This window comes from Dasypus novemcinctus, chromosome 17, assembly GCF_030445035.2.
Source record: "Dasypus novemcinctus isolate mDasNov1 chromosome 17, mDasNov1.1.hap2, whole genome shotgun sequence".
Lineage (NCBI taxonomy): Eukaryota > Metazoa > Chordata > Mammalia > Cingulata > Dasypodidae > Dasypus > Dasypus novemcinctus.
Window position 1 is genome coordinate 26,088,629 of NC_080689.1, and position 57,687 is coordinate 26,146,315.

The window sequence follows — 57,687 nt, forward strand, 5'->3', positions numbered from 1 at the left end:
CCCAGGGTCATACATTTAGAGTTCACAAACAAGTTATCCTTGGCAATAACTGAGACCCATGATAAAAGTCTACAGTAAGATGCCTCTAGGCTGAATTAAAATGTTTCTAGATCTTTACAGAGCTTAAGGGACAACTGCTGTCAAAATTCAAGGGGAAATGAATGTTAATATATATTTGGTTTCGATCTAACCTTTCTGTTCAACAGTTCTTTAATTTTTTAATCCCTGACTCATCTTGGTCAAGGCAAACTGTCTTTTTTGCATTAAATCCAAAATAAAGTCTTTATAAAAGATTTAAGGGGAACTTCTATTTGCACATTTAAGTTTCAAGATCACAAAATTGCATATGGATTTCATAGTTATTCTAGAGAGATGACACATATTCTCTCCTTTTAGGAAAATAAAATGGTTACATCAGCTTTCTATGTTTAAAAAAAAATAGCTGTAAACTTGTGATAAGTGTGCTATAGAATATTTAAACCTTAATTCATATTTGTCTAGGTATGAGATACATTTTCAAAAGAAAAAGAAAAACAGATCCAGTGGGAGAAAGAATGTTTAATAAGTGGTATTGAGACAAATAGCGATCTGTTTGGAATAAAAATAAAATTAGATCCTTACACCTTGCACCATATAGAAAAATACATATATTACCGATGGATCCAAGAGTAAAAAATAAAAATGCAAATACCCAAAATTCTACATACAATTGTAGGGGGTTTACAGACTCCCTAAAACCCATCCATGGATCCCAGATTATCATCTAAAAGAGGAAGTGATAATCATAACTTCTATTAAAATCTCAGTGACAAATACTAGATGTATTTTCAGGATTAAATCACGTGCAACAAATGAAGATAAACACATTAACTCATTGTTGTAACTTTATAAAATCTCCAAACTGGAACTAGAAACAGATAGAGGCATGTCAATACAAATGGACAAAGACTAAAAAAAAAAAAAAAAAAAAAAAAGACACCAATTTAAATAAGTTTGAGTGCATCCTGTACAAGTGTATCCATATGTCTGTTAGCCTTTCAGAAATATAAAATCAGCTAAATCTGTAGTACTTAAAATTCAATATGTGCAATGTTATTCTCAAACTTGATTAAAATAATTAATAAATACAAGTTAGGTTTAATATGAATAACTGCAACATACTTAAACATCTAAACATAAATAGGAATTCTATAATATTAAAATGCAATACTTTCACCTGCATTAGTTTCATACATAATGGAAAAATACTTGCAGATAATTTGATTAAGAATGCAAATATATTTTCACTGTGGAAAAAATTATAAAGTGGGAAATCATATTTGCATAATCCACAAGGAAGCTATAAGATAGTCTACATTATGATACTCTATTTTTAAATGAAAACAATTCAATATTTGAAAGTTTACAACAAATTTACTTGAGGCAAATATATGTTTATTACAGAACAGGATAAATCAAATAAGCAAGGCAACATTAGATCAACCACTTTAGATTTTTTAAATGAAGTATAGCTTTAAAATTGTAATAAAGGTGAACATAAATTTTAACATGCTCTTCTCTTCTTATAAATGGGATGATGTAGAAAAGCAAAGCTTCAATGTGTAGGGATTAGAACCATCTGTAAAAGTTAAAAAACAAAGTTATCATTAGTTCACTTTAAACTTTCAGGACTACCTTGAATTATTTCACCTTTTTATTACTATTAGAAGCAGGAATATACAGAAGAAAAATTTCTATGTAAGGTACAGGGAAGATTGCTTTTGTTCATAGCTACTACAAGATAAGTTCCATTCCAAGTAAGGATCTTGTTCACTGCCACATCCTACCCTTCTAAAACATTTTCTGGACACAGAGAAAGCACTCATCACTTTTTAATGAATTAATCATTAAGATAACTAGTATCAGAATCAGGACTACAACCATCAATCAGCAAAGATCACTTTGCAGAAAATATTGCCAATGGTAACTCCTTTATAAATGCCAATTCAAATGCAACTTGGGATGCAAGACAAGAATGGACTATACATAAAGATATATCAATGAGCTAAGAGGTTCCAGGAGGTCTAGTAATCTCAGATCATCAACAGGGCATGTAGATTCTGAAATTACCAAAAAAAAATTGGTATTATTTACAAACCTACTTCTGTTGTATAAATTTTCCTTCTCTTTAACTTTTCAGAGCCTGCAGAGAAAACTTCTTATCAATTTATTTTATGAGAAATCAAAGCAAGGAAATAATTGTGGTATCTTAATGTACCAGAATTTTAGTATAAAAGGCTATAGTTCTTTGGGGGAAAAAAAATTACCGTAAGGGAAAAAGCATATTCATCAACAAGTATTTGCAAGATAACACAGAGGATAAAAAGATAAATAATTGTTCCCATTTCTAAAGAGTATACAATCCATACACTATCTTAGAATATATTTGTCAAATATGCATACAATTTTAAAGCTTTTAGAAAACACTTCATCAAAAATTAAGCTTATATCACTACTCAAATTTAATTTAAAATGAGGAGGCACTAATTATTTATAGCCTTTTACTAAGGAAATTTTCTAACATGCATGAAAATATTTATTAGTATAATGGACCCCCCCACATTCAATAATTATCAACATGTGGAGCCACACATTTTGGGGGCTAGAATATTTAAAATCCACAAGTTATGCCACTCATAAATTCTTTTTCTCCTTTTCCCTTAACTGCCATCACAAACAATGAAATTAATGATTTTTCCCTATTATTCTTTAAAATGTAGTTTTAATATCCTTTAAATATAGGATCAAAGTAAATTACACAGCACAAAGTTTACAAAATGAGATACTTGAGTATTCTTTGCCTGGTAACTAAGAGGTCATTTACTAATCAAATTTAGGAGAGCAGGGGGTAGAGTAAACAGAGTAACAACTACATTTCATACAAAACAAATTAACAGGATACTATTTTCCATCTTTACAAGTGGTAAAAATTGAAGGTCTAGCAACACTCAGTGTTGGTAAGTGTTGGGCAAGAGGCATTCTCAAATACACCAGAAAGGAATGTAAACTGGTGTGACCTTTCCAAGAATAATCTAGCAAAAGCTACTAGAATACATACCTTTGTGCTCTGCACTACAAGGAAATTGCCCTACAAATACTTTTTGTTGTTTTTTGTTTTTAATCTTTTTTACAAATAGCCTTTTAAAAGTGCAACTATAAGGATATTTATTGCCATAGCAGAAAAAAACAAAAAAACAGAAAAAAACTGGAAACAACCAGTGTTGATCAATGGGAAAATGGGCTAACAAACTGTGGTTTATCTCTACTATGAATAAATACCTTGTAAATGCTTTAAAAGGAAAAAAAAGGAACTTTGGATGTGTTGATATAGAAATGGTTCCAAGATATGTTAAGTGATAACAGCAAGGCACAGAACTGCATCTATAGAAGATGTACTTTGTGTAAAAAAATGAAGAGATATATACTGAGAAGGAGAAAAAGTTGGCAGGTATGGAAAGTTTTAACTTTTCATTTTGTACTTTTATGTACTTTTTGAGTTTTCTAACCATATACATGCATTGCTTCCTTCTAAAATGGTCAGAAGGGACCATGGAAGCCAGACTCCAAGACAACCCCAATGATTCCCCCAACTTATATTCATATACTTGTGTAATCCACACAGCATAAGTGATAAGTCACTTTCAATGTTAGCTTCCCTTTTGGTCTCTTGCTCTCAATTCTCTTAGCACATTCACTCTGTGGGAAGCCAGATACCATGAAAAGGCCCATCTGGCAAGGAACTGAGGCCTGCCAACAACCAGAAGAGTAAGCACAGAAATGGGTTTTCCACCCCCTGTCAAGCCCTGAGGTGACTGCAGACCCAGCCAACCGCTTGACTGGTGGTAAACTGAATTATGTGCCCCAATTAGGCATGTTCTTAATCTTAATCTACATTCTTGCAGGTGTGGACCCCATTTAAGCAGGATCTCTTAAAAGAAGTTATTCAAATTAAGGTGTGGCCCAAATGAATAAAGTTGGGTCTTAATCCAGATTACTGGGAGCTTTATGACGAGAAAGAAAGTAAAGCCAGAGTTAGAGAATGCCACATGGAGAAGCCAAAAGGCAACAGAACCTGGAAGAGAAAGGAGACGACAATGCCATGTAAGGGGAAAGACCAAAACTGTGAGACAATAAATTCCCACTGTTTGTCATAGCAGCCTGACAAACTAAGACAACTGAAACTTCCATGAGAGACCCTGAGTCACAACCACCCAGCTAAACTGCACCCAGATTACAGACCCTCAGAAACAATAGATAATAAATGTTTGCTGTTTTAACCTGCTAAATTGTGTGGTAATTTGTTACACAGCAATAGATTATTAGTACAGGAATTAATTGGGTGGTGGGAATTATATGACTTTTTTTTCCTTTGTACTTTTCCGCACTGAAAGAAAAACAAATATTTTCTATTTTTAATACAATATTTTAAATTAATTTATGATTTATATAATTTATAAATATTAAAAATTGTGTTCAATGCTTCTGAAGATAATTCCCATAGAATAATTATGACACAAAGAAATCATTTTACTTACTTGGAACTCTTATCTGGTAGTGATTAAGTGCTGTAAGGGCTTCTACTGCATCAGTTTTGCATTCCCATTCTAACAGTCCAGAAAGTGTTTTGGCAGAAGCTACAAGAAAACAAAACAAAACACATTCCAGTTGTTTGCTTGTCATCTTTTAATAAAAAAACTTAAAAAGAGAGAATGTTCACTTACGTTTTGCATCAAACACTTTATATTTGATGAAAGTAAGAACTTCATGGTCATTACACAACTGCCAAAGAGAAATAAAAATTCATTAAAGATATGGCCAAAATAAAACTCTCACTCATTTTAAAAGCGAATTTTATCACAGGATTTAAGTGTCGAGTCTGGCATGAACGAATTAACTCAAATATGTCTTAAGATTAATGTAAAGCTGTATGAGAAAATGAATTTTAAAATAGTGAAATGCTATAACTATGTAAATAATTTAGTGCCAAGCAATAAAACCACCCATCTGTAGGAGCAGGTGTAGCTCAGTGAGCTTCTCCTTCCCATGTACAAGGTCCTGGGTTCAATCCCTAGTACCTCCTAAAAAACAAACAAGCAAACAAAAAAGCCACTACAATCACAGATCTATAACTGAAATATATATTCTCAGAGTTTATCAGGATTTAGCTAGTATCTAAGGTAGGGAATAGAGTTCCAGAAAATTAGTTCATTCCTGAAGCATTTCTAATAGTCAGGGATACATAAAATTTTGTTATGGGTGAGATTTAAGGACATGGTAAAAGAACTTTCTGAACACAGGAGTAAGAGTATCTCATTCTAATGCCAACTCTCAAAAAGACTGAGCCAGAAAGCAACAAAAAACAAATAAGAATGGATGCCAGAGAAGTACAGTGGCGAATGCACTACGAAGTGCCAAATAAATAACACAATACTAATAATATAAGAAGAAAAGAGAGCAAAACATTAAAATGAGACTAAAATAGGATATATTTTAAAATAGGAACCAACAACATTTACACACATTTGTATTTTAGTATTCAGTGCCTACCTTTGTAAAGGTCTCTTCTGTCACACACAATGGGACGTTATAATAATGCAGCACACAAGAGGGTGGCTGGATTATATTCTTAGATGCTTGGCCAGCACTTGTAAAGCGATTATTCTTGCTCATTGCAAAATCCTTGTAACTACTTGTACCATCCTCCAGCTCAAATATTTGACTTGGAACAACTGAATGTTGTTTAGACACACTAAAGAATGGGAAGAAAAAACATAGAGAACATATCTTGTTATATAAACGGCAACAAGTAGTCAGTCTTAAAATGCTAACCTATTTTGCCTGGATCAATCTTAACCAAAAAGGGCATATGTAGTTATCAAAACATAGTATTTAGTTTGAGTTGTAACCAATCACTCCTATAGTTTAAACATTAGAAAGAAAATCTACTGAATACATGCTGATATTATAAAACTCTACTATAAAAACTGGTCCACTTTAACATGCTGTTTTATGATCATAAAACTAAAAATAGGGTATAGGTAAGCAAAATCTGCATTATTTGACCGTAATATTTTGTCTAACATGGCGGTATTAGAGCTGCTAGTTTCAGATGTCTTCTCAGCTACATTAAAATATTATGAAGTCAAATTAATGCCAAAAGGATAAAGATTAGAAAGTATAAGATATATTTTTTAATTTATCACTTAAGATAATTACCAAACATTAAGTCTTTTCCCAAATAACTTGACATTATTAAGGTGTGTGACAGCTCTTTCTACAGCATACTCATCACCCATTTCTACCAGTGCTGTACCTGGGATGGTCTTCATAAATTTTACCTGTGAAGACAAAATTCAAAAAAAGTGATCATTTAAATCCCTTGTTACTGTAATGGAAATTTTTTTGAAGATAGCATGATTTAAACAAAGTCAAATACAGAAGATCACCTAGAATCTTAACTTTTTTCTTCTATATTATCAGACATCCTTAACATTTAACAATAGGGGGTAGTGGATATAGCTCAGGTGGCTGGGCTCCTGCCTACCACACGGAAGGTCACTGGTTCAGATCCCAGTGCCTCCTAAAGAAGACAGTGAGCTGGCACGGCAGGCAGGCATGGCAAGCTGACATAGCAAGAGACACAAGAAGAAAAGAACGTAATGGGAGACACACAAAAGCAGGGAACAGAGGCTCCTGGTGCCTCCTAAAGAAGACAGCAAGCTGACATGACAGGCAGGTGTGGCAAGCTGATGCAACAAGATGACACAACAAGAGATGTGGGGAGGAAAAATAGAATGAGAGACACAACAAAGCAGGGAGCAGAAGTGGCTCAAGCAATCAAACACCTCCCTCCAACACTGGAGGTCCAGGTTTGGCTCCCAGTGCCTCCTAAAAAAACAAGGAAGACAAACAGACTCAGCAAGTGAAAAACAACAAGGAGGTGGGGAGAAATTGATAAATTAAAAATTAAAAATCTTAAAAAAAAAATTCAATAGGGAGAGGATGTGACTCAAGCAGTTGAGCACCCATCTACTACAAGGGAGATCCTATTTTGATTCCTGGTGCCTCCTGGGGAAAAAAACAAACACACACAAAACCCAGCATCAACAAGCAAAATAAATGAAAAAACCAACTCAGGGAAGCTGATGTGGCTCAGTGGTTGAGTGCCAGCTTCCTACATGTAAGGTTTCAGGTTCAATCCCTGGCTCTGGGTACCTCAAAAAAAAAAATCAATAAAGTAAAATGGAAGAATCTAATTCTAACTATAGTATAACACATTGAAGAAGAGCATAGGCTTATTCTTGCTGTGTTTCTTAATAATTCTGTCATTTAGGGCAATTTACTTAACTTCACTGAGCCACAGACCCCAAGTAAAAGGGAGATAATGACAACTATCTGGCAGGACTCATCGGTGTTTATTCATTTGACAACTCTTTAAGAGCTTAATACGTTTTCATAAGCATTTGTGCTAGGTAATGGGGATGTAATGGCGAACATCCACAGACAAGGTCCTCTTGAAGCTTATATTCTAAGTTAACAGGTAAACATGTTATAGTTTATAATGTAAAAATAAGCAATAATTACAGACTATGCAGAGTACTGTTAATAATGGCAATAAACAAAATGCTATATAAGAAATAATTTATTCCCTAGAGATAATATGGTCGGGGAAGGCCTAGTGCGAGGGAGGGGCCATTTGAAAAACAAGCAATACTTCACAAGTTTTCATGACATCTTGGACAAAGGCCATACTCATCCTCTTGCTTGTATTATTCAAATTTTAGCATACAATTCTGTAAAGGTTAGATGAGATAAAATATGATAATCATATGGGCATAGTGCCTAGCCCTTGGAAAATCCCTATCAAGAATAACTACTAAATACTACTAATATACATGACTCCTTGAATATATTTCCCTCTTATCTGTCAATCTCAAAGAAACACTAGGAATGTATTTACACAGCAAATGCAATACGGCATTTATTTCCATCACTGAAGCTATCAATTTTAATGGGTTATCTTAGCATTTTTATATCACTCCTCTACTTGAACCAAACTCAGTCATAGCAAGATTTTTCAGCTTTATTTGAAATCACCTGTCTTAAGGGCAAACTTCCTTTCCTTTGATTTAATCCAGTAACAATTTACAAATCTAATAGTGATTAAATTTGTTAAATATGTAGTTTCTGTGGTTAAATCTTAAAAGAAAAAAGTTATGAAAAAATTGACAATACAGATCTTAGAGGATTGTGACATCCTGAGTTTAGTATATCATTGTCACTTTAAAATGTTTAAAAATAACTTTGGAGGAAATGTGGAATGAAAGAGTAGAGGTGGTCAAATAATATACAGAAAACTTTACTAGAAAAAGTGATTTGGGTTTCTAAACCATATGGGACAATTAGTAGATCTTTGGCTTTTGTATTATTAACTAACAATGTTGGCTAAACTGCCTAACTGTGACTGCCTACAAATGTGAAAAGCATAAACAGAAAAGTAACACTAGATGAAGAAAATTAAAATACATATCAAAAGACCATTTAGGGAAATGGATGTGGGTCAACCAATTGGGCTCCCATCTACCATACAGGGTGTCCAGGGTTCGATGCCCAGAGCCTCCTGGTGAGAGCAAGCTGGCCCATGCGTATGCCACACTGTGCAGGAGTGCCGCCCTGCGTGGAAATGCCGCCTGGGGCAGGAAAGCCGCCCCGCACAGGAGTGCCAACGCAGAGAGCTGGCGCAGCAAGATGATGCAACAAGAGATACAGAGGAGAGAAAATAACAAGACATAGTAGAACAGGGAGATGAGGTGGTGCAAGAAAGTAATTGCCTCTCTCCCACTCTGGAAGGTCCCAGGATTGGTTCCCGGACCTGCCTAATGAGAATACAAACAGACACAGAAGAAGACACAGCAAATGGACACAGAGAACAGACAACAGGGGGAGTAGGGGGAGAAATAAATTTTAAAAAAGAGAAAACATTTATTTATCAATCTGTGCAGTTACTAGACCTTAACTAAACGTCTAGTCTAAGACAAATGTCTAAAGGGAGAAAATCTAAACCATTTTTCCCATTGTTGCTGAGTCTTTCTCATATATTCTCAACCAGTTATAAAACCAGAAATATCCCTTATGCTACCCCTAGACCAAAGGTAGAGGGTTTTTTGGGTTTATTTATTTTTTATGTGATAAAATAGTTATGCTGAAGAAATTTTTCAGAGATTTTCCTGAAAAAGTTGCTTCCTCAGATCAAGAAGCCTTTATAATTAAGGAACTAAAAGTACCAAATTTTCAAGCCATGTTCACACACACACACACACACACACGTAACTCACACATACTTTTTTACTGTTGTAAAAAGAACACTTAAACCACTTAAAACAACAGGGAAAAATAACATCACTACAGCATTCCAACTCAAATTAGCACATATATAAAACAATTGGCAACTTAGGACTAACACATTTCCCTGGTAAAATTTTTCATGATGCTTTTGAAATATTTTGCCATCTTCAATGCACTGTTCTAAGTATTTGTGAGCTATCAATGAACAAAACATCACAGACAAAGGGTAACTAAAGCATTATCTGGTGGAAATAAAGTTACAATTTTAAAGAGCTACAAAATATGTAAATTTTAAATGTTTTGTCACTTTTTGAGTGCAAACCTCCAGTCAGAAAGTTTCAACACATTATCAAAGTAGATCAGTTTCAAATACTGATTGAGTCAAAAGCACATTGTTCCTCAGAAGATACCAGAACTTAGTATTTAGGATCCAAGTGTATAAATCCTAAAACTCTCCTAAAATTCAAGAGTTGTGGCTAAGTTCTAAACCATGTTTCTGTTTACCTAGTTCCATGCAAGTAACTGTTCTTTCCATTAGTATAGTTCAACATGTTAAATGCTAGTCTCACTAAAATGATCACAAATAGGTTCTATGTCTGTAATAGTAAAGTTGATTAAACTACTATTTTGGACTTCTCTTTATATTGTTTTTTAAAATATCTTTAGCAGCAACAATCTATACTTAATCACTTACCAATGAAAAACAATTTCTGGAGTCCCCATATAATAGATTGTTAGCTCATACAGGTCACTACTGAAACGACCTGGATGTTCCTGACACAGGGAGAAGGAGAAGAAACTTTCATTATTTGCAGCCTTCCCAGAAATTTTTTTTAGGAGGTACCGGGGATTTGAACCAGGACCTTGTACATGTGAAGCAGGTGCTCAACTACTGAACTACATCCATTCTCCAATGAGAGCTGGTTTTTCCATTTGTTCTGTTTTTAGGAGGTACTGGGATCAAACCCTAGACCTCAAACATGAGACGCAGGAGCTCAACCACTTGTGCTATATCCACTCCCCCATAATTTTTTATTAGCTTTATTAGCAAAATAAATTAATGTAACATATTAATTAAAGTGAGACTTACCTTTTCAATATTTCCATATAAGCAAAATAGGTTGAAGACTCTTGAACAATTCATTTTTAGTTGATGTAATCCACTAACCATTACAACGGAACCAGAGGGATTTCCTCCATGCATGTAAGAGGAAGAAGCCTGTGGTAATGGATATGCGACAAGCTCAGGTGTGTCTCGAGAGCCCATTCTGTACCGACTTGGTAAAGGCAATAATGGGCCATGTGATCCTATAAAAATGATAAAACAAAACATCTATGTATAGATCCATTTTTAAATACTCTAGTAGATATACTTCACCAAACAAAATCTTAGTATTAACTAGTTTGATGTAAGTTCAAGGAAAACTCAAACATATGACTATTTAAATGTAACATGTGGGAAACAAATAAAATCTATACTTATTTTTTCACCAGGTCCAATATACACTGACCTGTATATATCAAGCTATACATAATGTTTACCTAACAAAAGGCATGAGATGAGATTAGCCTATTGCAAGAGGGGAGCATCAGTGTAAAACTCACTACCATTGTATATAAATTATAGCTCATATTTTTTTAAAAAGTAAAAATACCTTCTGCCAACATATTAATCTTTTGGAGAATAATATACAATGAAACCTAGGAAATTATTTCTATGTCTCTATAGACATACAACAAAATTTAATTCCATTATAAAGTTGTCTCCTTGAAAATATTTTACTATAATGAACTTTCGGGTTAGTATTTTATTCCCCTAACTCTAATTCAGGAAACTAAAACCCAAGGCTTACTTAATAAAATACCTCACCTACCCATAGCTGTCTTATTACGTAGCAATCTCTAATTTTTGAAACATCAAGAACTAAGAAGAAAGTAATGCTTGAGTATCTGAAAATGTCACAGAAACACATACACCCAAACACAAATTTATGTTCCCTTACATGAGAACCCCCATTAAGCACCAATTTTACTAACTTTAGAGTAGTTCCAAACGACTTTATCTGGATTCCCATCAACAAGAGATTTGAAATAACAACAAGAAAAATAAAGCTAGGGTGTATGTAATGGAAAGGATGGTGAGAGTCTGGGGAAACTGTGGTACTGAAAGCAGGCACAGGGCACATGTAGAGCAACAAGAAGAGAGACAGAAGAATGAAGAAGCAGCAACTGAGCTAGAGACACAAACACTACACATTTTAGGAGCTCCTGAAACTCCTAAAAGATTGCCGAAGCAAAGGTCCCCCTAAAGTGCAAGAAACAATCCAAAAGCCCAAATCCTTTAATTTCTCAAAAAGTAAATAATAGGCAATGCCAGTGATTTGTCATTTTTATGTAAATCTAAGGGACATCTGTTATCTAAGTGAGTTACTAAGGACTACTAAATTTTGGTGTTCAGCAACTAAAATTAGTATTCTAAATACAGCAGCCATTAATAACAATACAGCAACACTACCACTGCACACAGGTAAACAGTTTTAATTTCTACAATTTTAGGGAGGAATACTTTTTATCAATGCACCATCATCTGTGCTGCCGTAAATTGGTCATGGTTTCCAACTGCTCTTCTTGCTGAAAATTGGTAGTTTATCAATTAATATAGCTCATGATGGTGAGTTATTCATTAATACCCATATATATTCTGGCCTCAAATTTAGATTGTTAAACATGTACTGATCAATCATTCTTCTCCTTGCCACAGAAATATGTATATATATTACACTGCTCCCTTCCCAACACGATTTGCTTATACTACCATTTGCTTCTTTGGTAATGATACTTCATCTGTTATCACATAGAGTGGAAAGATGTACAGCAGACAGGCAATGGAAACTTCCACTTGGCTCAAATTAGCCAAGGTCCAAAATCTTTGCAATCCACTGCCCTAGATAACAACTAAACTCAGTGCAAGAGAAGAGCTGATGTTTATAGTTATGGCCTTGAGCCATCAGGATTAAATATTTGAATTACTAACTATATTATTTAAGAAGATATGAAAGAATGTCTTTTAAAAGGTTTCTATACTGAATGGTTAATGCAGAAAGTTTGGTTCATTAAAAAAAGTAATTCTTCAGGTATTTAAAAAATTCACTTATGTGGGAAAATGCTATTTAAATAAGACAGCATTATTAACATTCAAAGGCATCTCCCATCTTTGAACTTTAAAAAAAATATTTGGTTCAGTAACCATATCCAAAGATATCAGAAAATAATATATAAATTTTTCTTGGACTCACAGCAAATATATTTGTATATTCTTTTTTGCCATTGTTCAAGTATGAGAGCCTCTACTGCATTCATTTCATCGGGCTGGGCTCCCCAAACTAAAAGACAAATAACCCTAATGATAATTACAGATTTATACTACTATAATAAATCAATGAATAAATTTAATCTAATGAAATCTATGGGTCCTGAACCATAATTAGATTTTCTATTCCTTCTTTCTCATATACCACCACACAGGAAAAACTACCCATGATTGGACTTCAAAATGCAAAAGAACCTGTTTTGCTAAACTGATGATATAAAACAGCTGTGATTGGCAAAAGTTGTTTAAAAAGGCTTAATATCCATAGCAACGCCCTCCTATCTTTTTTTTTTTTTCCTCCCATTTCCTCATCTTACTTCCACCATCCCTTTTTTTTTTTTTAGGTACTGGGGCCCAGGATTGAACCCAGGACCTCTCACGTGGGACACCAGTGCTCAACCACTGAGCCACATCAGCTCCCTAAGTCGGTTTTTTCGTTTGTTTGCTTGTTGTTGTTTTTTTATTTTGTTTTTTGGAGGCACAGGAACCAAATCCAGGACCTCCCATGTGGGAAGCAGAGGCTCAACTGCTTGAGCCACATCCGCTCCGCGTTCTACCATCTCTTTTTATTCTTCTCTCTCTCTTCCTATATACCATTCTGCTTAGTTCCCTAGGCAAGTAGAACAAATTATCCTTAGAGTTAAGTGTTTTAATGGACAAGACCAGAACAGATGTCCCTACATAAACCCACCACGATCATTCCTTCTCAGCAGGACTCCTCTGAGCATGAACGATCCCTATTAACAACAGTTGCTCCAAAGAATTTTGCACCTCTTTGCAAGTAATCTTACTTTTTAAAATTTATACATACATGCACACTAAATAAATTAGGGCATGAAACTTCCAAAGAATTTCACAATAGGCTTTTTTTTAAATTAAATATATTCTCCTAGGGCATTTAATGTATTTTTGTTTGTACAATTTTTCAGTAAGACATACCTTCTAAAGGAAAGCAAATCTGAAAACCTATACTGAGAAAATAATCTGTCTCAACACTATCACAGAGTTCTTTGTCCTTTATTTAGTCTTTCATGGATTTTTCTAGCTCCCTTGGCAAAACATTTCATCAGTTTTTAGCCTTAAGCTGACAGCATGACTGACATATTTTACTCCAAATTAGTACACTTGGATTAGTAATTCTTTTGTCACCCTCCATTGACAAAGCATAGTGAACTCCCAAAAAGTGGTCCTTCCCTGCAGGATCAGGAGACCTACCTATGCAACCATAGTTAATATATACTCTGTTACAGTAAAGAACTAAGAAAATTGACCAAGAAACATACTCACTTAATGACTGTAATAACATTTTCAATCTATACCACAGATTGTTTTGACATAACATAGGGATTGTTTCAGTCTCTTCTGCATTGAGACTACTATGGAACATTGACCAAATATACAAGCATATGTACATGTATGTATTATGTGTGTGTGCGCATATTAAGGTATTAAGTGCCAGGAGTTAAAAAAATAAAAAGACATTAGGGTCAAGCTAAAACTCACAGCTTAAGAATGGTCAGTAAAATCATGTATGTAAGCAATTTTTGAAACATTTCAGACAAAAGGCAACACTGGGGGCTTTTCAAAAATAAATCCTAGGAATATGAATTGCCAATTTATATTCCTATCACTTCTAATAGTACTATATATGTCCTTCCAACTTTAAACCACAGAGTAAGCGGGGTCAATAACTACCACTAAAAACTAAAAACAAACACTTAAAAACACAATTTATAGCTAGCTAAAAATCTTAAAAGCAATTCTCAACATCCACCTACAAGGACAATATTCTGATCTCTAACTTCTCCCTGGGGAGGATTAATATTCTAGGTTTCATAATCTCAATTTATCAACACAATTTAATAGCAAAAAGTAAAAGCTGAGAAATTACAAAAGGGGAATTAAATGCAAGCAAATTTAACCAAAGTCAAAATACCAACTCTCAAACTAAAAGAAATAACCATCATCCAGAAATATGTTTTCTTTTTGACAAATACCCCATTCTTTCTTCTTTTATTACTCAAAATTCCTCTTTGCTCATAATTTCTAGAATGGAAGGAAACACACTTACTGAGCAATACTTCTTTTTGGTCCTCTAACAGGCCAGAGCCCATTACAAATCAAAACCAAAACAAAACAAAATATAAAGGCAAAAATTTTCAATCCCCAACCAATCACTCATTTATCTCAAGGATTATATAATGTATCAAATCCTAAGAAAACAAAAGGTTCTGGACAACTCCTTAGGGGTACATAAGAAGAAGACTGACCCCATATAAACCAAGTCAGGTAGGCAGGAAAAATACAGACAAGAAATGTGCCATTCTTCATCAGAAATGCAAACTAATAGTTCATCTATACTACCTTCCTTCTGCCTTGGCAAACTTACCATAGCCATCATGTCTAAACGAAGAAGGGTGTTCTCCCAAAATGGCTTGTCTCTGGCGACCCTTTCCTCTATCTGACACAAAAGTAGAAACATGGTTTTAACAATTTTGACCGAAGTACTTAACAGTGTTCTCACATGGGAAACACCCATTCAAAACATCTATTACAATTCATAAAAGAAATATGACTCCTGGTTAACTTTAAACATCCATTCATATCCAATTTAAATACAAACACCAAAAGTTTAGGAAAATAACTATCTAACAAATTCCACTTAGCTTGAAAATATCTTTTTGGCAAATGCCAAATACAAACACGCTTTCAAATTTAAGGGAAGAATGGATCCTTTTCAGGAAGTGAATGTACACAATGCTAGAGTTTGACACTGTACAGAAGTTTTTACCAATACATGTCTTTAAAACGAGCTTTAAGTGCAGTACTTTTGAAAGACAGTACCTGAATCATACTATTAGCTTCAACAGCAACACATTTTCAAAGTGGGCTTCTTTCAAGAAGTTTCAGCATAAGCCAACAACAACCTGTATTACATGGTTTCACAATCAGTAAACACAGAGTATTTTATATGTATATACACATATTTACAAACACCTACTGACTTGAGAGCTGGAAATTTGCACATCACTGGCCCATTTTATATCATGGATTAGTCATTATCTGTAGACCTTAACACGAGGCAGGACTGTGAATACCCTCCAAAGCTTAAATATGCCAAGATAAAACTAACCAAGGGGGCTACATTATTGGAGAGTACTACAATACTACTAAAGTATAATTTTTATTCTAGCTACATTTTCAGGGAAGGCATGTTAATTTCCCCAAACCTGAGACATCAATTAAAAAAAAAAAATTACTCATAGGCTTCTAAAATGGTACTTCCCACATTGGTTAGTAAATTTTAAAAATCATTGTACAATACTTTTAGAAAGTTTGATGATCAAATTAGAATGCCCACTAAAGGTTTTACTTGTTTGTTTTATGTATCTGAAGGCTCTGGACATTCTAATCTTTAAAAATTCAGAGAGGCTTTCCATATACCCTTAGTCACCTAAACAAGGTTAATGGGAGATGAGAAATACTTTAATTTTCACTTCAGTCTAGAGCATTATCATTTTAATTAACTATTCCAAGTTGCCAGTGCATTAAAAGCAACCTCAGAGGTCATCTGGTTCAACTTTCATTCGGTGAGTAAGTTCTCTTTACATCAACCAGTACCATCTAGCTGTTGCTAAACTATTGTCATTGACAAGTAACTCACTACCTTCCCTTGCATTTGCATTTTCAGATAGTTCTAAATCATGAGGAATTTAATTTTTATATTGTATAGAAACTGATCATCTGTCCATATTCTACCTCCTGTGGGGCGTCACAGAAAGACTTTCTTACAAAACCCTTTCGAATGTCTAAAAAGGTATAATGTCCCCTTCCCCGCCAAAGTCATTTCTAGATTAGTCACAGTTTCTTCTTTCCATTACATGGCTTCTAGCACATCTCACCATTTAAGTCTTACTCTTGAATCAATCCAGTTTGTCAAAGTTCCTCTAATTAAGCATGCCACCAAACACTAAATAAAATTCCTTATCTGATCTAGAACTCTTAAACCAAAGCCACTATAGCTTCTTCATGGCCCAGTTTTAGTTACAATTAACTGTGTGCTAAAAGGAAAGAGAACTTGATTGGAAATCAGAAGATTCCAAGTTAACCACTAATTTGCTATATAGTCCCAGAAAGTAAAAATCTTCATTCATAAAATGAAGGGGTCAGAGCAGATGATCCCTAAGGTCTTTTTCAGCCAAACGTTCTCATTATTAATAGTTCTCTTTATCTGAGGTATTTGCTACCCAATATAAGGTCACATAAAAACAAAAGAAGTGAGCACAGGAGTCCAACACTGAATATATCAGTCTCTAAATAGTCTGTAACCTTTTATGGATTCATCTGAAATGTGACAGAAGCTTTAGAAAAATACACTTATATATAAGTCCTGTTTAACAGTTCTAAAGGAGGTCCATGGAGTCTAAGGTTAAGGATTCTACGCAGTAAAATGTAATTAGAGCTGAAAAGGATTTTCTTAAATGAGTAAGAAAGGGTTATGTGAGGGCTTTATTTTGGGGTAGCACCTAAACAGTCTCAATATCTTCCTATCAACTTGAGTGCAAGCTGAGATCAGTACAGAAACAAAAACTACTTACGGTCTTAGACACAAATATCTATCTATAAAAAACAAGACAAAAAGAATTTCCCCCTTAAAATCATGAACAACTAAAATTCTGTTTTACTTCAATTGTATTTCATTATTTAAATATCTACCTTACACATTTCTAAACTTATCTAACTATAATTCCTTGTATGAAAAACTAATCTAAGCTGTGTAAACTTCAGATCTTTTTTAAAAATAGATTTACTTAACACTTAAAGTAAATGTATATCTATAAATGTTTTTAAAAACAGTAAGAAAAATATAACCAACTCACTATTTCAAATAAGTTTTAAAAACAACAAAAAAAACACTGAGTGTTAGAAAACTATTGTAAATTGACAGAAGTGAGAGGTTTCTCATCAACCACTTGACCTGTTTGAGTACTAAGGTTTTATTTTCCAGTAAAGTATTTAAATGCACCAAGTCTACAACAAAGCAGATTTCTGTGAGTAGTGAAAGCAAGGGGTCTAGTCAAAACTGTATTACAAAACAAATACATTTGCAATACCATGAATAAGGCAAGATTACTGGGAATTGAGAGTTATAAGGCCCAATCATTCAAATGTCCTGAATATTTTGAACATACACATAAAGGACCATCACACTATCTTTCTTTTTTCCTTCTGATAGAGTACATGCACTACAGAGGTCTGCTTACTATCCAAAATATTTTAGATGCCATAAATTTTTTTTCTAGTTTCTTGAGTTTTACAGACATATCTTGGTGAGTTTTCCCCACATGTGGTTTAAATAATGATATTGTAGTTGAGATGTAGCCAATACTGCAGCCCCCTTGTTTTTACAAGATCCACATTTTAAGTTGTAAATTCCAGAAGTGCCACACAGTTAGTTGAACAATTTTATCAGTCAAATCTAGGCTCATGAAATCTAGCATTTATAGGTTATAGATGAAAATGCATCTCAAGTGAAATGCTTTTATTTTCAGATACTAAGTTTAAAAATATTCTACCTTGAACAGACATGTTACTTTCACCTACATTTGAAATGCCAAAATTTCTAGTTATACAAATTAACATAAGTGATAACCTTAAATTGTTACAAAAGTGACAATTATAAACAGCCACTTTACAAAAATCAAACCACACAGAAAAATGTCTATTACATATAATGTACCTTTTAATTATTATTTTAGAATTTTTGTTCAATATTCACAATTGAGAAAAAACCAAAAAGAGTAAACGTAAGTGCGCAAACGTGCACCTTTCTAATCCTTTTATCTTTAATATACCTGTGTGGATTGGTTGACCATTATCAATTCCCATTGCCTATAAATAACTGGTCCTGGTTATTTGCCAATTAACAATTTGAATCTGTGCTGCAAACAATTACAGTAATGGGCATTAAGATTTACAACATTGTAGAGAAAGTCTAGTTTTTCGTTAGTGAAAAGTCTTAAATTCTACAACTGAAACTTTAAGGGAAATCAGACCAGTATATACATACAAATTGAATTAATGGGCACAGTCTATCATGGTGTTCATCCCATGCAAGTCTGAAGTACTGTTAAGTGTCCTCCTTTAAAAACTTGGGGTGGTGGTGCATGCAGTATGCAGTCAAGGTGAATTGCAAGTCTGAGTTTTTCAGAGGGCTTTTTGCTGATGCCGATGTTGTGCATGATGAAGTGTAGAGTCAGCCTGCTGGAGTCCTCTATCCTTCTTAATGCCTTGTCCAGCTTGGGGGAAAAGTCCTTTCCATAGAGAAGCAGTGTGCAAGTTTGCAGTTTGTAAGGAATATTCTGAATCAGTTTCCTCTCCTCCAAAGAGAGAGAGCTGCTTGGAGAAATGCAAGTCCTTGAACTGCGGGCGTGCCTGTATGTGTGGGCTCCTTGTTGAACTAAATATAAATAGCTCAATACATACCAGTAGGGGGCACTAATGTTCAAGGTTATTTTTCAGCATTACATGGCCTTTTGCAACAAAAGCATTCATCAACAAGTTTTCATTTGAATTATTACTAGTTCATTTCAGGAAAGAGGAATCTAACTACATGTAAAAATTTGTCAGCAGATGTAAGTACATTCTAAAATGCATAGAATACCTACCTCGTCTTCCCAAATATGGTTTAGTGTAGTCCCAACTGTCATTGTCATTCCTAATAACATTTAGACGAGTTGGCTGTTAAGATTAAAAAGAAAGTAAGTTCAAATTATATGTCCAAAGCATAAATATTTCTTTGGTGAAATGCTGAGAAAAATATTTACCCTTGCATATTCAATTTTTAGTGTGCAACATCCAGCATATATATCTGCTCCATTGAGTGCTGCTTTAGCTTTCTGGGCACAAAGGACTGATTCAAACATAAAGTCTATTAAGGAAATTTGGTTTAAGGTATCCAATATTTAATCACTATCCACTTCCTAAGAAAAGGACTGAAAATCAGAAATAACACTTTCACTTCTAGAATGTTTTACTAATAAAATTTCTAGAGGAATTTTAGGAGAATTTATTTTGAAGATCAAAGGTTCCAAATAAAACATACAACCAAACAATCTAAATCAATTCTTTCAGGTCATCAGAAATATCTTTTAAGTTGTAAAGAAGAGAAAAATAATGGCGTGTAGTCCCATTCCCTAACAAAAGGTAACTTGTTATCTTGAAACAGAAAATACTTCATAGAAGTAGGAAAAAGATTAGGAAGAATAAAAATAATATAAAACAAGTATCTGACTTTTATTTTTTTTAGGAGGTACCAGGGATTGAACTCAGGACCTGGTACGTGTGAAGCAGGTGCTCAACCACTGGGCTGCACCCACTCCCAATATCTGACTTTTATATATTTCTGAGAAGGCAGATTTTATGTTCATTTAGCTATATCCACTTTATTGGTTTTTTATAAAATTACTTAAGCCTGTAATTGTAAAAAAGAAAAATAAAAAACATAATTGTCAAAGAAAAGACAAGATAAGACCAAAGCACTGAAATACGCAAAGTAAAAAAACAAAAAACAAAACTGAAAATTTGCTGCAGGGAAGTGGACGCAGCTCAAACGAATGGCTTCCACCTACCACATGGGAAGCCCCGGGTTCGCTTCCCGGTGCCTCCTAGAGAAGACAAACAAGACAGTGAGCTGGCATAACGGGCTGGCATGGCAAGCTGACGCAACAAAGAGACACACAGGAAACACAATGAGAAACACTACAAAGCAGGGAGCCAAGGTGGCTCTGGCGACGGGGCACCTCTCTCCCACTTCAGAGGTCCCAGGTTTGGTTCCCATTGCCTCCTAAAGATATGAGCAGACAGAGAGCGCATAATGAATGGACACAGAGAGCAGAGAGCAGAGAGCGAGCACAATGAGGGGGGAATAAATAAAATAAATAAAATCTTTGCATGCACATGCACACGAAAGTTTTTAAAAATAATGGAATTGTACTATACATACTATTCTACAACTTGCTCTTTTTACTCAAGGTATAATTAGTTTAACAAAGTGGTGCTTACATAACCACGACCATTTTAGAAGGTTCCATTAAGAAAGGTCCTTGGACCTTAAAAGTTTTGGTACTTCCAAACTACCTATTTTAACCAGAGATTCAGGAAAGTTTATTTATGGTAAATTTCAAAAACGTACAAGTATACATATTATCAAGTAGTTATTTTTCCCCATTAAAAAGGCAAGCATACTGTAAAACAAAGCCCTAGACTATTTCATGGTAACAAGTTTTCCCTATCATAAATAGTAACATTCTCTATGGGTAGTGCAGTTTCATTTTTTAAATCTAAACCAAGTATATTTTTGTGTAGAGATAAAAAGTAAATATCACTTATCTAGAAATACTTAAATAAAAATAAGATTCATATGAATTAAACAGAATTAATGTCAATAGAAAATTTACAAAGGATATTCAACCATTGCCTGTATTCCATTTCTCTTGAATATAACAATACGTTGCACTTTTCCAACAGGGTTGCATACAGTATATAAAACATCCTGTGAAGAAAAAAGATTTCACCACATTTTATATTTAGAAAAACATTTTTTACCTAAAGAAACAATTGTTTAGATGTCATTTCTATCAATTACTAAACTTTTAAAAATTGCTACACTTCAATAAATCTAAAGTTATTTCCTCCCCTACATAATATACCCACTTTAGAGAAGTTCCAATGAAACATATGAAAAGCACTGTTAGCTATTTTATCTCCTAAATGAATCCTCGATCTTTATTTTCTTAAGAGATGCCTAAAATAATCTAACAACATATAATAAACCAGAACTGCAATCAATTTATTTTTCCAAATGTGACTCTGAAATGTCTATCATTGTAATTACTTGAATTACAGTAATAATTATTTATTAAGGAGTAGTAGTACAACAACTCCTGTATTCATTTCTCAAGGGACAATGGCTATAACTACAAGTCAGTAACATACTTACTGTAAAGAAAAGACCCAAGGTAGATCAAACAGTCAATGTTAAATATCACCAAACCTCAGTCATCTAAGATAGAATCTAAATATGCTTTTAGGGATAATTATTCAACTTTCAAGAAATTTCTTGAGCACCTACAATTACACAGCCTAGGTACTAGGGATATAGCAATGAACAGAGTATCTGTACTAGAATATATTCTTTTTCACAGAACAAATATCATAAATATATTAAAAGTATAATTATACAAATATTACAAAAAAGTGAATAGATGCATAAGGTACAATTAAATCTACTTTGCTTTTAGCTTATGCTCTAATATCATATACCCATACTAGAAATATACTCATTTAAAATTATCTTATTGTGATATTCTATAACTTATTATGAAACAGCATGTGATTATGAAGTAGAAAACTTTCAGGACACAAATCCTTTTTAAAAACTCTACTAATATTACTTTCTTAAAAGGATAAAAGCAGGGAAGTTTAAATAAATCAAAGACAGTTTTTTAACAAGCTATCTCAAACAGCTTGAAGACATGGCTCTTTCTGTACTTGGAAAGTCTGTAATTATCTAGTAGATGCTCTTAACTACAGCGCTGGCATAAAAAGGAAAAAAGATTTCCTGGACCAGTCCCAACAAGTCTGTCTAGTCCCTTATTATTAGGAACAGAATTGACACAGATACAAAATAATTTAAAAATTAATAAATGTGCTTATTGAGGAGGAGGAGGAGTACACGGGCGTGTGTGGCTGGGGGAAGCCGCTGCCTGCTTAATAGGGGCTGTTGCTGCACTTCCTCTTCTCTCCCAGCAAGGAAAAGACACCAGTGGCCAGGCCCAGCCACAGCTACAGCAGCAACCACTGCAGCAGCAGAGGAGCCAGACACCAAGACAGGGGCTGCTTACTGAGTGGGGAGGGGGTTCACTATGTCAGATGACATTTGAGGGCCAGCTCCTCCTCAAATTCGTCCTCCAACCAGCAAATCACTAAAGAAAGAAAGGCCTCCAAGAGGAAGGAGGGTAAAGTCAGCATGAACAGAAACTCCAAAACTCTTCTCCACCAGCAGCAAGAGAATTCAGAAGGAACTGATGGACATCACTAGACCGTCCACCTAACAGCCGTGCTGGTGCCAAAGGCAAGAACATCTGTGAATGGTTATCTACCATTCTGGGCTTCCAGGATCCGTTATGAAGGTGGTGTTTTATTCTTTGATATCACTTTTATACCAGAATATCCCTTTAAGCCGCCAAAGTTACATTTCAGACAAGAATCTATCACTTAATACTAGTAGGCAAGGAGTTATGTGCTTGGACATATTGAAGAACAACTGGAGTCTAGCACTAACCATTTCTAAAGTCCTCCTTTCTATCTATTCACTTCTTACAGACCGCAATCCTGCGTATTGCCACTCGGTATGTGACCAAGAGAACAGAACATGACAGAATGCCCAGACAGTGGACCAAGAGATACGCTATGTAAATTGGGTTTTCACAGTTCTTACATTATCTATTACAGAAGAGAGTTGCTTATGATCATGAACCGGTGGGGGAGGGTAGGAGTTGGTAAAGAGTATAGTATTTCTATAACATATTATTCAGTCTTATTTTCTAAGATTTTCTTGTACCTTAAGGTGTCTTGTTACAGTATACAGAATCTTTAATCATTAAAAAAAAAAAAAAAGAATCAGTAATAGCCTCTTTTAAAACTGTCTTGGGGAGCAGATGTAGCTCAAGTGGCTGAGCACCTGCTTCCCATGTACAAGGTCCTGGGTTCAATCCTTAGACCTCCTTTAAAAAAAAAACTGTCTTTAATTTTCCAACATTAGCAGAAATGTAGTACAGTAAAGAATATACATTTGGGTTCAGTTCTCTATAGTAAGTAAATTTGAAACAGTTTAATTTTGTACAGATTACACATATGGCCATTTTTGTAAAGTTCTTCTAAGACTACACACTTTTTTGTTAAAAAATTTGGAATCTCTTTTCCCTTCTTGGGAGGGAACATTGGTATTTAACAGAGTTTTCAGAGACTGTCTTCTCATACATGTAAAATGGACATGCAACTATAAGATACCATATAGGAAATGGGTAGTTGTGTATTTTATATGCCAATTTACTTTATTGTAAAAAGATTAAAGGTTTGAATCAGGACTTGTGAAAACTTGTAGTGAAATACCTTAACTGTAACTGTGGGATTGGAGTAACACAGTAGACTGGTTATGTTATAGATTACTTAAGTCTGCATTTGTTACTGTGCTAATGAACAATATTAAAAATAACCATCCCTGGACTGGGGAAGAGTGTGAACTACAATGTTAACTATGGTCCATGCAGTGGGGCAGTGCTCCAGGGTGTATTCACCAAATGCAACGAATGTGCTGTACTGATGAAAGGGAATGTTGTTGTGGGAGAAGGGGGTGGGTGGGTGGGAAGTGGGGTATACAGGAACTTCTTACATTTTTTAATGTAATATTTTGTGTGGTCTATTTATCTTTAAAAAAAAAAAACAATAAAAGAAAAAAAAATAACTCCCCCCACAAAAATAAGTAATGTTATTTAATAATGACAACTGTGTTTCTGACCTTTTAGATTCACTGATCACTACCTTTTTCATTGTTCATTAAATCTGACAGTCAAAAACTAAGATTAATTTTAATAATTCTGAAAATAAACTATTCTCAAATATCTAGATGGCAATGAAAAAAACTACAGGCTTATCTCTTTAGAGGCAAATTCAAAATCATTTTCTAATTTAGTCCTACTAAAATACATACCACAGTAATTGGGTAAAGAGGATTCTGAATTGATAGCAGAAGAACTTTGTTGCCTCCTGATGGATCATCAGTATTTCCTGGGCGAGTGATCCTTTTGCTTGTAGAATAGTTGAAAAACGCCTGTTGACCAGCAATGTACACGGGTTCATCTGCAGCAAACGTCACACATTCTTTGGCACTATCTATGTTTTCAAATTCCACTAGAGCCTGCCGTTTAAACGGCATCATCATCACATAGCTGGAAAGGGGAATGGGGGGGGAATATCCAAATACAGTAAGTTCAATTAACATTATTTGATCTTAATCAAATAAATATGAGCTTCAATTAAAAAATGTGTCAAATCACACAGATTAGTATTCTTTACTACTTGTAACCAATATAAGCCAACTCTTAAATGACCCAAAGAACTATGGTTGACCATGTATGTGGTACACATTTGAAAGCTTATCCTCCGGATGGAAAGCTTATCCACCTCATCCCCTACTGCACAATGTGCTACTGCTAATGGGATCACCCACTGTATTCTTCAGGCTGCCACTCCAAAGCAATTAGAAAATATCAAGATGTAGAAACCAACAGAGATAACTCTCAACAGAGTAACTGAGGTTAGAAGATAGAACCCCTACTTAAACAGCAGAAACCACTACTTCTCTTGAATTTTCAAATTAATTAATGCTCACAGAAATAAATAAGAAAGGATATTTTCATTTATCTTATTAAAAACAAAGAATCAAAGATATATAGAAATAACTGCAGACTGACCAAGGTTCATACAAATAAAACTCCAAAATATTTTTAAATATTAAAGAATTCATGAAAAAACAGTCATTAGAATAAGGTAAATACTGGTAATCATGATGGCCCAAGGAAGGATGATGGGATTTTTACTGTTCATTGTATAACCTACCCTTCTTTCTGTGGAATTTATTTTACAACACAAAATAATGAATAAAGAAATGATGGGAGATGGGGGAAGCGGACTTGGCCCAATGGCTAGGGCACCTGCCTACCACATGGGAGGGCCATGGTTCAAACCCCGGGCCTCCTTGACCGGTGTGGAGCTGGCCCATGTGCAGTGCTGATGCATGCAAGGAGTGCCCTGCCATGCAGGGGTGTCCCCCACATAGGACCCATGTGCAAGGAGTGTGTCCCAGGAGAGCTGCCCAGTGCGAAAGAAAGTGCAGCCTGCCCAGGAATGGCGCCGCACACACGGAGAGCTAACACAAGATGATGCAACAAAAAGAAACACAGATTCCCGGTGCCGCTGATAAGGATAGAAGCGGTCACAGAAGAACACACAGCAAATGGACACAGAGAGCAGACAACTGGGGGGAGGAGGGGAAGGGGAAAGAAATAAATTAAAAAAAAAAAAAAAGAAATGATGGGAAGGAAGAGAGAAATTGTAGCATATGGATCATAAAGAGGGAAACATGTCTTCTATTAAATGGAAGAAGTTTGAAAATGTTTATTAACATTGTTTTTACAATAACAAGGCTAGAGATATCACATTGGGTCACGTACTCATGCTTCTCGATCAGGCATCCAGCTAAACTTTAGAAAAAGCATTAGGAAGAAAGAGGCCACCTTGGAACATGGCAAATTATGTAATTTCTTATTAATCTAACCTTTTTCATTTACAGTATTGTCAAGACTTGAGCTACTGCATGCAAATAGCTTTGCAGAGTGTATGACACGTTACAGGTGCTCAATAAAAGATAACTATAGAGTGATATCATCAATATGGTGACAGAAGAAGACATGCCCTGGAAAAATCTCATCAAGTAATAAAAGGACAAATCCCACTTGCTTAGACCTCTGGAGACAATGAAGATTGGAGGACTCAAGAAATGCTGAACTGAAGAAGGGAAAAATAATCAGGTAGGAGATTTTCTTCCCAGAGCTGCCATTCCAAACCTCACCCCTCCTTCAATCCTGCATGGCTTGGGAGTCACGCAGAGGCAGCCAAGTCCAGGTCCCTCCTGCCACAGATGCAACTACAGAGCCACACACAGCAGCAAGTTAGAAACCTATCATATGAAGCACACACAGATGAACCCATGTACATTCATTATTTCATGTAGTAAAATAAATCCCACAAAAATTTGAAGTATAGGGTATAAAATGAAAAGTAAATTATCCCATCATCCTGCCTCTGGGCAAGCAAAGCATGATTATCAGTATTTACCATATTCTAATGACTATCTTTTCATGAATTCTTTAATATTTTAAAATATATTGGAGATTTATTTGTATGAACCTTGGTCAGTCAGGGCGAAACACAAGTCACTGAGGAGTGCCACATACAAAAGGAGCCCAAGGTGGGAAATAAATAAAAGAGAACATGACAGAACTGTTTGTAAGAGGTGTTTTTACTTAATCTAGTCTTTGTTTGCTGGGCCTCTTAAATGCCCAACGGATTTTCCTGGACTGATCCATCTAGATCCTTGGGGCAAAACACCCTAACAGGGAAGAAACTAGGGGCAGAAAAGCCTGACAGGAAAAAAAAAGGGAGGAGGGGAGAGACTAAGCTGCTTTAAGACAGGACTGGTCCCAAAATAGTATAAGTAAGGAGGACACTGAGTAAGAGAGAGAATTTAAACAAATCATAGGAGCCAAGGAGAAAATCCTGCACAAAAGCAAACAGAACAGATCAAGACTCCTAGAGAAGGAACAGAGGAAAGGAAGCTTTCTCTTATAGATGAAACAACTGCACAAAAAGTATAATCCTAAAAATTATATTACAGATCCAGGGCAAGAAGCAGATGGAGAGCTAAGAAAATCTGAACAGTTGAACAAAAGCTACTCTAAGGTTCACAGTAAGTTGGATCAAGCTTCAAAGAAGAGCCTTAACACAAAGTCAATCAACGATAAAACCCTAGACAAGAGGGACAAACTAACCTTCACAGTTAAGACATCAAAATATTCAGATACCCGTACATGAGTAAAAAATGACAAGCCATACTAACAAAAAGATTTGGCTAGTCAAGAGAAGAAATTAAAACTTCAAGGAATTTGGAACTAATCAAAGAAATTCAAACAAATCTACTAAATCAATTCAAGGAGATGAAGGAAAATATGGATTTATAGCTAAAGGATATTAAGACGACAATGTGTGAGCATAAAGAAGAAAATAAAAGTTTAAAAAGAAAAATTATGGGGATGAAAGGCACAATAATGGAGATTAAAAATATACTAGAGGCATACAATAGCAGATTGGAACAGGCAGAAGAAAGAATCAGTGAAAAAACAAGATAGCCAATCAAAATCATAGAAGACCAGAGAAAAGAAGAGAAAATATCTAACAGTGTCTCAGGGATCTGAGTGACAGCACAAAGCATATATACACATCATGGGTGGCCCAGAAGGAGAAGATAAAGGAAAAGGGGCAGAACAAATATTTGAGGAAATAAGGGCCAAAAATTTCCCAACTCTTATGAAAGGTATAGATACACATGTCCAAAAGGTACAACAGAATAAACTCTTAATAGTTATATTCTGAGACACATACTAATGAGAATAACGTCAAATGACAAAGATAGAGAGAGAATTCTGGAAACAGCAAGAAAAAGCAACCCAGCAGATAGAAGGGATCCTTAATAGGACAAAGTGCTGATTTCTCACCAGAAACCATGGAGGCAAGAAGGCAGTGGTATGATATATATAAAATATTGAAAGAGAAAAACTGCCAGGCAAAAATTCTTTATCCAGCAAAATGGTCCTTCAAAAATGAGGGAGAGTTTAAAATATTCACAGATAAACAGAAACTGAAAGAATTAGTTAACAAGAGACCTGATGACAAGAATCACTAAAAGGAGTTCTGCAGGTTGAAGGAAGAGAGAGGGTAGCTTGGAGTAGTGTGAAGAAATGAAGATCTTCAGTAAAGGTAACTAAAAGGGTAAACACAAAACCCAATAGTACTGTATTCTCAACATACAACTCTACTCTCTAATTCCCCTAAGAGGCAGAATACAATTTAACAAGGAAAAGGCATATTTCCTGATAATGGGTGCACAATATATAAAAAGGTAATGTGGAACTAAAACAATGTAAGGGGTTTTCCAGTGGTGACGACCTCATCATGAGAACATGTCTCTCGCAAAGGACCTCCTTGGTCCCCCTCCAGAAGAGGAAAAGAGGTAACACAAGAAGAAGCTCCTGGTGCAGAGCCCCAATTCCTACATCATGGATGTAAAATACCCAGGATGCTATAAAATCACCATGGTCTTTAGCCATGCACAAACTAGTTTTGTGTGCTGATTGCTCCACTGTCCTCTGCCAACCTACTGGAGGAAAAGCAAGGCTTACAGAGGATGCTCTTTCAGACAGAAGCAGCACCAAAAGCACCCTGAAAGAAGATGAGTGGGATACCATTCCAATAAACATTTTGGATACCAAAAAAAAAAGGGAAATGGATGGTTATGGGAACAGAGAATGTGTATGTCATTGACACTAAGTTGGTATCTTTTCAGATTAGTAGCTTATAGATGTAGGTTGTTTAATCCAAACCCCAAGATAATCACAAATAAATTATTTTTAAAATATACAGAAATACAAATGAGAAAGGGATCAGTCAGTTCACAAAAAAGCAACTAAACATTAGTACAAGAGGAGGCTGCAACAAGTAAAAGAGAGACAAAAAAAGATATGACATATAAAAACCAAAGGACCAAATTGGTGAAATCGAGTTAAGTACTGTCTTTACAGTTAATAACACTGAATGTTAATGGATTAAATTTCTCAATCAAAAGACAGCCTCAGAATGAATAAAAAAGCATGATCCAACCACAAGCTGTTTACAAAGAGACTCACCCTAGACCCAAAGACACAAATACTTTGAAAATGAAAGGATGGCAAAATATATTTCATGCAAACAGTAACCAAAAGAGAGCTGGGGTAGATATAGTAATATTGGACAAAACAGACTTTAAATAAAAGGCTGTTACAAGGGTCAAAAAGGACACTATATATTCATAAAAGGGTTAATCCACCAAGAAGAAATAACAATCATAAATATTTATGCACCTAACCATGCTCCAAAATACATGAAGAAAACACTGGCAAAACTGAAGGGAAACATAGACACCTCTAAAATTATAGTTGAAGACTTCAATACATCTAAATAGAAGATCAATAAGGAAACAGAGAGCTTGAATAATATGATAAATGAACTATACCTAACAAATATAGAACACTGTACTCTAAAAGAGCAGGATACATATTATTCAAGTGGACATGAATCATTCTCCAAGAGAGAGGGTCACAAAACAAGATTTAATAAATTTTAAAAGATTGGTATTATACAAAGCATCTTCTCTGACCACAAATGACTGAAGCTGGAAAACAGTAACAGAGAACTGGAAAATCCACAAATATATGGGAGCTAAATAACACACTCTTAATCTGTGGGTCAAAGAAGAAATTCCAAGGGAAATCATTAAATATCTTTTTTTTTAATTTTCCTCATTAATTTCTCAGATCTATTCTCTCCTTTCTGTCTTTTTTTTTTTTAAAGATTTACTTTTTATTTATTTCTCTTCCCTCCCCCCCGCAAGTTGTCTGCTTTCTGTGTCCATTCGTTGAGTGATCTTCTGTGTCTCCTTGTATTCTTGTCAGCGGCACCCAGAATCTGTGTATCATTTTGTTGCGTCATCTTGCTGCATCAGCTCTCCATGTGTGCGGCACCATTCCTGGGCAGGATGCACTTTTTTCGTGTTAGGCAGCTCTCCCTGCAGGGCGCACTCCTTGCGCATGAGGCTCCCCTATGTGGGGGACACCCCTGCATGGCACGGCACTCCTTGCACGCATCAGCACTGTGCGTGGGCCAGCTCACCACATGGGTCAGGAGGCCCTGGGTTTGAACCTTGGACCTCCCATGTGATAGGCGGACACCCTATCCATTGGGCCAAATCTGCTTCCCCAGTAAATATCTTGAGACAAATAAAAAAGAACACAACAAATCAGGACTTATGGGATGCAGCAAAGGTAGTGCCAAATAGGAATTTATGGCCCTAAATTCTTACATTAAAAAAGAAGAGATAAAATCAAAGGCCTAACTGCACCCTGCAGGAACTTGAAAAAGAACAGCAAACTAAACCCAAAGAAAGAATTAATAACACCAAAACTTGGTTCTTTGAAAAGATCAATAAAACTGACAAACCCTTAGCTAGACTACAAAGAAAAAAAGAGACACAAATAAATAAAATCAGAAATGGGAGTGGGGCAATTACTACTGCCCCACAGAAATAAAAAGGATCCTAAGAGGATACTATGACAACTTTATGCCAACAAATTAGACAACCTATTAATAGATTAAATGAAGAAATTCCTAGAAACACATTGTGATGGTTAAGGCTAATGTGTCAACTCAGCCAGGTAATGGTATCCAATTGTTTGATCAAGCAAGCCTGGGGTAAGTGCAATACAAGGGCATTTCAGGCACTTTACTCATCAATGCGTTGATTGCACAGATAGCTGGTTACATGTACAATCAACTGAGGAGACTGCTGCCAGCAATGAGTGATGTCTCAGCCAGTCAGAAGGCCTTAAAAGAGGAAGTGATTTCAGCATTGAGAGAGAGAATTCCCATCTCTACTTCAGACAGCCAGCATCTCCTGGGGAACTCATCAAGGACCTTCACTAAAGCCCTGTTTTGCAGTCTGCCCTGTGGAATTTGGACTTGTGCATCCTCATGATCAAGTGAGACAATTTTATAAAATCTCATGCTATTTACAGATACCACCTGTCAATTCTGTTTCCCTGGAGAACCCTGAATAAAACCCATATGAACACCCTACACTGACTCTAGAGGAAACAGAAGATCTCAAAAGACCAATTTACAATTAAAGAGACTGAATTAGTCATCAAAAATCTCCCAACGTGAGGTCCGCGGTTCAAACCCCAGGCCTCCTTGACCTGTGTGGAGCTGGCCCACGTGCAGTGCTGATGCACACAAGGAGTGCCATGCCATGCAGGGGCGTCCCCCATGTAGGGGAGCCCCACGCGCAAGGAGTGTGCTCCACAAGGAGAGCCGCCCAGTGCGAAAGAAAGTGCAGCCTGCCCAGGAATGGTGCCACACACACGGAGAGCTGACACAGCAAGATGACGCAACAAAAAGAAACATAGATTCTCGTGCCGCTTACAACAACAGAAGCAGACAAAGAAGACGCAGCAAATAGACACAGAGAACAGACAACCAGGGTGGGGTAGAAGGGGAGAGAAATAAATAAATAAAATAAATCTTAAAAAAAAAAAAAAATCTCCCAACGAAGAAAAGCCACAGACCAAATGGCTCCACAGGTGATTTCTACCAAAATTTCCAAGAAGAATTAACACCAATCCTGCTCAAACTCTTCCAAAAAACTAACAGGAAGGACCACTACCTAACTCTTTCTATGAGGCCAACACCACCCTAATATCAAAGCAGATAAAAATATCACAAAGAAAATTACAGACCAGCAACATCCCTTAGATGCAAAAATCCTGAACAAAATAATAGCAAACTGAGTACAATAACACATTACAAGAATTATACACCATGATCAGGTGGGACTTATCCTGGTATGGAAGGCTGGTTCAACACAAGAAAATCAATAACTGTTATATACCACATTAATATAACTAAGGGGAAAAAATATGCAATCATCTCAAATGACAAAATCCAACAACTTTCCAGATAAAAACACTCAGAAAATTAGATACAGAAGGAAACTTCCTCAGCACAATAAAGGGGATATATGAAAAATCCACATCTAAAATCATACTCAATGGTAAAGACTGAAAGCCTTCCCTCTAAGATCAGAAACAAGACAAGCATGCCCACTGCCATCACTAATACTCAATATTGTACTGCAAATTCTAGCCAGAGCAATCATCAAGAAAAAGAAAAAAAAAATTAGAAGTGAAACTTTCCCTATTTGCAAAGAAAATGATTCTCTATACAGAAAATCCTGAAATATACACATAAAGCTACTCTTAAGAGTTAATAAACAAATTCAGTAAAGTAGTGGCATACAAGATCACACAATAATCAGTAGTGTCTACTGTTTACCAGTTAATGAAAATCTGAAGAAGAAATAAGAAAAAAAATCCCATGTAAAATAACAACGAAAAGAATAAAATATTTCAGAATAAATTTAACCAAGGAGGTAAAGGCCTTATACAGGGAAATTTACAAAACATTGCTGAAAGAAGTCAAAGATGTAAATAAAAGACACTCTGTGTTCAAGGTTTGGAAGACAAAACATTGTTAAGATGTCATTTCCAGCCAAGGCAATTTAGAGAATTCAACACAATCACAAAATTCCAAAATTCTTTGCACAATTGGAAAAGCCAGTCAAAGTTATATGGACGGGAAGCAGATGTGGCTCAACAGATAGAGCATCTGCCTATCATCTAGGAGGTCCAAGGGTTCGATACCCAGGGCCTCCTGGCTCATGTGGTAAGCTGGCCCATGCACAGTGCCACTGTGCACAAGGAGCGCCAGCCCATGCAGGGATGTCCCTGTGTAAGGGTGCCCCCACTCAAGGAGTGGTCCCTGCACAAGGAGAGCCACCCCATGCAAAACCGCAGCCCACCCAGGAGTGGTGCCACATACACGGAGAGCTGATGCAACAAAAAGAGACACAGATCCCCAGTGCCACCTGATGAGAATACAAGCGGACACAGAAGAACACACAGTGAATGGACACAGAGAGGAGACAATGTGGAGCTGGGTGGGTGGGGATAAATAAATAAATATTTAAGAAAAAAAAAAAGTTATATGGAAGAGTAAAGAGATCCCAACTAGCCAGAGACATCTTGAAAAAGAAGAATGAAGTTGGGAGATTCATGCTTCCTGATTTTAAAATGTATTACAGGGAAGCAGATGTGGCTCAACCAGTTGGGTGCCTGCCTACCACATGGGAGGTCCTGGTTCAGGTCCTGGTACCTCCTAAAGGACTATGAGCAGATGCCATCCCTGCCACAAAAGAGCAGATGTCACAAGCCAGCAGACACTGCAGCCCTCAGGGAGTGGATGTGGCTCAGGCCACTGGGCACTTGCCTCGCATGTGGGAGGTCCCAGGTATCTCCTGGAGAAGGCGAGCAAACAACCAGAGCAGACAGATGAGAGAACCATTTGGGGGAGGAAAGGATAAAGAAAAAATAAATAAATCTAAAAAAAATTAAAAAGATGTATTACAAAAGCCACAGTAATAAAAATAGCAAGGCCCTGGCACAAGAAAGACATATAGACCAATGGAATTGAACTGAGAATTCAGAAATAAAACCTCACATAGAGCTAAGTGATTTTTTACAAAACTCAATCAGGAAAGGGCAGTCTCATCAAAAAATGGTGCTAGGAAAACTGGATTTCCCATATGCAAAAAAGAATGAAAGTGGACTTCTACCTCACATCATATACAAAAACCAACCCAAACTGTATCAAACACCTAAATATTAAGAACCAAAACTATAAAACTCATAGAATAAAACATAGGGCATTACCTTCAGGATCTTGTGTTATACAATAGTTTCTTAGACTTTACACCAAAAGTATGAACAATAAAAAACAAATAAATGCACTTCATCAAAATTAAAATCTTTTGTTCATCCAAGATCTTCATCAGGAGAGTGAATACAATCTACAGAATGGGAGAAAATATTTGGAAACCACCTAGCTGATATAGGTTTAATATCCAGAATATATAAAGAAATCCCCTAACTCAACAAATAAGACAAAAAAATCCAACGTAAAAATGGGCAAAGGACCTGAACACACATTTTTCCAAAGACAACAGCGAAAAAACACTTGAAAAGAGGCTCAAAAACATTAGCCATTAGGGAAATGCAAATCAAAACCATGAGATACCATTTCACACCCACCAAATGGCTACTATCAAAAAAGGGAAATAAGGAGAGCAAATGTAGTTCAGTGGTTAAAATGCCTGCTTCCCACATACAAGGTCCAGGGTTTAATCATTCCTGGCACCTTCTTAAAAAAAAAGGGGGGGGGGGGGGTGGAAATAAGTGTTTTGGAGAGAATGCAGAGAAATAGGAACACTCATTCACTGTTGGTAGTGGTGCAGCAGCTACTGAAACTAGTTTGGCAGTTCCTCACAGAGTTAAGTGTAAAATTCCATGACTTGGCAATACCACTCCCAGGTATATACCCAAAAGAATTGAAAGCAGGGGGACTCAAATGTGTTCATAGTGGCATTATTCACAATTGCCAAAAGGGATGGAAACAACCCAAGTGCCCACCAAAGATGAATGGATAAACCACAAATAGTATGTACATAAAATGGAAATTATTCGACTGTAAAAAGGAATGAAGTTCTGATACATGTAGCAATATGGATGAACCTTGAAGACATTTACATCGAGTAAAACAAGTCAGACACAAAAGGACAAATGTATGATCTCACTAATATGAAATAATTAGTTAGAATAAGCAAATTCACAGTGTCAGAAACTAGAATACAGGTTACCAACAGCTGGGGGGTAGGAAACAGGGAGTTAATTCTTAGTACAGAATTTTTGTATTTCTGTATGAAGTGATGGGAAAGTTTTGGAAATAGTCGATAGGAGATGATGGTAGCACAATATTAGGACTGTGATTGACACCACTGAATTGTATATTTGAATGTGGTTAAAAGGAAAAATTTTAGGTTTTACATGTTATATGTTACTAGAATAAAAATTAACAACAAAAAAACAGAACTACAAACAGGGAACCCTAATCTAAACTATGGATTACAGTTAATACTACAATTATAATAAGATTCTTTCTTCAACTGTAGCAAAGGTACAGTAATGCAAAGAATAACAGGGGAGGTATATAGGACCTTGATATTTTCTGCAAACCTACAACTTCTCTAAATATACTCAAAAACATATTTCACATAACATTTTTATTAAACTGAAGCAATCAAGCTAACTCAGCAAATAAATTGAAATTGTTCTCCAGTTTATACATTTTGACTTGGTCCATCTCAGGTGGCTATAGCAAAAACCACTAACATTCATCAAGGAAGAAAATAAAATAATAAAATCAACTCTAGATTATCCAAACTAAGAAGAAAACAGCAGGGCATACTCCAAAAATAATTTTCAAAGAATTTTTAAGTGGCTATTGTTGGCAGCAGATTCACTTTTCTAATTATATCTTTCCAAGTCAATATTCTTAATTCTTAAGCATACACCAGCTGTGGAAAGAGGAAGTAGGAACAAAAGGAAGACAAATTAGGATGAAACAATAGCTCATGATCTGAATAAGCACTCACAGCAATACCCCACTAAGCGAACAATGCCTACGCTTAATCATCCATTTTCAGTTGCCAATATTCCAAATATTTCAAAATAAACAAAAAGCAAAAACAAAAAAAGGTATTAAATACTACATCTTGAAACTCTGAAGATGAAGGGCATAATCAACAATGCTTTAAAGCAGAGTTTGAGAAGGAAGCATGGATCCATTTGAACATCAGATGAAAAATACAGATAATCAATTTTACATATTTTGGCTGGTGAGTGAGAGGTAATCATGCAACCACAAAAGTACTTTCATGCATCAGTCCAGGAAGGTTAAAAATAACAGGTTTAGGGGAGCGGATGTGGCTCAAGTAGCTGAGTGCCTGCTTCCTACATGGGAGGTCCCGGATTCGGTTTCCGGTGCCTCCTAAAAAACACACACACAAAAAAAAACCCCAACAACAAGGAAAACAAACAGGGGAAAAAACCCAACTCGGGGGAGCCAATGTGGCTCAGTGGTTGAGTGCCAGCTTCCTACACACAAGTTCTCAGGCTCATTCCCTAGCTCCCAGTACTTCAAAAGAAAGAAAGGAAAAAAAAACACGTTTTAAAGGTTCCAAAGAGGCATGTCACCTCAGATCTGAAAGGGATGGGCTTGAGAGGATCAACATGCCTTTGGCTAGAGATTTACTACATCCATCCTTAGAAAAGAAAAAACCAAACAAACAAAAAAATGGCTAGTTCAAAGCCCAAATTCTTATTTTACGGATGTAAAATGTTCAGGTTACTGCAAGATTAGTATGGTGTTCAGCCATGCTCAGACAGTGGTTCTTTTTTATAGGTCGTTCAACAGTGTTGTTCCAGCCTACCAGAGGATGTTCATTTAAAAGAAAACAATATTCCTAGCAATGGAACTGTATCACTCATGTGGAGACAGAGGCCACGGGAGTTGCTCAAGGCAGGGAGAGGAAAGAAGAGGTGTGATGTGGGGGCATTTTCAGGACTTGGAGTTGTCCTGAATGATATCGCAGGGACAGATGCAGGACATTATACATCCTGCCATAACCCACTGAATGGACTGAGGGAGAGTATAAACTACAATGTAAACTATAATCCATGCAGTGTAGCACTGCTCCAAAATGTATTCACCAAATGCAATGAATGTGCCACAATGATGAATGAGGTTGTTGATGAGGGGGGGGTGGGGTACATGTGAACCTCTTACATTTTTTAATGTAACATTTTTTGTGATCTATGTATCTTTTTTTAAAAAAAGACAAATAAAAATTAAAAAAAAAAAAAATACTAATGAATGATGCACCCAACTTCCTGAATTTGTTTTACATTGCAGAATGCCTTAACAATTCAGTAACTCTAGTTATCTTACTAAGATAATGGAATTAGGTTTGATTTTATAAGATAAACAGCAGTGATCTCCTATTTTGGAGTCAGTTTTTCAATAAAGTTTTGATTATGGGAAAAAAAAAAATCCAAAGAAATAATCATAGGCAAACTTATGTGAAAACATCAAGCTTAAAGCAAAATGTTCTACCATACTGTTTTCAATCTGCATGATGTCCCTACTGTCCTTACCATATTGTCCCAAATTTTTCAAGTGCCTCCACAAGGTCTGCTTCCACCACAGATTCACAGAGTCCTCGAACATGAACAACAGGCGAAACAGAAACTTTATGATGACTTCCACCTGCCTCCTAGCAAAAGAAAATCATTTCTAGTTAAAACCGTTATTTAAAAGCTTAAATTGCATCTTTTAGTAAATTCAACACTACACTAAAAAGCAGACAATGAAAAACAAAATCCCACCCAAATTGCTAATTCATAAATTAGCAAGACTTGAAAGTAAAATCAATTATATGTTTGATTTGGAAGTTTTAATTTCTAAAAAGGCAGCATTCTATCTCAATAAGAGTACAAATAAGTCATTTAACAACATTTCTATTTCCAAGAAAATCTCAGACTAAGTAGATACAAAGAACATGCTAGGACTGGAAATTTTTCTTAGTTTCATAATTTCAGTTTTTCTTGCATAAAATCAAAATCAAGTGGTTCAAATGAACAAGAAATTCCAATTAAATCTTTTTAAATTTAATATAAAATGTATATTGGGAAGCAGATGTGGCTCAAGTTCCTGGTGAAGGCGAGCTGGCCCAAGCGGAGTGCTGGCCTGCATGATGAGCTGGCCTGCGCAGAGTGCTGGCCCACAAAGGAGAACCGGACCACACAGGAATGCTGGTCCACACAGCAAGCCAGCCTGAGCTGAGAGCTAGTGCAGCAACATGACACAACAAAAAGAGACACAGAGGAGGGACAATAAAAGATGTAGCAGACCAGGGAGCTGAGGTGGCACAAGAGACTGAGTATCTCTCTCCCACTCTGGAAGGTCCGAGGATTGGCTCCTGGTGCTGGCTAAAGAGAAGGCAAGCAGATACAGAAAATCACGCAGCAAATGGACACAGAGCAGATAGTGGGGGGAGGGGGAGGAATAAATAAAATTTTTTTTTAAAGTATATATTTTTCCAGCAGTGTAATAGGTTTTTTTTTAAGGCGGTACCAGGGCTTGAACCCAGACCTTGTACATGGGAAGCAGGCACTCAACCACTCCCCATGTAATAGATTTATATCATCTTTCATCCTTGTTTGACTGGTTATCTAGTCCCACTATAACTTAAGTTTATTCACTTAGGAAAAGAACAAGGAGTACTCAAAAATGCAAACTCTCCTAGCATGATGTTTTTAAATTTAAGTATGTGGTCTTAAAGTTTCTTTTAAAAGGGAATATAGGGGAGCAGATATAGCTCAAGTGGTTGAGCACCTGCTTCCCATGTACGAGGTCATGGGTTCAATCCCCAGTACCTCCTAAAAACAAACAAACAAGAAACAAAAAAGCCAACTCGTGGTAGTAAGTATAGCTCAGTAGTTGAACGCCAGCTTCCCACATATGAGGGGTCTTGGGTTCAATCACCCACCCGGGTACCTAAAACAACTCTATTGGCCTGGACCCTTCAAAGTTATATCACAAAAACTAGTGGAAGGCAGGTTCCAGATTGAGACTTAAGAGATGGAACCACCAAATGCAATGTGTGAATATTTTATAATAGATAAAAACTGCTGTAAAAGACAACTGGAGAAATCTGAATACAAACAAGATATGAGAATACAATGGAATTGTCTTAGGTATGGTAATGGTATGGTATTGTGAGAGAATATCCTTATTCATAGGAATGCTGGGATATTTAGGGATGAAGTTTCACGATGTCTGCAACTTATTTTCAAATAGTTTAGGGGGAAAGTATGTACATAAATATAAATATATAGATACAAAGATAAAAAGCTCAAATGACAAAACTGCTGAATCTAGTGAAAAAATAAGTTCTAACTGGACGTTTTATATAATAAAAAGTTGTGACATTATTTTATTATGTAATATTAAGGACCTAGAAAAAGGCATGAAGAGCAATATAAAAACTACTGATCAAGTAGTTTAATAAATAAGCACTACCAATCAATTGATCACTTCTCTTCTTCCTCCCTAACCCAAAACTGTAACCACTTACAGTGCTAAGAAATAAGACTATTTTTCCAATTTGTCTTTTTTTAAAAGACATATTTTTTTCCCCCTTCCCCTCCTCCCATTCTGCTGTTTTTGCTGCTGTGTTGCCTTTTCTTCTCATTTTCTCTCCTCTAGGATTCACCAGGATTCAATCCTGGAGACCTCTGATGGGAAAGAGGTTTCCTGTCAATTGCGCCACCTCAGTTCCTGGATTCTGCAGTGCTTCACCTTCACACTCTTTGGATGCATCATCACCTTGCTGCATGACTCACTTCCGTGGGCACTGGCTCACCATGTGGGCATGTTTTATCTTCTTTTTCACCAGGAGGTCCCAGGGATCGAACCCGGGGCCTCCCATATGGTAGGCAGAAGCTCTATCACTTGAGCCACATCTGCTTCCCTCCAATTCGTCTTCACATAAAGAAGAGGATTATAGGACCAGACGAAAAATACCTCAAGACCTCATTTTAGTATATTATTATTTAATTATATTTTCTAAATGGAATCAATTGATACTTAGTGACTCCCTAACAGTGGGAAGATGCTAAATACAATCAATATAGTACAGGGGAAGATATGGCTACCTCAATCTCAAAAACTGAAAACTTCCCAAACTCTTGTATTTCCCTTAATAACCCACTATTAACATGCCATTCATGAGTTTATCTACCTATGTCCTCATCTTTAGCAAAAAAATTTCTCGGGAGGCAGACTTGGCCCAGTGGTTAGGGCATCCGCCTACCACATGGGAGGTCCGCGGTTCAAAGCCCGGGCCTCCTTGACCCGTGTGGAGCTGGCCCATGCGCAGTGCTGATGTGCACAGGGAGTGCCCTGCCACGCAGGGATGTCCCCTGCGTAGGGGAGCCCCACGCGCAAGGAGTGTGCCCCGTAAGGAGAGCCGCTCAGCGCGAAAGAAGTGCAGTCTGCCCAGGAATGGCGCCGCACACACGGAGAGCTAACACAGCAAGATGACGCCACAAAAAAAAAAAAAGAGAGACACAGATTCCAGGTGCCACTGACACAAGCGGACACAAAAGAACGCACAGCAAATGGACACAGAGAGCAGACAACTGGAGGGGGGGGAGGGGGGGAGGGGGGGAGGGGGGGGAGGGGGGGAGGGGGGGAGGGGGGGGAGGGGGGAGGGGGAGGGGGGTGGCGGGGGATGGGGAGAGAAATAAAAAATAAATCTTTAAAAATAAATAAATCTTTAAAAAAAAAAAAGAAAAATTTCTCATCCTTTCTATAGCTTGTTTTATTTAAAAAAAGAAAAAAAAATTCTAGGGTTATTTCCAAATATCAAACTGATTACTATTGAAGTTTTTTTTTCAAACTATAGTCCCACCAGCCCCCTCCAAGGCTTAGATAGTATTTTGGATGTAAGAGGGAAGATAGAGAACTAACACTTTTTATATTATTTTATTATCTCTATCTATACTACATAAGAAATTTGGTGGTAAGAAATTTGGAATTATCTGTAGAGCTTCTTTCACCTACCCTTAAAATTACCTCTTTTAAGTATCATACTTCATATCTAGTTCCTAAATTAGTGGACAAGTTAGAACTGTTTATTTCATCCACATATTATTAATATTTTGATCATGCCATGTCTTCTCCAGATTAAGGTGTCTTTTTAAATTTTTCTCCTATAGAAGACCTAATGTTCTTTCCATTTCTAATGTTTAGGTAACTAGGCTTTCTCTTGATCCATTATAGCTACTAATTATCAGCCTGGAAACAATATACCAGATGAGTACCCTGTAAATGAAAGCATGCTTACAATGTACATGTAAAATTTTAAAAATTATTCAATCCCTTCTTAGGTGTATTAGATCAACTATAATGGATATATTATCCAGTACCCACTGCAGGCTCCAGAACAAATCTAATCATAATAACCATTCCAAATCCCAGTCCCTCAAAGGCTATTTCAGAACAAACTTATATGCTAACTCTGCCTACTGCAGTTGAAGACTAGAATCCACTGAAAGGAAGGGAAGATCAGTGAAGTATAAATGAAACTCCTATCCACTGAAGGGGCCATTAATACCTCTTCATATAATAAAGCAATTAAACTGTAAACCCATAAAAGTCAGGCACAATGACCCTAAGTATTTTTTGTTTTCTAACATCTCCACATAAACCACATGCACAACAGCTACTGAATGACTTTTCCTGCTCTCCTACAATTCCAGGATTGAGAAAGACCAACTTCAGATTCAATACTTCACTCTCCACCCCCAAACACATACAGATCCACTGCCAATTATAAATCCAGTATCTTCTTAAACATCTACAATGAGAGGAAACACAAGTGAGACAATCCATTATATTTGTGGAAAGTTCTTTTTAATATGCATCTAAACCTGCCTTCCTGTAGTTTCCAAAACGGCCTTTGGAGTCGGACAAGCATTTGAATCCTTGTTTGGATACTTACTTGCTCAATGATCATAGGCTAATACTTAACCTTTCTGAGCCTCAGTATCTCTGTTTAAAAAAAACAAATCCTTATACTCCAAGACTACAATAAACAGAACAATATATATAAAATGTCAAGCACAGTGGTAGTTATTGAACAAAAGTTCAATAAATGTTAACTGGTACTCCCTACCCCATCTAGATTTCCCCCTTGCTCATAATACTCTTCTAATTATTTGTAATGATTTCTTCTATCATACCTAAGTTTACCCTTAAGGCTAAATATCTCCAAGATTCTTCCACTACTCCTTGTATGATTTGATTTCAAGTGCCTTCTTCTCCATCATGTAATACTTCCCTGGATACATTAGAATTTATCAAAGTATGAGTATACCAAGAAATGAGTGTAGTATTTCCAGATACAAAATTATCTTCTCCCTTACTTTAGACATTTCATGTAGACCAAGGACGAATTAGTTTTAAGGGACAGCTGCAAATATTATTTTAACTCATACTATGCTTAGAACTAACCTACATAATTCTTTCTTGCTAAATTAAACTAAACAACTATATGGCTTTATTTGGCCTTTTTTTCTTTTTTTAAAGAAACAATATGGCAGACCCAAAATATGAGAAACTCTCTAATTTTCCCATCCAAAGTTTTTAGGTATATTTGATCACATAACAAAGACTAAAAAGAACAGCCAAATGACTCAAATAACTTTTTAAAAAGTAATTTTTTTTGCTCAAGTAGTAAAAGTTATTTAGTTTTGCCTACCAAAATCCCTTCCTCTTTCTTCTGGTAAAAACAAATTTAAAAAGCCTTCTCAAATCCATTATTACTTCAATAATGCTCTCAATCAGAAAATCATGCCGTACCAACTACAGAGACGGCCCAGTGATTAGCTGAGGAGAGAAAGGGAAATCATGACCTAAAAATCATTGTTTCCCCCAAAAAAAGTTGATTCCAGGGATAAATATGGGCACTGGGAGAGGGAAGATGTTCTCTTGTTTTAATAACTATAAGAACATAAGCCTAGCTTATCACTACATAAAGAATGGAACCAATATGGAGGAAAGCAGAGCTCAAACACAGAGTCATGCACACGTCTCTATGAAATCATCAAAATCCTTGGATCCAGCCATGCCGGAAACTAGTACCACAATGTGTTTTCCCAGTTACACTGGCCAATAAATTATCTCTACCTGCTTTTTGTTTTGCTTAAGCTCATCTGAGTTGTTTCTGTGGCTGCAACTGCAAGCCCTGAAAGTTGTATTCAATTTCATGGACAGGAAGAAAAAAGCACTAAGTGATGCAGAATTTTAGATATGGAGTGTTTTTTCACAATTATATCTCGATTATTTAAAACAGAACCAAGCATATGGTAAGAGTTCAGATAATATTTTTAATGAGTTAAAAGATCTTAGAAATCATCCTTTTCAACCATCTCATTTAGTAAGTCGAAGCCCCTGAGTCTGACAGTAGCAGAGCCAAGACAGTTGTCTTGCTTGTGCTTCTTCCAGCCCTATTAACAGCTCTTTTCACTATATGTAATAACACCAAGAAAAATAAGTGTTATTTTGTTCATTAAAACCAGAAGATAATAAAATCTACCACTTTTCACTTCCTTTCCAAAACTAGTCCAAAAATAATCCTCACTCTACCACAGCAGGTTAGCCAGAGGAGACAAAGGGCCACTATTGCTAAAAAAGCCTCAAACTCAGGAAGCGGATGTGGATCAAGCAACCAGGCTCCTGTCTACAATATAGGAGGTCCAGGGTTCGATACCCAGGGCCTTCTGGTGAAGGCAAGCTGGCCTGTGTGGCAAGCTGGCCCACGCAGAGTGCTGTCCCGTGCAGGTGTGCTGCCCCACACAGGAGTGCTGGCCCACACAGGAGTGCTGGCCCACGCAGAGAGCTGATGCAGCAAGATGACACAACAAAAAGAGACACAGAGGAGAGACGATGAGAGATGCAGCAGGCCAGGAAGCTGAGTTGACACAAGAGAATAATCACCTCTCTCCCATTCCGGAAGGTCCCAGGATCCACAGAAGCAGACACAGAAGCAGACACAGGATCCACAGAAGCAGACACAGAAGATCACACAGCGAATGGACACAGAGAACAGGAGGAAGGAGGGGGGAGAAATAAATAAATCTTAAAAAAAAAAAAAAAAAGCATCAACCTCTAGCACTTACTTACCTGCAAGGCATACATTCTTGAATTCTTTCATTCCCAGGAGGATTGTTACTATGCTGTCTCAACTCTTCCTGTGAGAACTGAGCTAACAAAGTAATCTCATCCATCTCCCATGCCAAATTCATTCACTATACTATCATAATGTTCATATAATTTCTGTAATTTAGATCATTCAAATGTAATAGTATGTCTTGGATTTAAACTGGATCCACCTACTATATATTACTTTGTTTGGAATTTCTAACATTGCATTTTTTATCCTGGCATTTTGCCATCTTGTAAGTCTATTTACTAAAAGTTCAGAAACAAAATTTTATCTCACAGGCAAACAAAACACTATAACATTCTTTGGCTTGCCTGTTTACCTACCAGCAGAATAAAATAAAATAAAAACTTGATAATCTCCAAATTGAATTAACACATCATAAACGTTTAGTATCAGCCTTCATAAAAGCTCATCTATTCTATATAATCTCCCAATCCAATTCCTCAACTGGTTTTGTAAAGTGAAGCCCTAATATTTGGAAGTCAACTTGCTTTCTAAAAGCAGATACAATTTTTTTTTAAATTTTAATAACATAAAAGGCAGATATAGAAATTTACTATAAATGTGATCTCAAAAATCATGCCTACTAAATTTAAGAATACCATTTGCTCCACAAGAATAAAGTAACTACATAAGTAAGCCACAAACCTCCATAATCAAGCTTTTTTCCACAATGCTGCCAAGAGAATTTGAAGAACCCTGGAAGTTTTTGCTCTTCAAAGCAATGCCAGAAGATACCTATTTAAGGATGTCTCTGGAAATGGATGTGGCTCGACCAACTGGGCTCCCATCTACCATACAGAAGTCCCAGGTTCGATGCCCAGGGCCTCCTGGTGAGCGCAAGCTGGCCCACGCAGAGTGCTGGCCCACGTGGGAGTACCACCCCGCGCGGGAGTGCCATCTGGCAAAGGAAAGCTGCCCCACACAGGAGTGCTGGCAGACACAGAGAGCTGGCGCAGCAAGATGATGCAATAAGACAAAGGAAGAGAAAACATGAAGACATAGCAGAACAGGGAGCTGAGGTGGAACAAGAGAGTAATCGCCTCTCTCCCACTCCGGACAGTCCCAGGAACGGTTCCGGGAGCCGCCTAATGAGAATACAAGCAGACACAGAACACACAGTGAATAGACAGAGAGAGCAGACAACGGGGGGAAAGGGGGAGGGGGGAGAAATTTTTTTTTTTAATCTTTAAAAAAAAAAAAAGGATGGTTCATTTCTCATATCTGAGGTACTACCTCTCCATTTCTCTTTCCACTTTTTTCAGTTTTTTCTTTTCTATTTTTCTTTTTTCATGTACATTTGCTTATTTTTTTTTCCTTTTCTATTTTTCTTTTTTTTTCTTTCTTTCCACCTTAACATGTAATGATCATTCACAATGATCAATTCACTTCTAAGTTAGGAATATTTGTAGAATGTTTTTAAATATTCCCTTGCATTACAAGACAAACAATATAAATCTTTGCATTCTTACTTTGTACACTACAAACTTCCAACTAGAGTTGAAATGACTGCCCATCATTGTACCTAATTTGTAATTACTTTGACCACAAAGGTATTTCTCCTCTGGGATGAAAGACCAGTAAAGTTGGGCCAAACCTCTTTCAGTTGGATGAATTACCATATTTCCAGATGACAAAGCACTAGACAGTAAACTATCCAAGGGATTCCTATCACAAAAGTAGAATTTTATTATGTGGAGGTTTCCACAGTTGCTTGTTTCTTGCCATATTTGCTGCTTTTATGACAGAATATCAGATTTATGACTTTGTACTTGTGTCTTTATGGCACAGGTTCAATTTCAACAGTAAAAATGGCATAGGATGAAGGGAAGAGTTCCTGCCTCTTGTACCTAGGCAAGTAAGTTATTTAGTTCCAACCACAAATAACAAATAGTTTCTAAGGAAAATTCAGTGATTCTCTTTCTTAACAAAAGAGAAAGCATAGCACTTTTGATACAAACTTTTCTTGTATGTTATTTAAATCCCAATGGCTATTTCAATTTTTTAAAAATCTAACAATTTTTTTAAAAGTACCAAAAAATAATGAAGATAAAAATATTTAACACGAAAAATAAGCCTTCATTAGACCTCACTGTACTAATATTGATTCAAGTATTAAATAAAAGTAATTTGCCCTCTCCTAAGAAACATAACAGCAGTTAAGAAAACAAAAATTAGAATTTATTACTCAATCTGCATATATTAGTTCCTGCCTGGGTAATTTAAAAGCTGCATTATTCTAATCACCAAGCTACAACTACAGGTATGGAAAACATGTAATTCAACTTTCACATTTTAGAGACTAAGGAACAGAACACAGTAGTTAAGTGACTTTCCCAAGCACACAGCTTGCAGGCTAAGACTAGACTCCTGACCCTCCCCAAATCCACTTAAGTGCTGGCTATATTAATTATACATTATTTTCCTCCCAACATCCAAAATAATAATATTGGCTAAACACTTTATCAGTGTGTTTGTTTCACGTTTTATAAACTAAGTTATCTTTCCAAGACATTTAAAAGAAGACATTTCACTCTGCTGCACAAAAACTCGGGGAAGAGTTTTGGCAAAAGTGGTGCACTGATCCAATACACTTAAATATTGGTTATAACATTCCTGTTTCCATAATCTTAAAGACAGTGGAATTGACTTTGAACAGAAACTTCCTAAAAAGAAATGTATTTCCTTTATTCACTTTTCCAAGTTACATTTTGAATATTCCAAATAGCTAAGCACAAAAATCAATAGTAATAGTAAGCCATAAAGAAACGAAACCTTCCTTTTTGAAAATGTGTTGTAACTTTAACCGTCACATTGTCATATTTGGAAACTCTAACACTTGAGACTACTAGTCGTAAATTTTTACACAAAAACTCAAATAGCCAAATGCCTTCTAATTGGCCTTTTTTTTAAGGTAATGTCAAAAGCACTTTAATAACAGAATATGCATACGGTTTCGTAAATTTCAGTTAAGTTTTTCTGAATTAATCACAATTAAAATGTGTTAAATGTTTAAAGGACATCTTAAGTCATTAAGACAGTTTAAAGATATAAAGGCAAAAGCATAAAGAATAAAAGTATTTGCTTTGTTTCCTTTGTCCCCTTAAAGTCTCCATCCAACTAAAGCTTAAAAACTACTTGTTTAGAATAGAGAAAATAATTTTCACTTTCCTTCTGCCTCCAACTAACATTTTCGACGAGAGAAAAACAAGAACCTAGGAACGTGTGTTTAATGGTGAGCCTCAGTTCAATTACGCCTTTCGTGGAGCAAATTTGGAAGGAGCTGCCAATGGAAGAACCGAGTTGATTTTAAGTTTTGTTTTACTTTGCAATAAGGGTGTGAAAACTGTACTGAGCAATAATCACGAAACTTTGTGGTAGAGCAAGCATGCCATGTCCGCAGAGTAAACATGTTTAAAAATTAAACCTTCAGGGAGACAAGCGTGTGAGCGCCAGAACATGATTTGTCATCTTGTGATGGCCCTACTCAGGACCCGGGCCAGGGAGCCCTCGGTGGCAACACACGCGGCCACCCTGCAGGTCGCACCAGCGCGCGGGGGCTGCGGGCAGAGGGGCCGGAGCGAGCCGGCTGTCCAGCCGTCAGCTGGAAATCAGAGGAGTTAAAATAACAAAGAGCTAACTGCGTACCAAAGGCCTGCCGAGCCCAAGCCCGGGGCTGGCCGCCCCCGCCCCTGCGACCCTCCCCAAGTTCAGGGCCCCGCAGCCGACGCGCCGCGGGGCCTGCGCCCAGGCCGGGGCCACGTTCCCGCTGGGAATGCAGGGAAAACGGACCGCGCAAAGCATAAAAGCCCTAAAAAAGAAGAGCCGCCGCTTCCCAACCGCGTCCACTCGGCAGAAAAGGGAAGCGCGGCGGGCAGGGGCCCGCGGGCCCTGCTTCCCGGGCGCCCGGCGGCCAGCGATCCGCGCTTTGTTACCCACCGGCTGCGAGAAGCTCCGGCCGCCGCCGCCATCGCCCCCGCCCCGGGGCGGCGCTTCCCGGCGGTTCTCGCCTTCCTCGGCGGAGTAGTCGATCTCCCCCTCCTCAGTCTTGAGGCGCTTGGCCTGGCTCTCGTATTCCCGGTCCTCCTCGTACGCCTCCCTGGGGGAGGAGGAGGAGGAGGACATGGCGGCGGCCGGCGGGGCCCGCGGGCAGGCGGCTGGGGGTGGCGGCGAGGCGCGGGCCTCGGGGGCCGCCGGCCGGTCCCAGCCGTGGGCAGCGCCTCCGAGAAGGTGCGCGCGGCCCGGCCGTCCGCGGGGGCCGAGCAGCCGGGAGCCGGCGGGCTGCAAAGAGCGGACGGGATGCCGGCGGCGCCCTGGGAGGAGGCTCTGCAGGACCGCTCCCCTTTAGGAGCCGCTCCACATCCAGCCTCTCCCTCCTCCTCCGTCTCCGCTCCCTGCCTAGGGGAGCGAATCTAAGGATCCGGGACGCGGTGGTAGCTTCCGGCCTTCCCTCCTCCCCTAGCTCGCTCCCCGCTGCCCCAGCTCGGCCTCCGCCCCCGCCGCCGCCGCCGCCGCCGCCGCGCGGGATCGAATCCAAGCGCAGCCCCCGGGAAGCGCCCCCAGCCTGGGTCCCCTTCCTCATTGGCAGGGAGAGGAGTCGACCGGGCTTCCAATTGGCTGTAGGGGCTGCTTGTCAGCAGCTGCCCTCGGCGCGGCCTCACCTCCCCCTCCTGGGCCTGCTGAACTCGCTGCTGGCCCGCGCGTCCCGGCTGCACAACGCCCGCCGCGCGCCCTCCGGGAGCCGTTGCTGCTCCGGGCGGTTGGCGCGGTTAGGCTCCTTCCCCGGCGGGGAGAAGCGAGGCGGGCTGTGGGCCCCGGGCTGCGGGTGTTAACCGCCCTCCGCTAATTTACATGCTTTTATTTCAAGAGAGATGTGGAAAACCTGTCACATCCCTGCAGGCATACCCCACACAAGCCCTAAAACTGCCGAGGAGGGGGGAGAAAGGGAGTAGGAGCCGTGAAATCGGCTTCTCCCCCTTCGCAGTGTGCAAAATCGGATAGAACCCATTCCCCGCCTCTGTCAAGGATAGCGTCAACATTTACTGAACGCCAGCAAGAAGCTCCACACAGGCGAATGTCAGTTGGCTCACTTTTCACTCATTTGTAATTTGGACCTTCTTTGATGCCCATTGTAGGGACGCGTCTAAGTCCCTGTTCCAACTAAACGTGTGTTAAGCCTTCGTTATAAAATCGCATTCTTCACCCTAACCCTGTCTCTCTTCTGGACGTTCTTTTTTCACTTTATCACTGATTTTTTGAAAGATACGCGAGCCTCTCAAAATTCTGTTGGTTCTTCGGACCACAGCTCACTGCCTCTGTGGAGCTCTGGGGACCCTTCCAATCTTGTAGTTGCTTCTTTCTGTCTACTCTTCCTGCAACGGGTGCACTACCTCAGGGTGTTACGGTTTTAAAGGCTAGACGCGCCTGAGGGCAAAAACAGTGCTCTTTCCATCTCTCTAAACCCAGTTCCTCCACCGTCCCCAGCACAATTTAGGTGCTTAACAATGCTGAATGAGGATTCTTGGGAAATAAAGGCCCCGTGTATCCCCCAGGAGAGAATCTGGCAAATCTGTACGGCAGCCTCACTGCCCTCTAGGACAACCCTTGCCGGATTGCCTGGGACCAAGTGTTTCCCATGAGTTGGTCCTTCAGGCGCTTACCTAAACATGGCTCTTCCTTTCTAACCCTATGGATTGTTTCCTCCTCAGCCTAGTTTTCTTTTCCAAAGTTATTTCCTCTGAAAAACAAAAAGTATTTTTACTTATTGCTGACAGTGCGTCACCATACACTGTTTTGTACTTTATAATTTACACTCCATGTCATTTTGGAGTCCAATTGCAAGCATTTCACAACACTGTACAGCTACAACCAAATTTGTGTGCAGCTGCAGGTGTACACTGACAAAATAGAACTAAAAACAATAGAAATCCATTTTTAAATTAAGATGAAATGGAAGTGTACAGAAGAAACTTTGTCAAGGTGGCTACAGAGCTGGCTACTGTTATAAGGAGATCCTTGGGAGGGATGCGAGAAGCAGAAGGCCTTGTACAAACTTTCCAGATATTTCTTGTGATGATGAAAATGTTTAAAATTCTCAAAGCCCTGCATTCAACCTATAGAATAAAACAGGTTAAAATGCAACTGTCCCACCAATGGGTAAGGAAACCTAGTCTTGCCAAACTGAGGCTGCTGTACACACCTTTATTTCACTAAGGATAGGTAGAAGTCAATTTGCATCAATACTAGACTTTACTCTTTTTCCCAATAGCTCACATCAAACTGAGGAAAAAATACACTAAAGAAGTAAAATTTAGAAAGCATTTTTAGAGGACAAATGTCAGTACCTTGACCATAGGTGACCTTTGAGCCCATTGCAAATAAGTTGTTCAAACAGTGAAAGTAGGATCTTTGATAAGGAGATTCTCCCTAACTCATCTCTATACCATGAAAAGAGCTAAAAGAGGAGGGAATAAATTGTACTTAGAGTGATTTAACTTAGATGAGATAAAGCACACACCGTCCAGTAGCCAAAGTGCCTAAGAAAATTCAAGGACAGCTCCTAAACACCATGCCCACCTGGGACCTCCTGCACCCTCCCACCCTCCGTTGTGTGCAAAACCTGACAGAACTATCTCCCTGCCTTGCCCTTTGGCCAATTGTCGAATGTTTGATTGAACTAGTTGTTGAGTGGAGTAGCCCTGGTAATGAATAAAAGCATTCTAGAATGTGGTATATGTTATGCACAGTGTATCACTTTCTTAATGACATAAAACTTTTTTATTCTATACTTTTCCTTTGGAAACGAGATCTTTATTAACTTGTTCATTGAAGTTTTGACTTAATTATAGGTATGTGTCCTAGAACCTCGAGAGTTTTTCAACTGTTAATTAGATTACTATGTATATACTGCTGTGAACCTATAGATCTAATTTATAGCCATTTATCATGATACTAATTCATTCAATAGTTTTCACCAGGCTTATCCAGCTTTACTTCTGGAAAGAGGTAAATTATAGTTCTTATCATTTTCACTGGTATAAGAAAATTCAATTACCTCCATAAGAAATCATAAATATTATACAATTTTAGCATTAAGTTTTAAATTTAAGTTCTATTTTTAAAAGGTTCAGAACTCATGTGAAAATTGTCAGCATTTTCTCATGTTTGCATCATTTGAACGACTAGAAATGCAAATTGCCTTTATACCCAAACTCAATTTCCAATATTGCTGCTATTTTGTTGAATATACAACATTTTTGTTTCCTGCCTCAGTTCCTGCTAAAGTCAAATAAAACCTTCAAGCACATTTTACGCATGAGCCACATTTCCAAAGTGTTAGAGTTGTAGAGATGTATTTAACCAAGGCAATCTGTTTAACATGAAGTACAGTTTAGCGCAAAGGCTATTCAGAAACAAGTCAATTAGTTCCTTTGAAATATTGTTAAATCAGGAGTACATTGTTTCTGATGATATCATTTTCCTTGTTTGACAGAGATTACAAAGAAATCGCTCTGTGGCGCTGTTGCCCAAATTAGCCCCTTTAATTTAATCCACTTTTGGTTAGATGTGGTGAAAAAAAGCCACCACCGTTCCAGGAGGATAAGCCCTGCAGGAAGTGCCTCGAGCACTATTAGCTCACTGGGTACTGGAGTGTAACCACAATCATGTACTTTTTACATGCTTTGATAATGCACATCTGCTCTGGTTCTTGAACTGCCACAGTGTTTGGCCTCGTTAAAAAGTAAGAAAGAAAGAGAGAGGGAGGGAGGGAGGGAAGAAGGAAATTTGTGATCAACCTGCAAAAATAAAACAGATTACCTTAGAAGTACTCACTCACTTAGAAGTACTCACACCAGATAATGACAGGTAAAATTCAGGCTCTTATTATGGGTTGCCCTTAGTCTTGGAAATAATATGTAAATTATTTTCACATTTTTCTCTGACTCATGAATTTCTAGTGCTTCAGACATTTTAAAAAGCCTTTTCTTCAAGATTTTATTTACTTTCCTCTCCCCCCCTCCTCATTGTTTGTGCTATTTGCTCTGTGTTTGCTTCTTGTGTGCTCTCTGTGTCTGCTCATCTTTTTTTTTAGGAAGCATCAGGAACCAAACCCCGGAACTCCCATGTGGGAGGAAGGCACCCAATCTCTTGAGCCACATCCACTCCCTGCTTGTTGTGTCATCTCGTTTCGTCAGCTCACCGAGTCAGCCTGTCACATCAGCTCACTGTCTTGCTCTTCTTTAGGAGGCACCAGGAACTGAACCTGGGACCGCCTATGTGGGAGGTGGGTGCCCAACTGCTTGAGCTACATCTGCTTCCCTAAAAATCTTTTTAATCAATAGAAAGTAATGTCAAAGCATTCCTTCTACAGTTGAAAGTAAATAGACCTTATCAAAGTAAATTTATCTTGCATATGAAATTATAGCTAAAACAAAATTAACACATAGTTGCTAATACTTAACAAAAGGTGTTAAGTACTGATCATTCCCAGCTATTTCAGAGAACACTCTATTCATTATGTTTCTCTTAGAGACGAATTAAACATTCTAAGCTCTGGATTCTTCTTTTCTGTCTTTTTAAACTGAGCAAAATAAAAATATCCTGGAAATGCCCCACTCCCATTCTATCAGAGAAGTATTGTTGGTCAGCAGGTTACTATCATAAACATACAATATTGAAAACTTTATAGGAGAAAGGTACTAGTTTACTAAGTGTCAGTCAATTACCAGCACTATGCCACACTTTATGTATAAAACAATTTCACATACATTGTCTCACTTGATTCTCACAGAAAGCTAATAAGGAGCAGAAAAGATCCTTACTGTCTCCATTTGGTAGAAAAAACAGAAGTTCAGAAAGACTAATCTTTTGTCTCTAACCCCCATCTTCTTTTCACTATGCCAGTAAGGACATATGAACTCTGTGGTGACTAGATTGGAAGTGGAATTTTTAATTTTTCTTCCCCAATTGGATATGGAACTATATTCCTGGGTGGGGATATAGAAATACCAATAATTTATGTGAGCTAAAACTATTGTCTTACACACTGTATTAGTCAGTCAAAGGGGTGCTGAAGCACCAGAATGCACAAAGCACCAGAAATCTGTTGGCTTTTATAAAGGGTATTTATTTGGGGTAGAAGCTCACAATTACCAGGCCGTAAAGATTCCAACTCAAGGTTGATTTCTCACCAGTGTGTTGCCGCTTGTTGAAGCGAGATGGTGGGCGATCTCTACCTGGTCTCTCCTTCCTTCTTCACCTAAGGCTCCTTGGGCCCAGCTTCTTCTTATCTCAGCTGTAGGCTGGCATAGGGCTTGTCTCTCAGGGCTTCCTATATCAGTCTGGCTTAGAGCTGGTTTCTTTCCAGGCTTTTATCAGCTGCTCAGCTGCTCTATTCTCTTCAGCTGCAAACTATCGGACAAATGGCTCATCGCTCTTCCCGGGGCTTTAGCCTACTCCTTTCTGTCACATGGCAGGACCTAAATGACCAAGTTCTTTCCTCTTCTGCATCTTTTTGAGTGAGTGTCCGTTTTATGTCAGTCTACCAAGGGAACAGGGACCCAACCCTGAGTCACGCCCTACTACATGGTCAAATCAACTCACTACTCTTAACAGGTAATTTAATCAAGACGTGTCAGCTGAATCTAATGCATTCAAAGGGTATCACACCCAGGGAAATAGATTAGTTTACAAACATAATCTCTCTTCTGGGGATTCATAAATAATCTCAAATTGCCACACACACCTGAAAAAGTATATGTGTATATATAAATACACACACACAAACAATATATATAAACACTTGTTTATAGAAGACCCTCAAAAAGTATTGGCTAAATAAATCAATGAATACATGAATGGTCTTGAAAACAGAGAGAACAGACTATATCAAAGGTAAATTGCAGAGAACAGAATACACTCCAATTAATCTAAGCTTTAAGTATTAAAATGACTTACAGAATAATTGAGGGAAGTGGACTTGGCCCAATGGATAGGGCATCCGCCTACCACATGGGAGGTTCACAGTTCAAACCCCAGGCCTCCTTGACCCATGTGGAACTGGCCCGTGCTCAGTGCTGATGCACACAAGGAGTGCCGTGCGACGCAGTGGTGTCCCCCGCATAGGGGAGCCCCACACACAAGGAGTGTACCCCATAAGGAGAGCCACCCAGCGCTAAAGAAAGTGCAGCCTGCCTAAGAATGGCACCGTACACACAGAGAGCTGACACAACAAGATGACACAACAGGGAAGCAGACTTGGTCCAGTGGTTAGAGCATTCGCCTACCACATGGAAGGTCCGCGGTACAAACCCTGGGCCTCCTTGACCCGTGTGGAGCTGGCCCATGCGCAGTGCTGATGCATGCACTCCGCTCCACACGCAAGGAGTGTGCCCCATAAAGAAAGGCGCCCAACACAAAAGAAAGTGCAGCCTGCCTAAGAATGGTGCCACCCACATGGAGAGCTGACACAGCAAGATGATGCAACAAAAATAAACACAGATTCCCGTGCCACTGACAACAACAGAAGCAGACAAAGAAGAACACAAAGCAAACAGACACAGAGAACAGACAACCGGGGGAGAAGGGGAGAGAAATAAATAAAATAAAATAAAATAGATGACACAACAAAAAGAAACACAGATTCCCGGTGCTCTGATAAGGATAGAAGTGGTCACAGAAGAACACACAGTGAATGGATACAGAGAGCAGACAACTGGGGGGAAGGGGAGAGAAATAAAATTTTGAAAAATAAATAAATCTAAAAAAAAAAAAGAATAATTGAGATGACTAAAGGAGTGACTCCCAAAATCATAGCTCAGAACTGGGAAATCAAAAGAGCTGTGCTCTTTCTCTTTAGGAAACTGACAGCTCATATTTCCTGTATATAATCTACACCAGCAAAATGGATGCACCTCTGCCTGCTTCCTAACGCCACAAAGCTGATGGCTGAACACCAGAACCGCTGGTACCATTGCTGCAGGAAAACCAAAACAGACAAAAAGCATGCCTCCACAACCATGACTATTAGCAGAAACAGCCTTCCAAATCTTACATGAGGGTATCTAATTACTGAAACCTAGCTGTAAGAGACTCTGGATGATGCAGTTTTTGGTTTACCCAACTCTGCAGTAAGGAAGGATACTTGAAGGAGGATGAAATGGGAATAAACCCCCTTATCCACCACATGCACCTAAAGCAATTGAATGTTTGGTTTTATTAGACCACACATTTGGCACTGCATATTGACGGAACCCTGAAATATCTTGTGTGTGTGTATTAGAGAAGCTCCATGGTAACAGGAAAGTTAGAGGCACAAACCTCAGATTCCAGGGAGTATCTTTATTGCACAAATTTCTCCAAGGAAAAAAAAAGAATATTGTAATGATTTGCTATTTTGTTAATGCCCAGTAAATGCAATGCTCTATCTGGTTCCATTATCTGTTATTCTCTAGATGAGTGCTCTCAAACTTTATAGTACACATATATCACCTGGGAATCTCATGAAAAGGCAGATTCTGACTCAGTAGGTTCTAACAAGTTCCCAGGTGATGATGATGCTACTGGTAAAAAGATCACATTTTGAATAGCAATGTTTTAGAAGAATCCTGTCCAACAGAGCTGCCCAGTGAATGAGTTAGCTGAGATATTGATTTCCTTCAGTCTTCGGAGCAGCTAGGTGAGGCTGAGGACAGCCAGAGCTTCTAGGCCAGTTGACGCCAGTCAGCTTACCTTTGTGGGTCACACAACGTGAATATTTTCTACTTGAATAGTGATATGGGAGGCATTGTACTCTTCAAATTAATTTGTCAATTATTGAGTCTTGGTCAAGTATTGGCCAATTCATGTGGGTTTTTTTAGAATCTTTTATTAGTAACAGAAACTGAAAAAAAAAAGAACTATTCTTGCAACAAATTAAGAGAACGATAGATAGCATTAATCAGCTTACATGACACTACATCAAATAATAATATTTAGAGTGAGAAAAGATAGTGCTCCTATATCATTTTATCTTAATCTGAAAAGTAGAGTCTATCAATGATGCCAAAAAGCCCAGTAAGGGAGAAGCAAGAATGTTATATTTTCTATTACAGAAAAGCAGTTAAATTTACAAAACTGATTTCATAAAAAGGTAAGGCATTTTTGGAAATGTTTCTGCACAAATACTAACGTGTACATCTGCAACTGAGAATTGTTTTTGTCCCTCAGACAGTAAGACAAACTCTAGCCCTTTTAAACCAGGTCGGGTAATAGTTCTACCTAGTCAAATTGAGTACCAACATCCCAACCACTCTTTTAACCCCCTGTCTGCCGTCCATTCCCCTCCCCCTGTCAACCTGCTGATGGTGCAGCACTAAGTGGGTAGTGGTTGGGTGAGAGAAGGAGAGAGGGAATTTTGTAGCCCCAGCTCTACATGGAGAGCTGGCCTGTGTGAACTGTGGTGTAGGGTTCTGAATTGTCAAGGCATTTTATGCCCCGGAAGGAAGCCACCAGAACAGGAAAGGAGGGTGAAGAAAGTCAAGATTACCAAAGATAAATTTCACCTATTTCACAATTTTGAAAGATGAACTCTGCTTAATGTAATAGTGGAAAAGGAAGTTTGCCTAATGACCTCCAGTTTATCAACCCCCAAACTTAGAGATTCAAATATAAGGTAGAGAAAGATGGGTGAAAGGAGACAAATGGTCTAGAAATGTAATGGATTGAAGCGTCAGGCCTCTGTTGATTGCTATCTACTTTATTTACTTCCTGGCATTTTGGAAAGATCTAGTTCTTACGTGCCAGGCATCACAATTCATTATTGGTGCAGATTTAATGATCTACAGTCAAGTTGACGTCATCAACCCATTGTTAAACAATTGCCTCTTACTCCTAGACACCCACAGCTACAAAATCAATTCTCCCCTTGTGAAATAATTAAAGTTTCATCTGGGCATACAGCCACCCTTGCCGCTAGGTTTGGCCATGTGACAAAGTTCTTGCCCATGGAATATGAGCAGAAATGGCCCCACTTCTGCATCAGTTGCTTAAAAGATGCATGCCTTCCATGTCCTCTCTTTCCCCTTCCCACGTGCCTTCCATGTCCTCTCTTTCCCCTTTCCACACGCCTTCCATGTCCTCTTTCCCCTTCCCACACGCTTTCCATGTCCTCTCTTTCCCCTTCCGACATGCCTTCCATGTCCTCTCTTTCCCCTTCCCACACGCCTTCCATGTCCTCTCTTTTCCCTTCCCACATGCCTTCCATGTCCTCTCTTTCCCCTTCCCACATGCCTTCCATGTTCTCTCCTTCCCCTTCCTACATGCAGAGCACAGATGTGGCACTGAGTTAGCTTCCACCATGCGCTACACTATAAGAAATGGTGGAGCAGGAAAATTAAAGGCGCCAGGTCCCAGCATGATTTCTGCAGAGCAGAGCCACCCCCAATCTGACCACTCACCTCAAGACTGTGAAGGATGGAGACAAAACTTCCATGTTGCTTATGCACCTTATTTTGGGATCTCTTATATATGGTAGTCATTAACCTATACCGAACGTATCTATGATACGCTCCAGAGAGAAGAACTGGATTGCTGGAAATTAGAGCTAGAAAGAATGCTTTATTCTATATATCCTTTTATATATTTATGTATTTATTTATTTAAATTTTGGTGCCAGGTACACATATTCCCTTGTCTTTAAAAACTCATTGAGCAGGGAAGT

The 57,687-nt window shown here is 37.8% G+C and overlaps 1 protein-coding gene across 2 annotated transcripts; it reads right to left on the reverse strand.

Annotated features, from left to right (window-relative positions):
* Positions 1-540: 540 nt before the first annotated feature.
* HNRNPLL (heterogeneous nuclear ribonucleoprotein L like) lies at positions 541-48,328 on the reverse strand. Of its 2 annotated transcripts, XM_004466016.4 has the most exons (13): positions 47,928-48,328; positions 37,351-37,469; positions 24,528-24,765; positions 21,223-21,308; positions 19,582-19,678; positions 19,423-19,495; positions 15,144-15,215; positions 10,475-10,692; positions 6,256-6,377; positions 5,587-5,788; positions 4,761-4,818; positions 4,575-4,673; positions 541-1,618 (listed from the first exon to the last, which is right to left on the reverse strand). In XM_004466016.4, exons 1-13 carry the CDS (start codon positions 48,111-48,113, stop codon positions 1,563-1,565), a joined length of 1,626 nt encoding a protein of 541 aa, XP_004466073.2. In that variant the 5' UTR covers positions 48,114-48,328; the 3' UTR covers positions 541-1,562. The 2 variants fall into 2 exon arrangements, with proteins under 2 accessions (XP_004466073.2, XP_058134402.1); XM_058278419.2 differs by lacking the exon at positions 15,144-15,215 and having other exon boundaries at positions 47,928-48,207.
* Positions 48,329-57,687: the final 9,359 nt, after the last annotated feature.

Coding starts and splice junctions, on each gene's coding strand:
- HNRNPLL (XM_004466016.4), bottom strand. CDS start 48,113: ATGTCCTCCTCCTCCTCCTCCCCCAGGGAGGCGTACGAGGAGGACCGG. Junction 6,378..10,474: donor TATATGGAAATATTGAAAAG/GTAAGTCTCACT, acceptor TTGTCTTCACAG/GTAAAATTTATGAAGACCAT. Junction 1,619..4,574: donor CTACCAGATAAGAGTTCCAA/GTAAGTAAAATG, acceptor TAACTTTTACAG/ATGGTTCTAATCCCTACACA.